The sequence below is a fragment of the Mesoplodon mirus genome (genome assembly GCF_964341445.2).
Source record: "Mesoplodon mirus genome assembly, chromosome: 4".
Classification (NCBI taxonomy): domain Eukaryota; kingdom Metazoa; phylum Chordata; class Mammalia; order Artiodactyla; family Ziphiidae; genus Mesoplodon; species Mesoplodon mirus.
The window spans coordinates 187,179,334-187,243,119 of record NC_138979.1 but is presented as its reverse complement, the minus strand read 5'-3'; the positions used below and the strand labels follow the sequence as shown (position 1 = coordinate 187,243,119).

At 49.9% G+C, this 63,786-nt stretch overlaps 2 protein-coding genes across 3 annotated transcripts; one reads left to right on the top strand and one right to left on the bottom strand.

Annotated features, from left to right (window-relative positions):
- Window positions 1–16,396: 16,396 nt before the first annotated feature.
- Window positions 16,397–53,334, bottom strand: COA8 (cytochrome c oxidase assembly factor 8). The gene is made up of 5 exons (XM_082619780.1): window positions 53,176–53,334; window positions 28,166–28,363; window positions 27,402–27,465; window positions 19,342–19,432; window positions 16,397–16,799 (listed from the first exon to the last, which is right to left on the bottom strand). Exons 1-5 carry the CDS (start codon window positions 53,293–53,295, stop codon window positions 16,694–16,696), a joined length of 579 nt encoding a protein of 192 aa, XP_082475906.1. The 5' UTR covers window positions 53,296–53,334; the 3' UTR covers window positions 16,397–16,693.
- A 57-nt stretch (window positions 53,335–53,391) lies between these two features.
- BAG5 (BAG cochaperone 5) lies at window positions 53,392–58,893 on the top strand. Of its 2 annotated transcripts, none has more exons than XM_082619775.1 (2): window positions 53,392–53,666; window positions 55,143–58,893. In XM_082619775.1, the coding sequence occupies exon 2, from the start codon at window positions 55,171–55,173 to the stop codon at window positions 56,512–56,514; it is 1,344 nt and encodes a 447-aa protein (XP_082475901.1). In that variant the 5' UTR covers window positions 53,392–53,666; window positions 55,143–55,170; the 3' UTR covers window positions 56,515–58,893. The 2 variants fall into 2 exon arrangements, with proteins under 2 accessions (XP_082475901.1, XP_082475902.1); XM_082619776.1 differs by lacking the exon at window positions 53,392–53,666 and adding an exon at window positions 54,523–54,800.
- The last annotated feature ends 4,893 nt before the right edge of the window (window positions 58,894–63,786 follow it).

The following is a 63,786-nucleotide window of genomic DNA, read 5'->3' as shown; positions in this document are numbered from 1 at the left end:
CTGGGCGTCACACTCAGCCTGGGCCCCGCCCCACAGTCTGGGCACAGAGGAGCCTGGGCATCATCGGGTCTTCTCCAGGCTCGGGAACAAGTGGCCAGCGCAACCGCTGGGAGGGGCAGCCTGGCATCCAGACCTGGGCCGGGACTGGTCTCAGCGGCCTGCCTTGCTCTCCGCGGCAGGTCACACCCTCTCTGGTCTCTGGCTTCGATTCTGAAAATGTCATTTATCAGATTTCCAGGTGCTTTTCCTTTAAAGAGCTCGAGCTGTTAGCATTAATTAAGCTCCAGGAAGTGCTCCCTCAGACAAAGGGGAAACAGCAGCACCTTGGGTGGGGAGGAGGTGGGCGAGGGAGGGGTAGCTGGAGGGAGAAGCCCTGCCCCCTCCTTCAGCCTCCCTCATACACATTTCTTTTTTCTGATGCAGAGGAATTGAAGCCTGGGTCCTGCTGGGGAATTTTGACCCCGCAGGAGTGCCCAGGGCCCCCAGCATTCCTGAATGCTGAATGGAGTTCATTATTTGCTTGTTTTTTAGGGAAAACTTACACAACGTAAAATGCACGCATCTTAAGGAGACCATCTGATGGGTTCTGATAAATGCTCATACCTGCGTAACTGAAAGCCCCATCAGTAAATGGAAAGCTCCCATCGCCCCACAAAATTCCCTCATGTGCCTTGTCAGGCAATCCCCCAACCATTGTTGTATGTTGTTGTTTCCTTTGGTTTTACTGTAGATTAGTTTTGCATGTTCTAGCATTTTACATAAATGGAACCATATAGGAGCTACCTTTTTTTTTTTTTTTTGCGGTACGTGGGCCTCTCACTGCTGTGGCCTCTCCCGTTGCGGAGCACAGGCTCCGGACGCACAGGCTCAGTGGCCATGGCTCACGGGCCCAGCCGCTCCGCGGCATGTGGAATCCTCCCGGACCGGGGCACAAATCTGTGTCCCCTGCATTGGCAGGCAGACTCTCAACCACTGCGCCACCAGGGAAGCCCAGGAGCTACCTTTTTTTTTTTTTTTGCGGTACGTGGGCCTCTCACTGCTGTGGCCTCTCCCGTTGCGGAGCACAGGCTCCGGACGCACAGGCTCAGTGGCCATGGCTCACTGGCCCAGCCACTCCGCGGCATGTGGGATCCTCCCAAACCGGGGCACGAACCCGCGTCCCCTGCATCGGCAGGCAGACTCTCAACCACTGCGCCACCAGGGAAGCCCAGGAGCTACCTTTTTGTGTGGCACCTTTCACACAACTAGTAGATTTGCACTCCTCCGTGTTGTTGCATGTTTGTTTGCCCCTGTTGATGGGAACTTAGGCTGCTTCCATTTAGGTTAGCATGAATAAAGCCGATCTAAACTTTCTCATACAAATCTTTGGGGAACCTATATTTTCATTTCTCCAGTGAATACCTAGGAATGGAACCGCTAGGCTATAGGGCAGGGGTATGTTTAGTTTCATAAGAAACTTCCAGACCTGTTTCCTACGTGACTGACTATTTTACACCCCACTAGTGTTGTATGAGCATTCCACACAGGGCGATTTGCCACACCAGAATCCTTGAAGAGACGGTCTGGAACAAAGGACAGCCAGTACCTCCCAGCAGGTACCACCGGGGGTGCCACACTTGGATTACGGGGGAGGGTGGTGCTGGCTGAGCAGAGGCGGCTGCTGGACAGCATCAAGCCTCCTGCAGGGAAGGGACAGCGTTCCTCAGTGACAGCCCCGCCGCCAGGTGCAAAGTCCCGTCACAAGACACCTGTAGGCCAATGATTCTGCCGTTCAAAAGGTAATGATTAAAAACACTGGAGGGGCTTCCCTGGTGGCGCAGTGGTTGGGAGTCCGCCTGCCAATGCAGGGGACGCGGGTTCGTGCCCCGGTCCGGGAGGATCCCACATGCCGCGGAGCGGCTGGGCCCGTGAGCCATGGCCGCTGAGCCTGCACGTCCGGAGCCTGTGCTCCGCAACGGGAGAGGCCACAACAGTGAGAGGCCCGCGTACCGCAAAAAAAAATCACTGGAATATGCGCTCCAAATGTGCAGGAATTGGAGGTGTGGTGAACAGTGAGGAGGGGACACCAGCTGTCATCTCTGGGGAGAAGGCAGGTAAGGGGTAGGGCAGGTGGCCTTAGGACCGCCCCCCCACACACAGAGCCAGCTTACAGTTTCCAAAGATGGCAGCATTGGTATGTCCCTCCCATTCTTCTTACAAAGTGACTTTGACACTCCTCCCAAGAAAAGGGGGAGTCTCTGCCCCCTCCCTTTGAATCTGGGCAGGCTTGTGGTACAGTGGAAGTGACACCGTGTGACACTACGAGCAGCTAGGTCTTAAGAGATGATTCTGCCTCTACCCGGCTCTCCTGGGAAGCTCCCTCTTGGCACCCGGCCGCCATGCTGCTGGGAGGCCCAAGCAGCCTTGTGGGGAGACCACGCAGAGAAGCCTGTGTAGACAGTCAGCTGACAGCCAGCATCACCGTCAGACATGTGCCAGCCCCCAGCCCTGGTGTCACCCCAGCCTCTGAGACATGGAGGAGCACAGAAGAGCCACCCTGGATGTGCCCAGGCCAGACCCTTGACCCGCCCTTGACCCCATGAGCACAGGACACTCTGTTGTGCCACTGAGCTTTGAGGTGGTTTGTTCCCTGACGTTACGTCGGTTCCCCCAACGTGGCCCCATTCCTCTAGTGCTCATGGCCCTTCGGGAGGTCCTGACACCTGGGGACGGAGGGGCACAAATTACGAGTGCAGCCCCCGCAGGACCCTCCCTCCCCAGAGCTGAGGTGAGGTCATCCTCACTGCACACCCATCCTGATACGCATGCAGCAAGAGGCTGGCATGGAAAGCGTTAAAGGAGGAGGGAAGGAGGGAAAGAGGAGAAACTGAGTTCAGTCCTGAACTGTGGCCTGTGAGGGGCCACACTCTCCTGCAATCAGGAGAGCAGGACCCAGCCCCGCTCCACTCCTGCGCCGGCTCAGTCTATCCACCTGTAACGTGGGCGTAATCATGCTGTCCATCTGGCCCCAGAACCTTGTGAGGAGCTGGTGGGTGAGAAAGGGGCTCAGGAGTGCCAGTCCCATGTTTCACCCCAATCCCTGGGGGGCAGCTGACCGACGGCAGAGCCTGGGGGCATCTCCACCCCCAGGGGAAGGGGCTCAGCCAGAGTCTCCCACGGCGACCACACCCCGGGGCGAGATCCCTCTGCTCCTCTCTCCTTCTGGGGGGCGTCTACAGCAGTGCCCAGAGCCTGAAGGGCTGCAGGAGGTTCCAAGGCCTGGGCTGCTGTCCCGGCTGGCCTGTGCCCCCAGCCCCCAAGGTCACAGGTGGATTCACGGCCTCCACTGACCGTGTCGTGTTCTCTCGCCTCCCTGCCCCTGTCCGCTTGTCTCCACATTCTATGGCCCAGTGCAATTGGCCTCCTCCAGGCAGTCCTCCAGTCCTTCTCTCTCCCAGGGACTCTGCTGCTTCAGCTCTGCACTCCCCACGCAGGAGTGCCCTGGAGGCAGGTCGCCAGGCCCTTCCAGGGGGAGATTCTCTTGACCCTCCCCCTAAGGCCCTGCTTGTGCAGAATGCTGACAGCCCAGAAGCCCACAACTTGGCCGCCCCCTCTTTTCACCTGAGACAGCTGCAATCCCGGGGGTGGCGGTGGACTTGCTCAAGGACACAAATCTGGGGCTCCTCAGACGGCCAGATGGGTAGCTTATTCATTTTTAGACAAAAATAGCCACGCAGGTGCCAAGTCTGTCCTGGAATCAGCACAGGCTGCAGCCCCCCTCCACGAACAGAAGTCTGTTTGGGGACTTTGACCTCTGGATGCCTGATGGCGCTGGCCTCGTGCGTGTGCCCAGACGCGCCCCCCAGGACTCAGCCTCCTCCCATCCTCTCCACGGTGTCAGCCTCGTCCAGTAAGACCAGGCTGTCTCCAAGCTGTTATGGGTGCTCTGGGAGCACGAACCCCACCTCGATCTCTTTCCGGCCCCTCCTCCTTCCCACACACCCCAGGCCTCACTCAGGTTCTTGGACACAGTGATTCTCAGTCAGTGGGACTGAATGAATGAACAAGTGAATGAACGAATGAACAAACGAGGAAACAATCAACACCCCAGGTGCTGATTTCACACATCCCAGGTGGGAATCCTAGTCGGCTTTGCCCTTCCCCTGCTCCACCTGCGGGTGCCCTTGGACTTCGGGATCCCACCATCAGGCAGGGGGCTCTGTGTCCTGTGGCTTTCTTCCCTCTGCCTCTGTTCGGGGTGTGATCAGGCCTCAGCTTGGCTCTCTTTGTAGGAGCAGAAATGGCTGCACCAGTTCCAGACATCACATCTTTGAACCTCACAGTTCAGAAGGAAAGAGACCCTCACCTTCCACCCATCAGCAATGCCCTGGGCTTCACTGGGATTCCACCTCCCAGGTCCCAAGCCCCCCAGGACCCACCCCTAGCCAGGAGAACACCTCATACTGCTTGGCTTTGCCTATGGGGGCTGCCCTGGGAGCATGCTGCCGCAGGATGGGGGGCGGGGACTGGTGCCTGGGGGCAGCTGGTCCCCTCTCCGGGAGCTCTCTGAGCTCACCCAGGCCCGTCTCCCCGGGGTGGGGTGGCGTGCAGAGGGGAGCCTCCGAGCAGACTTTCTGCGCGCTCGCCGGTTCGGCTCAGCCTGTCAGGCTTGTTGAACCTCCCAGGCCCCATGAACCACCCTCCAGACTGACTTCCCCCTTTCCTCCCCCAAACCCCTGGCTGCCAGACAAGCCTGTCTATATACGAGGTGCAATCATGAGCACTGTTCACGCTGGTTTTCCCTCTCTTAGTAGACTTCTTGGTCCCCATGTGATCTGGTGGATTCAGTCACCCTTGGGAGAAGAGGGTCAATTATTTCCTCCCACCAGAATCACCTGCATGTTGGCCCAGCTGGGATCACGTGACTTGAGAAAGGGAGCTGGGGGCGGAGGCTGGCCAAAGCTGGGCTTAGAGGGTCTCCCCCAGGAGCAGAAGCAACACACTCCCACCCTGCCAGGACGTCTGTTGCGCTGGTCACCTGTGCAGAGGGAAAGGCCAGGCCTGAGGAAACCTGCGAGCACGGCAGACCCAGGCCGCCCACACCCAGGGAGGGCTCTCAGCCCTGCCTGCGTTCGGTGCCCTGGGATGGGCCTCTGACGGCGTCAGGCCCCACTCAGCTCTGCGGGACAGAGCGGAGAGGGGACAGGCGCTGAACAAGGAAATGTGCAAGTGGATACATCACGGCAATGGGCTAAAAAGGAAAACACCCGGCCTTCAGAAGATCCGGGGTGAGCCCGCCTGGGCTGGGCTGACCTGGTCCATCTATGCTGCACCCTTGGTCTCTACCTTCGTTCAGCACCCGTGACCCCCATCTGTAGGGAAGCTTAGCAACCAGAGGCCACCCTTATCCCATGTTCTGGCACACCCTTTCCCCAAGAGCCAGCCAGGGCAGGGAGCACCATCCCACCCTGCAGATGGAGACACTGAGGCTCGAGTGTGGAAATTGGCTGTGAGGCCTCAACTCAGGTCTAGTCCTTGGACCCAAGTCGAGTGCCCACTTGGGTGCTTCAGTAAGACTGAAGCCTTTACCCACATTCTCGCCTCTGGAGAATAGATTCAGGAAGAGGCTTTTAGCAGGGCCTCTGGAAATTTTCACCTATCTGTTCATTGTAGAATCTGCTGATCCGTTAGACATAACCTCGTTCCCCTTTTCCAGGGCTGCACAGCGACCCAACCTCATCCTACGTGCCACACGTGCCTCCTGCCATTCTCCTCTCTAACCCTAAGTCTGGAGCCCATCAGCGTGTGACTCCCATGGCTGCCGGAACAAGAGACCACAAACCTAGGCCTTAAAACAACAGAAGTGTATTCTCTGGAGGCCGGAACTGGAAGCCAAGGTGTGGGCAGGGCTGGTTCCCTCTGGAGGCTGTCACAGGCCTCTCTCTAGCCTCTGACGTCTCCTGAGGTCCTTGGCTTGAAGACACGTCACTTCAACGTTTGTGTCTGTCTGTGCGTGGCCCTCCCCTTTGGGTGTCTCTGTCTCAAGTATCCCTCTCCTTTCTAAGGACACTTGTCAAGGGATTGAGGGCCCAGCCTAAATCCAGGATGATCTCATCCTGACATCCTTATCTTAATTACTTCTGCAAAGCCTCTGCTTCCAAATCAGGTCACAATTCTAGGTACTTAGCATGTGGACACATCTTTGGGGGGCCACCAGGGCGGTCAGGCTCTTCACAGAACCAGGAAGCTAACACGAGTCACAGTGTTATTTAAAGTTGTCCAGTAGCCACAGTAAAAAAGATGAAAAGAAGCAGGGGAGGGCTTCCCTGGTGGCGCAGTGGTTGGGAGTCCGCCTGCCGATGCAGGGGACACGGGTTTGTGCCCCGGTCCGGGAAGATCCCACATGCCACAGAGCGGCTGGGCCCGTGAGCCATGGCCGCTGAGCCTGCGTGTCTGGAGCCTGTGCCCCGCAAGGGGAGAGGCCACAACAGTGAGAGGCCCGCGTACTGCAAAAAAAAAAAAGAAGCAGGGGAAATTTACTTTAATAAGATATATACAGGGACTGCCCTGGTGGCACAGTGGATAGTAATCCACTTGCCAATGCAGGGGACATGGGTTCGAGCCCTGGTCCGGGAGGATCCCACATGCCGCGGAGCAACTAAGCCCACGTGCCACAACTACTGAGCCTGCGCTCTAGAGCCCACGAGCCACAACTACTGAAGCCCGCGCACCTAGAGCCTGTGCTCCTCAACAAGAGAAGCCACTGCAATGAGAAGCCCGCGCACCGCAACGAAGACCCAGCACGGCCAAAAATAAAGTTAAATCTTAAAAAAAAGAGATACATACATATATTGTTGTTGTTTCTTCAGCAAATTTTATCAGAAATTTTAAAAAAATATTTTAAATTGTGGCAAAATATACATAAAATTTACTGTTAGCTACTCTAAGTGTACAGTTCAGGAACATGAAGTACATTCACATTATTGTACAACCATCACCACAGAACTTTTTCTTCTTCCCAAACTGAAATTCTATACCCATTAAACAATAACCTCTCCTCCTCCCGGCCCTGGCAGCCACTGTTCGACCTCCTGTCTCTATGAGTTTGACTACGCCAGGTACCTCATGTAAGTGGAATCATACAGGATGTGTCCTTTTGTGTCTGGCTTATTTTACTGTATACACTGTCCTCGAGGTTCATCCATGTTACAGCATGGGCCAGAATTTCCTTTCTTTTCTTTTCTTCTTTTATAAATTTATTTATTTTTATTCATTTTTGGCTGCTTTGGTTCTTCATTGCTGCGCACGGGCTTTTCTCTAGTTGCAGCGAGCGGGGGCTACTCTTCGGTGCGGTGTGCAGGATTCTCACTGCGGTGGCTTCTCTTGTTGCGGAGCACAGGCTCTAGGAGCGCAGGCTTCAGTAGTTGTGGCACGTGGGTTCAGTAGTTGAGGCTCGTGGGCTCTAGAGCCCAGGCTCAGTAGTTGTGGCACATGGGCTTAGTTGCTCCACGTCATGTGGGATCTTCCCAGACCAGGGCTGAAACCCGTGTCCCCTGCATTGGCAGGTGGATTCTTAACCACTGCACCACCAGGGAAGTCCTCTTTTTTAAAAAAATTAATTTATTTTATTTATTTTTGGTTGCACTGGGTCTTTGTTGCTGCGCTAGGGCTTTCTTTAGTTGAGGCGAGTGAGGGCTACTCTTCGTTGCAGTGCGTGGGCTTCTCGTTGCAGTGGCTTCTCTTGTTGCAGAGCACGGGCTCTAGGCGTGCGGGCTTCAGTAGTTGTGGCATGTGGGCTCACTAGTTGTGGCTCATGGGCTCTAGAGCACAGGCTCAGTAGTTGTGGTGCACGGGCTTAGTTGCTCCAAGTCATGTGGGATCTTCCCGGGCCAGGGATCGAACCCGTGTCCCCTACATTGGCAGGCGGATTCTTAACCACTGTGCCACCAGGGAAGCCCCTCTTTTCTTTTTAAGGCTGTTTAATATATCTTACCGAACCCAATTTATCTAAATTTTATTTCAGCATGTACCTATATAAGAAATTATGAGGTAGTTTGCATTCCTTTTCTCACACTAAGTCTTTGGAATATGGGGTGCAGTTTATGCTTACAGATAGCTCAGCTCAGACAGGCCACATCTCCAGTGCTTGCTACCATGTGGCCATGGTTGCAGTGCTTCTTGCCAGACATCCTGGGAAAAGCCGGAGGGGCCGTGCCTGGCTTGGAGCATCTTCTGGATCCCCTCCCCGCTCAGTCAGGTACTGACTCACTTGGATGGCCCACCTGTCCTCCTGGGGACACAGCCTTTTGCATCCCCCTCCTCAGTTCTCAGCTCTGTCCTGCCCCACCTGCTGCCCAGCCCACACTCACACATTCCAAGCTCCCCTCTGGGACCAAAGAAGGAAGAACATGCCTTACGGCACCTCCTAGGCCAGCACTAACAGAACTTGCTGCGACCATGGAAATGCTGCACATCTGTGATGCCCAATACAGTAGCCACGAGCCACACGTGGCTGCTGGGCATTTGACAGGGGCTAGTGCAACCGAGGGACTGAGTTTTTAACTGCACTTTATATTTACTGAAATGTAAATAGCCACACGTGGCTCGTGGCTCCTGTACTGGACGGGCTACTTCTCACCGCCTTCCTGGCTGCGCCCCTAGTCAGAGCCACCCGAGTCCCGGCAGTAGCCTACGTGGGGCTCCCCCGCTGCCCTGGCCCCCTGGCAGAGTGAGGAGGCCACGGCCTCCCTTGCACAGAGTCCTCGGTGGCTCCCCGGAGCACTCAGGGGAAAAGCCAGGGTCTGCGTGGTGGCCCGCCAGGCCCTGGCCTGTCTCCTCCCACCCTCCTCCTCCATGGTTCCCGCTGTGCCACCACGCTGGCCGTCCTGCTGCTCTTGGCTCTGCCGGGCTCGCTGCAGCCCGGGGCCTTAGTCACTCTTGCCCGGCTCCGGGTCAGGCGCCCCTGCCATCTGCTCCTTCCCAAACTCCCTAGTCTGCCCGCTAGTTTCCCACAGCACTGAGCACCTGGTACGATTTACTCTTTACTGCATGCACGTCGTCTGCCAGTTTTGTTCACGGACGACCCCCCGGCGCTGCAGCAGTGACTGCAAGCCTCCGCGCATTGTTGACCTAACAGGACACCTGGGAACTCGGGCTCCGCAGCATCCATCCTCCCTGCCAGCATCTGATAGGCCGGGGGGCGGGCCCAGGACCTGGCCGGGCCAATCAGAGCAGACCTGATTCTAATTGCCCCTGGATGCAGGGGCCTGTGCTGGCCTGACCCGCCTCGCCCTGTGCTCTGAGGGGCCCCAGAACCCCCCAAGGGCCGTTCTGAGGATGCCAGGAGGCCACCTACATAAAGCTGCAGGAGCCGTGCCTGGCAGACAATAACGCTTGCTCACTATGACTGTTACTGTTCTTCGGCAAAGGGGTCCGGGGCGTTACAAGTGCCATCAGGCGCACACTTGTGTCCACGGCTGCCCCAGGCAGCATGGCGAGCACTGGGCGGGGCGGGGTTGCGACGGCGGGGCTGAAGGTCACCTCCCCGGCCCGGGCAGTCACGTCCCTTGGTGACCTCTGGGCCCCATGTCTGCAGGACCAGATGCTCAGATTCTGGAGTCTGTAGCCAGATGCAGCAGGAGCCCGGCTGATGGGAGGTCTTGCTTTCTACGTAGAAGGCCCCCAGCCATGGCAGGGCAGCTGGGTCTGTGCTGGGGGCCCTGCCAGGTGTCCTGCTACATCCCTACCAGAGTGGGTGCTCCCCAGGCCACGGCCATGCTTGACATATGACCACTGTGGCCAGGCCTGGGGAGGCACCAGGGACACATTAGGATGTTGTGCTTTCCTTTTTTTTAACTAAATGTATTTATTTATTTTTGGCTGCGTTGGGTCTTCATTGCTATGTGCGGGCTTTCTCTAGTTGCGGCGAGCGGGGGCTACACTTCATCGCGGTGCACGGGCTTCTCATCACAGTGGCTTCTCTTGTTGTGGAGCACGGGCTCCAGGCACGTGGGCTTCAGTAGTTGTGGCACGTGGGCTCAGTTGTTGTGGCTTGCAAGTTCTAGAGCGCAGGCTCAATAGTTGTGGCGCACGGGCTTAAGTTTCTCCATGGCATGTGGGATCTTCCTGAACCAGGGCTTGAACCCATGTCCCCTGAATTGGCAGGCGGATTCTTAACGACTGCTCCACCAGGGAAGTCCCTGCTTTCTTTTTATTTTTTTATTTTTTATTTTTCCCTGCTTTCTTTTTAAAATAAAATCTCTTTTGCCTACTGGTTTTCCTGGCAGGTGGGCCAATTCTTCACAAGCCAGTGCCCACAGCTGTTTGCTCCTCTGTCTGGCTGTGGCTGGTGGAACCCAGGTGTGTGTGCCTGCGTGTGCACAGAGACAAGCAAGCAAGCAAGCAGCGCCTCTCAAGGGCCTCTCCACCACAGCTCTGGCTTCCTTTGTGTTAATCTTCCCACCCTGCACCACACTGTGGATCTGTTTGGACGATAAACTCAAGTCTTCAGGTGTGTGTGCTGGGGTGAGGGGAAGGGGGGATGGGCCTGGGGGAGCTTAGAGCCCCCAGTTACCTGGATAGAAACCACCTCAAGACACCTACCGACCTCGTCCATCCATCTCATCCCCTCCTCTGGCAGCTCTTCCTGTACTTTTTCCACCCAAAGACCAACTCAGGACTCAGTGAAGACAATCATCACCGCAAATCAATAGCCAAGCAGCTCCAAATGCAGCCTGAACATTTTTGGAAGATTGATCAATTCATTTTCAATGGCATGAAAAGAAAGAAATGACTTTCCTGGAAGACCAGTGAGGTGAGCTGAGTGTCTGAGCAGGGGCACTGCCCAGCAACGAGGGTGGCTGTCCTCACCATGTGGGCACAGGGCACTGGGGCCACAAGGTGGGCAGGGCAGCCCATGAGGGCTGCTCCATTCCCAGGGCTGAGAGCAGGGCCTGGCGCGCAGCAGGTGCTTCTGAGCATTTGTTGAATGAATGAATGAATGAATGAATAAGCAAGGACTCCACTGTCTTCACAGGACCCCAAATGGAACACCGTCACGTGCCCTTTGCTGGAGGGCTCACCATTCTCGGTCTACAGTGCATTTGAGGTTCAGAGGGCTTAGGTGCCAGAGCTGAGACGGCAAACAAAACCGTCTTCACTTGCTACAACATGGATGAGCCTTAAGTATGTCACACTAAGGGAAATAAGCCAATCGCAAAAGGTCAAATACGGATGAGACCCCCCAGGGCAGTCAGACTCACAGACTGTTGGGGGCCAGGGGCTGGGGGTGGAGGTGGAGAGTTAGTGTTTCATGGAGACAGAGTTTCAGATGAAAAAGTCCTGGAGACGGATGGTGGTGATGTGAATGTACTTTATGCCACTGAACTGTTCACTTAAAAAATGGTTAACTTAACGTTATGTGTATTTTACCACACATACTCACACAAAATTACTCTTCATTCCGTTCGGCCTCTGGGACTTGTGGTATCTCTGAGGTGAGGCTCGTCCACTCCGAGAGGAGGGCACCCTGCACAGGGGTCAGGCTTCCTAAGAGGGATGCCATAGAGATGCGCCTCCCAGCAAGGGGTAGCGGGCACGTCCAGAGTCACCAGCACCCCAGCCTGACCCAACTCGCCTCTGCTCAGCTACAAGGGTTGCTTCCACGGAAGGTAAATGAGTGACAGCCCTCTCTGGGCCTGGCCTGTAAACCCTTCGCTGCTCCTCCAGCCTCCCTCCTTTCCTGCAGGCTCGGGGGGCAGTGCCCTGGGCCACTCGCCAGCCATGGACACGGCAAAGCTCCGTTCAGGTGGGCAAGTCTCCTGAGCAGAGCTGAGGGGCAGGCCCCCTGGGAAGTTTTTCTGGGGAGCCAAGTCTTGTAACACAAGCAAGTCTGCCAGCCAATCAGGGGGTGAGGGCATTGTAGGCTGCGCCTGAGGCCCCCGAGGTCAGGACAGGGACCGGGCACGAGAGGTGCCTCCTTCGGCGAGCAGATGGAAGGTGTGGAGGGGGACAGTGCCCTAGCAGGGCTCACGTCGTTGTGTGTACGTCCCCACTGGAAGTCCCGTGGTTTAAAATGTGGCTATCCACTTTGCTGTACACGTGAAACGAACACAGCGCTGTTTATCAACGGTACTCCAACGTAAGACAAGAAGTTAAAAAATAAAAATAAAAGGTAAAATTTGGCTATCAACTTTACGATGCTATTTCTTTGTGATACCAGCGAGAAAATATGTTAATTAACTAGCACTTAGATATAATTGCAGTACATTTTAAGTAGAGATGCTTCTGCAATTGAAGGAATGTAATTAAAATCTATGGTTAACCTGGAATATAAACATGCAAATCAGATCAGGTGATTCCATAAAATATTCTTCATGGGTTCTTCATCACGTGACTAATTTTTTCTCCTACCTTAAATCCTGCTAGTCTGTAAGCGCTGCAGCGGAAGCAACAACAAGTCCTCACCATCACAGCCCCTGTGTCTGGCACGGACAGGCACTCAGTATCTGTGGTATGAATGAACGCTCCCACTCACCCACAGCCTTCACGGGTGGGCAGTGTGCAGCTGGCCAAGAGCAGGCGGCGTACGCCCGGGGCCCATGGGAAGCACTGGGCTTTCCCAGCTGTGGCAGATGAGACACCACGGTGCAAACACCTTGGGAAGAAATGGAGGTGCCAGAGCACGTATTCAGAAGGCCTCGAAGTTGTTAAAAGGCAATTTCTTTGAAATAAGAATAACATGGGTGCAATGGAGTCTGAGAGGGAATCTAACAGGACTGAGGCCTCCCCAGTGGGCTTGGCCGCACCCCAGAGGAAGAGAGAGCACGGCCGGCGCCAAAACCCCAGCTCTCACCGGCCCCCCAGCCAGGCGGCCTTGCTGAGCAAGAACGCACAGCCTCCCCTTTGGGAAACTGATTCCCCGTAAAGGAAGGCTGTTCCTCTGCTGTCTGCTCCTCCCTGCACTGTCCCAACTTTCTAACCAGAGGCATTCTTAAATTTTTAACTTAAAAATTGTCAAGAGAATATGCCTATTTGTTGTTCTGTTTTCAGAAGTAGAAAAAAAGCAATGCTAATGGGGAAAAAAAAGTCAACACACACAAAACTTTATCATACAATTTCCCATGAGTTCTATGATTTCCCCACTAATCAGAAGTGTAAATTAGTCTTTGCAAATGTGCAGAACAGGAGGCCTGTTGTGCAGGCGCCTCCGTGGCTGTGTGCCCTCCTCCAGCGTGGAAGGCCTGCGCCGTGGAAGTGGCCTGAAGGGCTGGCTGGAAAAGGGCCCGCCAAGCCTGTGTCCTCAGGGGAGGGACGGAGGATCGGAACACAGCACAGAGCTTCTTTGCAGCCAATGCTGCGACGTGTCCTCCAGAGCCCGTGTGGGGTTGCCGGCCACAGGAGTGGTGTGCGGGCTCATTCGGGGAGAGGCAATCCCCGAAGACCCCGTGTATCAACATCCACCTACAGGCACCTCCTGCTTAAGCTACCGCCGGTGCAGGTGCTTGACTCCCACTCACGACAGGGGCTGCCTTCCAGTCGCCCTCCCCCCACAGAGGCCCTGAGGTGCCTGGGAACCAGCCCCTTTGAGTGTTATTAGTCACTAATTTCCCCATTTGTGAGGAGACCCGACAGGCACGTGGAATGCGCCCAGGGGTTCTGTCAGGTGAGTGTCATCGTGGCCAAGGAAGCTGAGGCCAGAAGGCGGGGTTGGGTAGACCTGTCTGCTCTGGAAGGCTCCTCTGTGCAGGCCTGTCATAAAGACGCTCCCCTGGACCTCCCAGAGGCCGACTTTCCAATATGCTGTTAGGGTTAAACAGGGAAAGAGGACTTCCCTGGTGGCATGGCGGTTAAGAATCCACCTGCCAGTGCAGGGGACACAGGCTTAAGCCCTGGTCTGGGAAGATCCCACATGCCGCAGAGCAACTACTGAGCCTGCACTCTAGAGCCCACGAGCCACAACTACTGAGCCCGTGTGCCGCAGCTACTGAAGCCTGCGCACCTAGAGCCCGTGCTCTGCAACAAGAGAAGCCATCGCAATGAGAAGCCCGTGCACTGCGACAAAGAGTAGCCTCCGCTAGCTGCAACTAGAGAAAGCCCACTTGCTGCAACCAGAGAAAGCCCGCTTGCCACAACTAGAGAAAGCCCGCGTGCAGCAACGAAGACCCAAAGCAGCCAAAAATAAATAAATAAAATAAATAAATTTATGTACAAAAAAAAAGGGAGGGCTTCCCTGGTGGCGCAGTGGTTAAGAATCCGCCTGCCAGTGCAAGGGACACAGGTTCGATCCCTGGTCCAGGAAGATCCCACATGCCCCGGAGCAACTAAGCCTGTGAGCCACAACTACTGAGCCTGTGCTCTAGAGCCCAGGAGCCACAACTACTGAGCCCACGTGCCACAACTACTGAAGCCTGTGTGCCTAGAGCCCATGCTCTGCCACAAGAGAAGCCACCGCAATGAGAAGCCCGCACACTGCAACAAAGAGTAGCCCCCACTCGCCACAACTAGAGAAAGCCGTGCGCAGCAATGAAGACCCAACGCAGCCAGAAATAATAAATAAATAAAATAAATACATTTTTTTAAAAAAGAGCTAGAAAGACTTCCCCGGTGATCCAGTGGTAAAGAATCCTCCTTACAATGCAGGGAACGTGGGTTCGATCCCTGGTCGGGGAACTAAGATCCCACATGCTGCGGGGCAACTGAGCTCTCGAGCCTCAACTAGAGCCCGCATGTTGCAAACTACAGAGCCCACATGCTCTGGAACCCATGCGCCACAACTAGAGAGAAGCCCGTGCACCACAACAAAGAGCCCATGTGCCGCATCTAAGACCCGATGCAGCCAAAAATAAAATAATTAATTAATTAAAAAAAAAAAGAATGGGCTTCCCTGGTGGCACAGTGGTTGAGAGTCCGCCTGCCAATGCAGGGGACACGGGTTCGTGCCCCGGTCCGGGAAGATCCCACATGCCGCGGAGCGGCTGGGCCTGTGAGCCATGGCCGTTGGGCCTGCACGTCCGGAGCCTGTGCTCTGCAATGGGAGAGGCCACAACAGTGAGAGGCCCGCGTACCACACACACAAAAAAAAAAAAAAAAAAAAAAAGAATTAAAAGCTATAGAACAGTTCATGCCTCCCGGCTCACTCACATGGAACCAGGGCCCAACCCGGTCCCCTAACTGTGCTGGCGTTCCTTTGCAGACGCACACAGTGTCACACGTGCTGGTGACAGGTTGTTTAGCAGAGGCAGTGGCGTGATGCGTGAGATGGGGTTATTTCTGTGAAGCCTCGTGTCCCACGCTGCTTGGTGCACGCACTCCACTCCCTGGGGACCTCCATGGACACCTGGGTTAACAGCCCACGGAGCTGATGGACCGCACAGCGTTCGCCAGGAACCACGGCGCTCAGTGGCGCCCAGCGCTCGGCTTTCCTCTTCAGCATCACCCTCGTCCGTCTGCGTGGCCCTTAAAAGCCTGGGGTGGGGTGGGATGACGTGCTTCCTCCGGTCTCTGGACTTTCTCCTGGAAATCACCGTCGGTGGTAGCAGTCTATAAGCCACAGAAAACCTCCAGCCTTTCGACTCCACTGTCACATCCCGTTTGGGAATAAACACTGCTCGCCAGGGGCTTCCCTGGTGGCGCAGTGGTTGAGAATCTGCCTGCTAACGCAGGGGACACGGGTTCGAGCGCTGGTCTGGGAGGATCCCACATGCCGCGGAGCAACTAGGCCCGTGAGTCACAACTACTCAGCCTGCGCGTCTGGAGCCTGTGCTCCGCAACAAGAGAGGCTGTGATAGTGAGAGGCCCGTGCACTGCGATGAAGAGTGGCCCCCGCATGCCACAACTAGGGGAAAGCCCTCGCACAGAAACGAAGACGCAACACAGCAAAAATAAATAAATTAATAAACTCCTACCCCCAACATCTTCTTAAAAAAAAAAAAAAAAAAAACTGCTTGCCAAGTGGCTTTTGGTAAAATCCAGATGTCTCATCTGTCCTCAGAGGTCACCTTGTGCCCTGGCTCTGAAGGCCACTTCCCCGCTACTGAGGCAGGTCCCCCCACCCCTTCCCCGCCACGGCTCCAGGACCCAGTACAAAGACAGCCTCATCATTTTATAACCACATAATCCTACTTCAAACAATGCTGATTTTATAAGAACTGAAGCAGAGGGACATGAGCCACAGTGAGCTGTTCCGGAAAACCTTGGAAACAGCCTCTGCCTCCCTGGAATAAATGGAGAGAAGTCCCCTGGGGTCTGTTGGAGGAGCCGCACCTGCTTCCGGGCCTGTGTCCGGACGCCTCCCAGGACAGCTGCGCTTCATCAGGGCCTGGACCCGGGGCCCTCCAATAACCAGGGCTCACTGGTCAGGTGAGGCCGTGGTAACACTGCAGCCAGCTTCCAAAACATTCCTATCAGTAGAGTCAAATTTTTCAAGTGAAACTTTATTAATCTCTTTATATTGTTCTCTTTCAAATTGGTATAATTCAAAAACACAGAAAACAGGCACACAGTGCTTGGGTTTTATTTAACATCACTTCCATTGCCAAGAGCCAGCTTGGAATCCACAGTCAGGACGGAGCCACGTGGGCCACAGCGCACCAGGACCCGCGTCCTCCCAGCCTGCCCTGCACACACAGGTCTTAGAGCCCTCATACAACGAGCTCCTATAAGCAGCTGCTTCTCGTGGAAACTTAGACGCTGGCGGGTGGGTCAGGGTGGGCTCCTAATTGCTGGTCTTCTTTCGTTTCGGTCTAAGCTTGTTCCAAATCCTCTCCAGGGCCACTTTTCCCATGAAGAAGGTGATGGCAAAATTACGCTTGTACCAGTCCCTAAAGAAGAACAGCACAAGCACACATGACCCACGCTCAGGCATCCGAACTGTCTCCTCTTCCACCCTTCCCCACCGTCTCTGCCATTTCCCGCCCTCTTTAAAGCTAGACTGCCCATAAAAGCCTGCCTTCCACCTGGATTTTCATCAGGCTGACGTGCCCAGTGCACACCGACCCCGCTTTTCCCACTCCTGGAGGCTGCTGCAGTCTTCCTCAGTTTTTGCTAGAAGACACAGAAAGAGCTCTCAGAAGCCTTGGGGCCCCCAGAGCCCAGTGGCATTCTCTCGGAGACACAACTGTAGAGCGATGGGGGCATAACCTCTCAGAAAAGGACTGGAGGCTCTGCAGGAACTCAGTGGGGACCCTCCAGGCTTTGGCACCTTAATTGCATAAGAAGCACATGACAAAAGTACTCCATCTTGAGAAGCTAACTTATCGCAAGTGCCAACATCATCAAGTTTCATATCTTCTTTTTCTAGATGATCTGAACTTTTGGGTAACTTGTGTCTCGAAAGGGATCATTCCAGAACTTCTCATACAAATACTGGGATGGAGTTACACGCTGTCATAGGCTCACTTGCCTGTGAATTACTCTAAAGAACATGTCAGAACTTGCAAATTCACCGCACTGTCAGCAGCTGAATGGGCAAAACTTGGCAAGTGTCCACAATGGAAAGCACACATTCCAGACTCTCAGTGCTGAGCCCTTGGAAGCTGAAATGCCAACAAGTGCCAATGCTTTTCGTCCAAATGAGCTAATGAGGGAACATGGAACTGCTATTCCAGACTAGACTCAAATGGTTGACTGGATCTCAGCATAGAAGAATGGAGAATAATCAAGGGCTTAAGTGAAGCACTAGCAAGAGGTAAAAACGCCCGTTTCCTGGAGCCTTTGCACGGCTAGATAGAAAACCCCTCTCCATGCGAGAACGATCCTTACATTTCTATCCACTTCAATGACGCTATAAATGGGAAGCAATGCCCTAAATAAATAAAAAAGGCTTCCAGAAAAAAGAAAACTGGTATCCCACCGAGATTAAAGTTCTTAGGTTATTAGGGAAAAGCCAGATTCCACTCCACCGATACAGACAACCTGAACTGATAAAGTGTAGTGGAAAAGACAAACTAAGCTTTTCCTGTTTCCGTAAGGAAAGCAGGGGCAGGAGGTGGTGCGGGCACAGAGGGGGAGCGCTCAGGCTCCACTGCTGTCCGACCTTCTCTCCACTCCGAGTGCCACACGGAAAACATCAAGCTTACCGGAGAGGAAGCAAGATGTGAACATGCTGTGTCCACACCAGAAATCAAAGGTCCAGGGAAACCTAACTAATACTGGCTTGACTGAATAACTCAGCTAGTTCAGTGACACATGACAGCATCAGCAACGGACTCTGTGGACGCGCAGGACTGGGCTTCATGCCTGAGTGTCACGCGAGAGCTCCTCCAGACTTGACGATCACCCCACTGTCTAGACCCTGCCCCACCTGCCCATCCGGCGTGGCCACTGCCCTATGAAGGTCACAGCAAATCTCAAACGCCACGTCCTATCGTCACACCTGGGAATACACATCACTATGTATCGTCAAAACCTTTCTTAGAAACACCTAACCACAATACCATCATTGTATCTGATAAAATGAACAATAACTTATCTATACAACCTAATATACAGTCACTGTTCAGTTTCCTTTGACTGACTGTCAAAAATACCTTTTCATAGGTGGTTTGTCTGTATTAGGATCCAAACAATGTCCCCACACGGCATGAAGTCTCTTTTATTCTATAATATTAGTTCCCCCTGTGTGGAACCCACTGTCTACGCACAGGGGCGCGAGCTGCTTTAGGGCTGCCATGCAAGTAACTTTAAGCTGTCCTTTTTTTTTTTTTTTTTTTTTAATCCTAGTTACTGGTTGAAACTGGATCATCTGTCTTGCAGAATTTCCAACATCTGGGACTGTATCTTCAGGCTACGATTTAAGCACGGTCTGTGAACTGCTCTCTCCACCCCCCAACACACCCTTTTATCTTGTTCCTGTAACCTGGTATGAGACCCGGAGGCCTGCCAGACTGCAGTCCCCTTCTTTGGTGAGGACACCTCACAGAGGTGCACGCAGGCCGCTGCCCCGCTCCGCACGGCGTGAATAGGCGCCAGGGGTTCAGGTGCGATCAGCCCGACCCGTCCATTACGAAGTCCCCATCGGCCCTGCTGCCCAGCGGTTAGCAGCTGCAGGGTGATCAGGCCCAGATCTAGCTCCAGCACTCCCGCGTTAGCTGTCATTCTTCTACCAAGAGAAATGCTCCTTCGTCTGGCTACCCTGGAATCCAGTCGGTGCAGGAAACCCACTGCCTACGCACTAGGGGCGCGAGCTGCTTTAGGGCTGCCATGCGAATAACTTTAAGCTGTCAATTTTATTTAAAAGTGCAAAAACTAAGTTGATAGCAACTTCTACCTTTAATATAAACACAAATGTTAAATTCAGATAGCAAAATAATCCTAGAATATGGTTGTGATATTCAAATTTTCAGGAAAAACGTAGACACCCACCTGTTGTAATACATGTGCTTCTGAAAATTTTTACTTAAAAATTCCTTGTAAAAGTCAGCCATTTCTTCTGCATTCAATGTTGCTTTTTGACCTGAAAATTAATTTCAACTTAAACATTAAGAATTAAGGGGAAGGGTTCTACAAATAATCATTAGACTTAACAAATGAGTTCAGCAGGGTTGCAGGATACAAGATCAATATACAAATATCAACTGTATTTCTGTACACTTGCAATAAACAATCTGAAAACAAAATTAAGAAAACAATTCTTACAACAGCATCAAAGAGAATGAAAGACAGGATAAATTTAAGATAGGAAGTATAAGACTTACACACTAAAAACTACAAAACATAGAAGTGAAGGACCTAAATAAATGGAAAGACATCCCATGTTCATGGTTTCAAAGACCTAATACCGTTAAGGTGGCAACACTCCCCCATAATGACATACAGATTCAACACAAACCCTACCAAAACCCCAGCTGGCCTTTTTTTTTTTTTTCGCCCCAGAAATTGACAGGGAATTCCCTGGTGGTCCAGTGGTTAGGACTCTGCACTCTCATTGCCGAGGGCCCGGGTTCAATCCCTGGTTGGGGAACTAAGATCCCATAAGCTGCATGGTGCGGCCAAAAAAAAAAAAAAAAAAAACAAACAAAAAAGAAATTGGTAAGTGGATCCTAAAATTTATATAAAAATGCAAGGAAACCCAGTAGCCAAAGCAACCTTGGAAAAGGAAATCATAGTTGGAGGATTCACACTTCTCATATTCAAAACTTACTACAAAGCTACAGTAATCAAGACAGTGTGATACCAGCAGAAGAACAGGCTTATAGATCAATAGAACAGAGCTAAACCCAAACATTTATGGGCAAGTGATTTTTGACAAGGGTGCCAAGACAATTCAATGGGGACAAATAGTCTTTTCAACAAACGATGCTTAGGACAACTGGATATCTACATGGAAAAAAAAAACAAGCCGAATCCCATCTCACACCATAAACAAAAATAATCAAAGACCTAAATGTAAGAGATAAAACTATACAATTCTTGGAAGAAAACACGTGCAAATCTTCATCACCTTGAATTAAGCAATGCATTTTAGATATGACACCTAAAGTACAGGCAAACAAAGAAAAAAATTGATTTCATCCAAAAAAAAATTTTTTTAATTTTATTTATTTATTTTTGGTTGCGTTGGGTCTTCACTGCTGCGCACAGGCTTTCTCTAGTTGTGGTGAGCGGGGGCTACTCTTTGTTGTGGTGCATGGGCTTCTCATTGCAGTGGCTTCTCCTGTTGCAGAGCATGGGCTCTAGGCACACAGGCTTCAGTAGTTGTGGCACATGGGCTCAGCAGTTGTGGTCCACAGGCTTAGTTGCTCCGTGGCATGTGGGATCTTCCTGGACCAGGGATTGAACCCATGTCCTCTGTGTTGGCAGGCAGATTCTTAACCACTGCACCACGAGGGAAGTCCCGATTTCATCAAAATTTTAAATTTTTGTGCTTCAAAGGGCACTACTGAAAAAGTGAAAAGACAACCTAGAGAATGGGAGAAAATATTTGCAAATCATCCTTCTAATACGGGTCTAATATCCAGAGTATGTAAAGAACTCTTACAACTCAACAATAAAAAGAGAAATAACCCAATTAAATCCTTTAAAATTACCCAATTTTAAAGGATTTGAATAAACATTTCTCCAAAGAAGATATAAAAATGGCAAATAATGGGCTTCCCTGGTGGCGCAGTGGTTGAGAGTCCGCCTGCCGATGCAGGGGACACGGGTTCGTGCCCTGGTCTGGGAAGATCCCACATGCCGCGGAGCGGCTGGGCCCGTGAGCCATGGCCACTGAGCCTGCGCGTCCGGAGCCTGTGCTCCGCAACGGGAGAGGCCACAACAGTGAGAGGCCCGCGTACCGCAAAAAAAAAAAAAAAAAAAAGTGTGAATTTTACGGTACGTGAATTATAATCTCAGTAAAGAAAAAGAGACTTAAGGGGAAAAATACCTTCCTCTACCATTGGACCCTAATGGTTACAGTGTAACTAGTTTTCTTCACAATTGATATATGCATAGGTGTGCGATGTGTTTCAGCACACACAGGCCAATGCTTTCTGAAGTTTCTGAGTGGAGACTGTGGGCTACCAGTCTATCAGCATAAGGGAAACGACATGCTTCCTAAGTAGAACGCAGCCCGGGGCAGACAGCAGCCTAACCGTGCCACTCCGAGTCAGTGCGCACACACTGAACCCGGTAACACACTAGGTGCTGGTGGGGACTGGTGACACACACAAGGACTGACCTGGTAGCCTCTGTGGTAGGAGATGCCAACCGTGACGCCCACCCTCAGGGCTGCCCCTGCCCTCCACACTCTCACGAGACTTGAAAGGCCACACAGGACAGGAACCACAGCCTGCCAAGCGGGCAGTAGGGCCCCTGTGACTCGGGACGGTACAGCAGGCCAGGGGCCAGTCTCAGGACACCCCGCAGCGGCTCAGGGGCGAAGGAATGAGACCATGGGGAGAGAGCCATCTGGCTTAGAAGCCCCGAGTTCCAAAGAGGCATCGCACCCGGGGTCCCTGCACGTGCAGAGCGCCCCCAAACAGAGAGGCCCCCGCTCTGGCTCCCCCAGGGGTCAGTCCACTCGCCAGGACTCCAGACAGAGGCCGTGTTTCCTGGCTGCAAAGCTGATGCTGACACTTCAGCTGCACCAGGATTTTGGGGGACAGAGACAGAGCTGGGAAGGTAGCCCCAGGGCACGTTTTTACAGAAACAGGAGGGAACGTGGCCAACCCTGAACTCACACAGCACAAAGGCACACGCAGACCGCACCGTACAAGCGTGGCCGTCCCCCACAAAGACAGAAGGGCCACCTCCCAGCCGGCCTGAGCAGGGCCCCACGTGTCACCTGGACCCCCGCGCCTGAGTGAAGAGTCGAGTCCACGTGTCCTCACTCCGCTGACCCAGCCTCCTGCTGGCCCTCGAAACCTCCATCTGGAAGACCCGCTCCCAACCTCCCCCGACGCCCCCCAGAGAGGGCTTCCCCAGGGCCCCTGCTAAAACGCCGCCCCTCCCCCCCCCCCCCCCCCCCGGCTTCTTTCTCCCCCGCGGTCAACACCCCGGGAGCGCGGAGTGCGTTCACCGAGCTGTTTGTCTGCTGGTCACCCTCCCGGGCCACGCCAGGAAGTCTGCTCCCCAACGGCGAGGCCGCGGCTCTGTCTTGTCCCCAGCTGGTCCCCAGGACTAGCCTGGGATGTGGCAGGTGTTCAATAAATACCTGGAATCAATCAAGGGGTGGATGCTGATCGGGCAAAGAGAGGGACAACCAGCTGCCTGAGGAGGGGAGGGAAGCCGAAGGCTCCCAGGGAAGCCGACAGCCAGCCAGGACTCCACAGGGCAGAGAAGGCGAGCAGCGTGGGCAGAGCAGACGAAGGGTGTGGAGAGGCAGACACGCGGCTGAACAGAGTGCGGGAGGGGAGGGGCAGGCAGGGCTGGAGCGCGACGAGGGCGCCCGGGACGGAGCTCTCGCCCTTCAGGGGGCGGGGCCCGCACGCAAGCAGGTTCCGCCGGTCCTCCAGGGCCGAGGCGTGTGCGCACCCTCCAGCCGGCCTCCCCTGCCTCTCACACTGACGAGAGGAGCTGAGCAGGTGGGTCGTGTCCTCCCGGCCCCGCAGGCAGCGGTTCCACGGGCCGGGCTTCCGTCCCTCGCCGGCCCTGTGGCCGGACTGTGGCTTCCCCGGGCTCCAGGACGCGGGTCACAACAGCACACCTCAGAAGGCTGCCCTCAGACAAACGGAGTCGCGGTTGGGGCGGCAGGTGGGACGGGCCTGGCACAGAGGGGCGCACGCGTCCCCGCTGCTGGCACAACAGCAGGCGCCCCAGGGTTCTAAGGACAGGTCGCGGTGCCACCTTCAGCCACTGGTCTAGTTTGGTGTCCTGCCCAAACATTCCCAGGAGACGCTCAGCATAAAGCAGAAGCACCATAAATGTTTGCTAAGTACTTCAGATTCCACACCTGTCAACGCTGCAATGTGATACTGAACTTTAGAAATACTAAGAATGACAGGCAGACAATCTAGTTTATTACACATTTACCGAAAACCGAGTGGGTGTTTCTTAAATACCAGCTGACTTAAAGTAAATCCATCCTGATGGCACCCCACTCCAGCTGCATAAACACTTCAGCAGTACAAGAAACTAGAGGCAAGAACCCTCCCACGGCACTGCCTGCCTTACACGAGATTTCATCTGGGGGCAGGCAGCGCTGACATCACAGTATCTACTCTTCGCGCTTGAAATTAAGTCAATGATGTTCCTAGACTTGCTGCAGGATATTCCAGTGAACATCCAGTGCGCAGTGGGCCACCACAGCCTTATCTAATCTGAAATGACCGGATATTTAGATACTCTCCATTGTCTGGCAATGAAAGTCAATGCTGCAAGGAACAGAGTGAAGTCTTCCTGTGTTTTCCTATAGGATGAATTCTTAGATATGCAGTGGTCATAATTTCCCCGCTTCTTGGCATATGCGTACTTCATGCAACTAAATCCTTCTGGAAAAGGAGCTGGGAAAACATCTCCTTGAGTTCAGTAAGCATAAAAGAAGGCCTAGGTGCTGTTTTAATACACACTGTGAAATTTAGTTTGAGGAGTCTTTTTCTTGTAGTCACATTATTCATCTGCAGGTGTTTTGTTATTTCTACAAAGTCGTTAAGGCTTTTCATAAAGTCCACACGCCTCTTCATCTCTGCCACACACGCCTCCCGCCACCTGCCGTTCACGTTCAATGCGTTTCCTGGACGTGGACCCCCTGCCTGGCCCTCGGGTTTGCTGGGCGCTGTCTGTGGAGCAGCCTCACTCCTTCAGCAGAACCCCGCCTGGGCAGAGCCTCAGTCTGGCTACTTCCCTGGACCTGGGAGGTATAAACTGAGAGGTGGAGAAGGCCTGTTTACGGCAAGAGAAGGCTGCAGCAGCAGGGCAGAGAGGAGGTGAAACGAGAGGAGGGAGGATGCCCTGGGCTCCCTCTGGTGCCAGCATCTGAGTGCAGGCCATGCCTGGGCCCGGCTCTCCCCTGGTCCTGGGTGTGAGCCACTTCGTGTTCCCTCAGCAGACTCTCCTTTCCAGGAGGACAGATGAAAGGAATCCTGACTAATCCAGACACTGTCAGTTTTCACGTTCTTGAATCTTTCTACCTTGACTGGCAAGCTCAGGGAATCATCACTCCTCCAGATAATGGAGGGTCACTTTTATTGTTAGACTTTCTACAACTAGGAGCGATGTACTTCACTTTTTACTCCATAAACAACTGATTTTTAATAATTAACTTTTTCATCCGTTTGGAATACATTTGTATTACAGGGAGCATGAATCTAAATTTATCCTTTTGGGCCTAAAATGATTAGTTTCTCCAACATCATTTATTAAACGAAACTCCTCTTTCCTGGGTTCTGCGAGACCCCTGCACTCAGGTATCACCCGTGTGCTCTGGCCCATGGGGGTGACCCACCTGTCCCCCTGCCCCCATCTCCATCACTGCAGCCTGGTAACTGTGTAAACAGCTGACAGAGCGGGCACCTCCCTTCACGAGTCCTTTCCTCAACATACTCTTTCCTGTTTTCTTACCAAACTAATCTGAAATCTAATTAAGGCCCGTCTTTCAACGTTCAGTAACGCCATCAGTAGGAACCCATGATACTCACAGAAGACAGTGGCCCGTGGGCCTCCCTGGGACCCACTCTCCAGGTCAGGACCTAGGCCCCTCCACTTACTCACTCTGTGATTTTGGTCAAACAACTCGTCCTCGGGATCCTCATCTACAAAATGGTAAAAGTAACAGTACCTACTTCATTGGTTCACCGTGGGAAATAAAACAGAACATATGTGCAAAGGGCACAGTCCTGAAGTCGGGCTCTCATTCTGTGCTTCGGGATGACAGCCTGTCCTCGCCTCGATGTCCCAGCCCCCAGCCTAAGGACGGTGCTCCCTAAGAAAGTTCTCCCCTCACCCCACACTTGCCTGCTCAGCGGTCAGCCAATTGGAGGAGGATTCAATGGGAGTGTGTAAATGGGAGATAAAATGTCTTGGTTGTACCTGTTTGTGGTTTAGCTTTGTATTAAAAAAAAAAAAAGGAAATAAACTTGAAAATTGTCTGTCACCATAAAAATAAAAAATTAAAATATTTATTGCCCCCCCCCAAAAACAACCAAAAAACAAACAAAAACTGATAGGACACAGCACCCTTTCCTGCTCACTCCTGCCCTCCCAGACCCTCAGCGGGGCCCGTGCAGCAGACAGCATAGGACTGGGCCCAGCACGGGGCTAACTCCATCCTCCCCAGACCTCTATTCTAATGAGCCCAGGCAAGGCTACCACGAGCAGGGAGAGTCACGGTGCTTTAGCCCAACAAAGACCTGGCTTTGGGGGTCAACAATTTCAGATTTTCCAACAGAATGTTTTGACAGTAGACATCTGTTTAACCAACAGAACAAAATCTTATTCAGGCCGAACGTCAACAGCAAGACAAAATGATTGAAGGTTATTTTGAGCACTAGATTCTCTGTCCAAAAGAAAGGACAGCATGGTAGGCAGAGGGACAGGTAAAACAGGTAAAACGGGCAGGGGCCGGGCAGGCCTCCAATCCAGAAGGAGGAGCACGGCTGTCACTCTGTCGGCTGTCACCCTGTCGTCCCAGGAAATCTAAGAACCTAAGCTGAGTGGCAACTGTCAGAACTGCACTTTGGGTAGAACAGACTGGCTACACCGCAAAGAATGGATTTAAGGCATGAGTTGCTAAACTACAGCCTGTAGGCCAAATCTGGCCTACCAGCTGATTTTGTAAATACAGTTTTATTGGGACAAGTTCACACCCATTAATTTATTTTTTTCTATGGCTGCTTTCACAGAACAACAGCAGAGCTGACCAGTTGAAGGAGAGACCCATATGGCCCAGAGAGACTAAACTATTTACTATCTAGCCCTTTACAGAAAGTCTGATGACCCCTGATTTAAAGACTGGGGGCCAGGGAACCAATTAGGAAGATACTGCAATAGGCAGAGAATTAACAAGAGCCTGAATTAAAGCCATGTTTAAAGGACAGGGAGTAGGGACTGCCCTGGTGGCACAGTGGTTAAAAATCTGCCTGCCAATGCAGAGAACATGGGTTCAAGCCCTGGTCTGGGAAGATCCCACATGCCACCGAGCAACTAAGTCTGTGCGCCACAACTACTGAGCCTGCGCTCTAAATCCCGCGAGCCACAACTAGAGGAAGCCTGTGCACAGCAACAAAGACCCAATGCAGCCAAATAAAAATAAATTTATTATATTAAAAAAAAAAAGGACAGGGAGTAGCAAAGGTGCTGAGAAACACCTAAGAGGTAAATCTGGTGGAGAGATGAAGGATGAAGGGGTGGGGAGGGGCTTCCAGGATGACTCTGCAGTTTCCGGCTCACGGCCAGTGGGACCATGAACTGCCATCAGGAAGTAGGGAAGAGAAGCCAGGGCAGAAGAGACAGAGGCTGCTGAACCATGGGACCTCGGATATAAGCCCAAAGGTCAGAAAGAGGTCATCGGTCAGAATGACCCAATATGACGAGAGGGCTGACCTCACCCAAAGACAGGAGAGGGAGCAGGAGGACAGACGTGCGTCCCACTGAGGACACGGCCTCAGAGCGCCTGCCCCTGGAGCCACGTCCCACCAAGGACATGGCCTCACAGCGCCTGCCACTGGAGCCACGTCCCACCGAGGACACGGCCTCAGAGCGCCTGCCCCTGGAGCCACGTCCCACTGAGGACGCGGCCTCACAGCGCCTGCCCCTGGAGCCACGGCCTGCCCCCTGAGCTTCTCTACTTCATTCAACATTCTTTCTTTTTCGTTTCTTTTTTTTTGGCTGTGCCGAGAGGAACATGGGATCTAGTTCTCTGACCAGGGGTGGAACCTGCACCCCATGCAGTGGGAGTGCGGGTCTTAACCGCTGGACAGCCAGGGAGGCCCTCATACTCTTTCTTCACACCTTCTCATATAGTTACTCAAACAAAACCAGTGTTGGCAGAAAAAGAACTCACTCACCTGATTCAGCTCTCAGTTCCAGGCCTTTGGCTTTTAGTCTTGAGTCAACAAATTTTTCTTTTTCCTAAAAGAAGACAGCTATCAGAATCCCCTTTCTTCGTCTTTCCGCTTTTCCTCGGCTAGGACACAGCTCTCAGCGCTCTGGAGGTCTGGATGTGGATTTCCTGAGAAGTAGCCCATCTCAAAGCCTGTTTTAAACCATCTGAACTTAGTTAAAAGTTTCATGCTTGAAATAGGATTTGAAAATGAGATGTTTAATAACCTCTGGGAGGCACTGTTTGTTTATAAATCCACAGAATAAGATAAATGCGACTCCATGTGACTTAGCCTGCCCAAATGGATAAACGTGTATCGCCTAAGTCTTTCTTCTGCATTAGAATATTTATACTCCTTTCTCGTAGTTTATTGATGAGTATGCTGTTAAGAATCCTGAATCCTCAGGAAGAATGACAACACGTCCCAGACACCATAGTTTCATAAACGGACACACACAGGCATATATACACGTGGAACCTGCGGTTCTGGTTCTGGCTCTGCTGCTCCCTTTACTTCCTTGAACGTCTCAAGATCAGTGATTCTGTGAATGATCAATATTTCTTCTTTACAGTTACATACCGATTTAAAAATTCTACGCATACATATGTGTGGCGGGGAAGCAATGAGATGCTGCCAAATAACTGAAAGGCAAAGCAGAGGCTAAAGATTTAGCGCCCCCAAGTGGCCAACTGTATTATTTCTCATTCTGACCCGAAACCTAAACTTACCTTAAGAAAAGTCAAATTCTGGTTTGCCCAGAACTGTTGGTTCCATTCCTGTGTTTCTTGTCTTAATTCTCTTAACTTTTGTTCCAATGGCGATTCATTTTCAGGGATGTAGAAGTGAACAGGTCGAAGGTTTGAATATTTATCTGGGGGTCCTATCCAATCATGGCAAGATTTTCTTGGAGGGCAGAATCTTGAGACCTTTAACAAAACGCATGGGGTTACCGTACAACTTAACGAATCTCTAGTATTATAAAGTGAACAGCCCAGATTTATTAAAGACCCTTGTTAGCTTCCTCTTTTTAAGACTATGTGCCAGGGAATATCCAAATTAAAAGAACTATAATAAATAGCATTCCCACTAATACTACACCAAACATGTTCGACAATGGTGCTGGACTAATTCAACATCCTAAGGCGAAAAAAGAATGTCAACCTGTGCTTTGCATCATATACAAAAATTAACGCAAAATGGATCAAAGACGGAAAATGTAAAATCTAAAACTATGAAACTTCTAAAACACAGTAAAAGTTCTACACGCTTGGATTAGGCAAAGATTTCTTACGTACGACACCAAAAGCACAATCCACAAAATAAGAAATAGATGAACTGGACTTCACCAAAGTTAAAATCTTCTGTTCTCCTAAAGACACTATTAAGAAAATGAAAAGACAAGCCACAGACTGGGAGAAAATACATGCAAATCCGTAAAAGGACTTGTTTCTAGAATATATAGAGACTTTTCAAAACTCCATAATAAGAAAACACACAACCCAATTTAAAAATGGGCAAAATATTTAAATAAAAGTTTCCGAAGAAGATATATAGATGACAAGTAAAAGCACATAAAAAATGCTCAACATCATTAGTCATTAGAGAAATGCAAATCAAAACCACAATGAGATATCACTACACACCTATTAATATGGCTAAAAAAAAAATCTGCCAAAACAAGTGCTGTCAAGGACGTAAAACAATCAAATTCTTAAATATTGCTCATGGCAATGCAAAATGGTACAACCACTTGGGAAAAAAGTCAGCAGTCCATTATAAAGTTAAACACACACCTAACATACAACCCAGCAACCCCTTCCCAGGTTATTTATCCAAGATGCATGAGTACACATGTTCGCACGAAAACCTGGATATGACTGTTTAAAGTGGCTTTATGTATAACTGCCAAAATCTGGAATTAGCTGAAATACCCTTCCACTGATGAACAGAAAAACACAGCATGGCACATACATGTGATGGACACTACTCGACAACAGAGGAGACTACAGGTAACACAGATGAATCTCAAAGGCACTATGCTGATTGAAGAGGCCACACCAAAGAGGGTGCACACTGGATGATTCTACTCCCAAGACATCCTGGAAAAGACAGGTGCTGGGGTGGAGGAAGGGGGTGGCTACAAAGGAATTTTCTGGGGTGGTGAAACTGATCGATATCTTGAATTGTGGCGTACATGTCTGCCAGGAGTGAATTTTACTATATGTGAACTGGACTTCAATAAACCTGATATTAAAATAAAGAGATCAGCTGAGTAATCAAAAGACTAACTATCCATTTGTCTGTTAAAAGATCAATGTAACCACAATCCATGGGGGGAAATAACATTCAGTTTGGAAATCCCTTATACCCTATTTTTAAAAAAGAAAGCTCTACCTATAATGGAAAATGTATAACTAAATCACTTTGCTGTACACCCGAAGGTAACACAACACTGTAAATTAACTGTCCTCCGATTTTAAAAAAGCAGACGCTCTACTGAGCACGACTTCTACCTCCGGAACATCGGAGTGCCTCCCGCCAGTCCTCCCTCCAGAAACAACCAGAAGACTACTCAGCAGCAGAGAGGAGTGAGCCACGGACAGGTGGAACACGGACAGATCTCAAAACATACAGAGCGAAAGAGTCAGGCACCAAAGAGGACGTCCTATGTGATTCCACTTATGTGACATTCTAGAAAAAGTAATCAGATCAGTGGTAGCCCAGAGTGAGGGGTGGAGGGGATTGGAGTGATGTTCTAGATTTTACTGGGGTGGAGATTGCACAGATTTACACATTTGTCACAACTCATCAAACTCAAAATGGGTGCACTCATTTTACTGTATATAAATTACACCTCGGGCTTCCCTGGTGGTGCAGTGGTTGGGAGTCCGCCTGCCGATGCAGGGGACACGGTTTCGTGCCGCAGTCCGGGAAGATCCCACATGCCGCGGAGCGGCTGGGCCCATGGGCCATGGTTGCCGAGCCTGCGCGTCCGGAGCCTATGCTCCACAACGGGAGAGGCCACAACAGTGAGAGGCCCACATACCGTAAAAATAAACAAACAAACAAACCAATTAATTAATTAATTACACCTCAATAAAGTCAATTAAAAGAGTGGTAAGGGCTTCCCTGGTGGCGCAGTGGTTGAGAGTCTGCCTGCCAACGCAGGGGACACGGGTTCGTGCCCCAGTCCAGGAAGATCCCACATGCCGCGGAGCGGCTGGGCCCGTGAGCCATGGCTGCTGAGCCTGCGTGTCCAGAGCCTGCGCGTCCGGAGGCTGTGCTCCGCAACGGGAGAGGCCACAACAGTGAGAGGCCCGCATACCGCAAAAAAAAAAAAAAAAAAAAAAAAAAAGAGTGGTAAAGCTTACAAAGATAAAAAATTACTATATTGAACATAATTAACAGTTCTTTTGCATTTAGAAGGCCCTTCATTTAGGATATTTCAGTACTTCACTATCACCATTATAAGCTGCAACTTCCAAGGAACTAAAAATAGAGATGCAGGGTTTGCAAGGTTTAAGAGAAAGCAGCTCTTTTTCTATCAGTAAGCAGCTTACTGACAATTTCATTTGAAAAACGTAGCTTTAATAGCTAATAATTTCACAAATTAGTGCAGAAAACCAGGTGCAGCTGTGCAATGGCTCACGTGGCAAGAGCACCAGGGGAGCAAAGGAGACGCGAGGCGGAAGCTCAGCCTGGTGGACAGTCCTCAGCGCTCCTCTCCCTGGTGCGGGTCTGACCATCTTCCGGTCCCTGGACTCAAGCCTGGACAATTAGAGTAAAGAACCAAGCATAGACGGAGAAAGGAAACCAAGTCACTCTTCAGGAAACACAGTCAGTTAGTTTTCACTTTGACGGCTGCCACTAAGCACCACCAACCTACACCAAGCGTCCCAAGAACGTGCCATTAACTGAAGGAGACTGTGCTAAATGCAGCACTACCCGGAGGCCCTCTCCTTGTCTGGGATGCTATGACCTTCCTAAATCTCCTAAATTCCCAGGCAGTCTAAAAATAGGAAGAATTTAAAACATGACAAGGATAGCGGCGGGTTTGGTCGGGAAGTGGGTTACAAAGCTTGGTGTGGCCACCTAGTGTGGATAGTTCAGACCACAGAGAACACCTGAGCAGGTCACATCAGCTCTGCCATCACCGCCCAGAGTTCAGCAGGTCAAGTTATATTACAAAATATGCAGGGACATCCACTCATGCAAAAAGCTTCTCCTTACATCTGAGAACACAGTTTCTGAGTTATAACACATTATAGCTCTGCCTTTAGGACAACACTGGCATGTATAATATTTTATTAAAAATCTGTGGCATGTTCAGCTCAGCATTAGAATGCTTACTATTTTGGGACTTCCCTGGTGGTCCAGTGGTTAAGACTCCACGCTCCCAATGCAAGGGGCTCGGGTTTGATCCCAGGTTCAATCCCTGGAACTAAGATCCCACATACCTCAACTAAGCGCCACAACCAGAGGAGCCCGAGGGCCACAACGAGCCCGAGCGCAGCCAAAATAAATAATTAAATAAATACATTTTTTTAAAAAAGGAATGCTTACTATTTAGAAAATTATTTTGAGTCTAGAATAAGTGAATGAGCCAGAAATGTTGAAAAGTACGTATGATTCCCTCAGACTCTCAAAACGTTTCTAGAAAAGTATCTTCTAAACAAAATTTCAAAATTTTAAGGACCCTTGACAGATTAGGTAAAAGAATACAGCATTTGACTGGGGAAAAAAAAGATTGATAGAGGACTTCCCTGGTGGCGCAGTGGTTAAGAATCCATCTGCTAATGCAGGGGACACAGGTTCGCCCCTGGTCTGGGAAGATCCCACATGCCGCGGAGCAACTAAGCCTGCCTGCCATAACTACTGAGCCTGTGCTCTAGAGCCCGTGAGCCACAACTACTGAGCCAGCATGCCGCAAGAGTAGCCCCCGCTCACCGCAACTAGAGAAAAGCCTACGTGCAGCAACAAAGACCCAACGCGGCCAAAAAAAAAAAAGATTGATAGAAAATGTCCAATCACTAAAAAGAACCTATGTAGTAATGAGTTAAAGATTTGGTGACAAGGAGAATATGCCCTAAAATTCACCCAAATTTACACATCAGTAATGGAGCTTAAGCAGCTGGAGGAGGTCCCAGGGGAATGCAAGGAAGGGTCCTTCAGGCCTGTTCTGGGGGGACATGACCACTCTGAGGGCGTGGAGAGGAAGAGCCATTCTCTGAGGCTGTGGCGGTATGGGGGCTGCAGGGACAGAGGAACGGGAGAAGGCCTGGGGACAGCGTGGAGGAACCAGTGGATGGAGCCGCCCCCTGGGCAGTGGTGTGCCCATAAATGTTTAACATGGCTGGGGGACGTACGTGGTTATAACTTCACTGATGTAAGGATGTGCAGCACACACTTTACAAATAATAATAAAACATATGATACCTTTCTTCATACATTTTACATAGCCGACTGATTCTCACAAACTGCTTTCATTAATTTTTAACAACTTTAGTGATATAAAACTCACATACCACAGGGACTTCCCTGGTGGCGCAGTGGCTAAGACTCCGCGCTCCCAATGCAGGGGACTTGGGTTCGATCCCTGGTCAGGGAACTAGATCCCACATGCCGCAACTAAGACCCTACGCAGCCAAATAAATAAATACTTTTTAAAAAAACAGTATTACTATAAAATTAACCCTTTGAATGTATACAATTCAGTGTTTTTAGCATGTTCACAGAGCTGGGCAACTATTATTACTAATTCCGGAACATTTTCATCACCCCCGAAAGAAACCCCGTGCCCAAGAGCAGCCACTCCCCACTCTTCCCCTCCCCCAGTCCCTGGCAACCACTACTCAATTGATTTGCCTGTTCTATATATTTCATATAAATGGAATCATACAACGTGCTCTTTTGTGACTGGCTTCTTTCACCGAACATGTTTTCCAGGTTCATCCAAGTTGTAGTATGTGTTGCCAATACTTCACTTCTTTTTATGGCTGAGTGATAGTCCATAGTGTGGATATAAACACATTTTGCTTATCCATTTATCAGCTGAGAACATTCGGGTTGTTTCCACTTTTTGGCTATTATAAATAATGCTGCTATGAACATCTGTGTACAGATTTTTGTGCGGATGTATGTTTTCAATTCTCTTGGATGTATATATAGGAGTAGAATTGCTGGGTCATACGGTGACTCTGTTCAACACTTTGAGGAACTGCCACACTGTTTTCCAAAGTGGCTGCATCATTTTACATTCCTCACCAACACCTGCTAGTGTCCTTTTTACTTTTTTTTTTTTTTTTGCGGTACGCGGGCCTCTCTCTGTTGTGGCCTCTCCCGTTGCGGAGCACAGGCTCTGGACACGCAGGCTCAGCAGCCATGGCTCACGGGCCCAGCCGCTTCGCGGCATGTCGGATCTTCCCGGATCAGGGCACAAACCCATGTCCCCTGCATTGGCAGGCGGACTCTCTACCACTGCGCCACGAGGGAAGCCCTATTGTCCATTTTTTAAAATGACAGCCATCCTAGCGGGTACGAAGTGGCATCTCATTGCAGTTCCTTCACTGATTTTTGCTAAATTTGGTATTAATAGCCAAACCCTGGTTGCAGGTGACTAATTAGTAAGCATATAATCCTTAAGACACAAAGGTGATTTGATATTAAGAAGTAGGGTGGGGGCTTACCTGGTGGCGAAGGGGTTGAGAATCCCTCTGCCAGTGCAGGGGACATGGATTCGAGCCCTGGTCAGGGAAGATCCCACATGCCGCGGAGCAACTAAGCCTGTCTGCCACAACTACTGAGCCGGCATGCCGCAACTACTGAAGCCCGCGCGCCTAGAGCCCGTGATCCTCAACAAGAGAAGCCACCGCAATGAGAAGCCCGCGCACCACAACAAAGAGTAGCCCCCGCTTGCCGCAACTAGAGAAAGCCCGCGTGCAGCAATGAAGACCCAACGCAGCCAAAAATAAATTAATTAATTAAAAGAAAAACAAGAAGTAGGGTGAACAAGACCTACTGACCTCACCTATTTGTCAAGGACACAAATGATTTTTTTGTAATTTATTTATTTATTTATTTATTTATTTTTGGCTGCGTTGGGTCTCTGTTGCTGCACACTGGCTTTCTCTAGTTGCGGCGAGCGGGGGCTACTCTTTGTTGCGGTGCGCGGGCTTCTCATTGCGGTGGCTTCTCTTGTTGCAGAGCACGGGCTCTAGGCAGGCGGGCTCTAGAGCGCAGGCTCGCTAGTTGTGGCACACAGGGTTAGTTGCTCCGCGGCATGTGGGATCTTGCCGGACCAGGGCTCAAACCCGTGTCCCCTGCATTGTCAGGTGGACTCTTAACCACTGCGCCACCAGGGAAGTCCACAAATGATTTCTTTGATGAAATGGATAACAGCTTTCAAGTACTGGAAGAATATTTTCTCAATTTGGTTTATTCACAATATGATGTCAACCGACAAGATACATTACATTTTTTTTTTTTTTTTTAGTATTTATTTATTTATTTGGCTGTGCCGGGTCTTAGTTGTGGCACACGGGATCTAGTTCCCTGACCAGGGATCGAACCCAGGCCCCTGCATTGGGAGCATGGAGTCTTAACCACTTGACCACCAGAAAGTCCCAAGATATACTTCTTAATTTAATCCACATTACAGTTGACCCTCAAACAACTTAGGGGTCAGGGGTGCCAACCCTCCATACAGTCAAAAATCTGCACACAACTGTACAGTTGGCCCTCCATACCAGAGGTGTATAGTACTACAGAAAAAAATCTGAGCATAAGTGGATCCGCGAAGTTCAAACGCGCATTGTTCAAGGGTCAAGTGTACTAACATTTTATCCTTCACTTTCCTAAGTCTGGACAATCAACAAAACAGTAAGTCAAGCCCTGATTTGGAGAATTTGCCCATTTCCATAGTGCAATGACTTCCACCACGGACAACTTCAAGCTAGCAACGTGATGTTACTGAACAAGGAGCTGGGAAGAGATGTGCAGAAATACCATATATGTTATTTCTGCCATCCAGGTATGGTAGAGATAGACGCAAATAACCTCAGGAGCAGAGACAGTTATAATCCAACTTTTAGGAAGGGAGGCAAACTCTCCCTCTCCTCTCTGAGAGTCTCTAAACGGGCCTGAGAGTCAAACTAACATAAAACAGATTAACAAAAGAAAACCATATAGATTTTTTTATGTACACATGGGAGCACCCATAGGAAAATGAAGACCCCAAAAAGCAGACAGGCCCAACTGCCTATATACCAGGCTGAACAAAAAGTAGCCACTGTGAGGGCTTCCCTGGTGGCGCAGTGGTTGAGAGTCTGCCTGACGACGCAGGGAACACGGTTTCGTGTCCCGGTCCGGGAAGATCCCACATGCCGCGGAGCGGCTGGGCCCGTGAGCCACGGCCGCTGAGCCTGCGCATCCGGAGCCTGTGCTCCGCAACGGGAGAGGCCACAACAGTGAGAGGCCCGCGTACCGCAAAAAAAAAAAAAAAAAAAAAAAAAGTAGCCACTGTGGAAGAGGGACTAAAATCCTTGGGGGGACTAAAGGAAGGTAGGAGCTATTTTACAAGATCCGTCTGCACAGACCTCTCTCACTCTGGTGATAAGAACACGTTTCGCTCCTGCTTTAGGAAGGGCGGCTTTCACGCAGGAGGCTTGCCTCCTGCCTAAAGGAAGAAAAGGGGGGGGTCACAGTGCCCCTCTTGCACCTGCTGTCTTTCAAATGCTTTTAGCTCAAAATAATCTTTATGCCAAAGTGGGCTATTTCGGGGTGGCTTATTCTGTTACCCTTTAGTACTATTTATTTATTTTTATTTTAAAAAATATTTATTTGGCTGTGCTGGCTCTTAGTTGCAGCATGAGAGATCTAGTTCCCTGACCAGGGATTGAACCCGGGCCCCCTGCATTGGGAGTGCGTTGCCTTAGCCACTGGACCACCAGGGAAGTCCCTTCAGTACTCTTGAGAGAGCTAAAATTTATACCATTAGTTTAAATGCCTAAAAATGTTTTTAATTCTCTTAAAGATATTTATGAGGATATAGAAGAAACTTAATAGAACGTCCAAAATTATCAACATAATAAAAAAAAGTTTGTTTCCTGTAGTTAATGTCATCTATAAACAAGCAAATATAAGTGTGTGTGTATTAAGAAACTAGTAAGGAAAATAAATTTTTATTTATTTATTTATTTATTTATTTTCAGTACGCGGGCCCCTCACTGTTGTGGCCTCTCCCGTTGCAGAGCACAGGCTCCGGACGCGCAGGCTCAGCGGCCATGGCTCATGGGCCCAGCTGCTCCGCGGCATGTGGGATCTTCCCGGACCGGGGCACGAACCCACGTCCCCTGCATCGGCAAGCGGACTCTCAACCACTGCACCACCAGGGAGGCCCGGAAAATAAATTTTTAAAATATTTTCTAAAATTCTGTGTGCAGTTTTTGCCATGAGAATTCTGTCTAATTAGCCTCATTTCTGAGCAATGAATATTAGCAGGCTCTGCTGCTTCCAATATTTTATTTTACTTTTTCTTTTATTATCTTCAGACTTCTGGAGAATGAAGCTGTTAGAACTAAAACCTTCTCGTGCTTCATGCTAGCTTATTTCATAACTGAGGCAAACATTTTTATTAAGATGAATTTTTCTCACAGCTGCAGAAGATGCAAGAGCCCACAGCTGATGGAAGTTAAAGGGAGTCAAGTACTATCTTCGGAGAAGCCTTCTTCTCTGTGGCCCAGGGAATAAGCTTACAGATTTCCAGGCCCAAGCAGCACTTAACTCTGGCACCCTCCCACCAGGCCCTTGAAGGGTTCAAACAGCTGCAGCTGCAGCTGCAGCGGCTCCGACCACCTCCTGTGCCAGCTGCCCAGGGCCTCGGGCCTCGGCGGCAGGCTGGAGGCTCCACTTCAGTTCTGCAGTCAGCTAGTGCGTGCAGCCCCAACTGCCTCCAGAGGCCCGCCCCACGCCCACCGATTCTCCAGACTACAGCCAGAGCGATCGCTCCAAATCATTCAACCTAACCGTGCTACTTCTTCCCTTAAAAACCATCAGTGACTACGCATTACCCTCAGGATAAAGTCTAAAATCCTCACTGTGGTCTAGCAGGCCAGGCCTGCCCCATCTCGGCTTCCCCGTCCACCCACCGGAACTTCCTTTAATAACAGGACAGCTGATTTCTGACCGTCCTCGGGAACTCTGCTTATGTTCTCCCTGAATCCCTCTCTCATCTCGTCCCCTTCACTGGCTTCAGGCCCCATGGCGCATCTCCAGGGCATCCTGAGCCCCCGGCGACGTGAGGAAACACGTTTCCCCCACTAGACTGCAAGCCCATGGGGGCAGAAACTGCATCTCTCTGGTTGTAACAAGCACTAGTTGGAGGAATGTTCTTCCCAGTTGTTAAAAATCTTTCCTAGGCTTCCCTGGTGGCACAGTGGTTGGGAGTCCGCCTGCCGGTGCAGGGGACACGGGTTCGTGCCCTGGTCCGGGAAGATCCCACATGCCGTGGAGCGGCTGGGCCCGTGAGCCATGGCCGTTGAGCCTGCGTGTCCGGAGCCTGTGCTCCACAACGGGAGAGGGCACAACAGTGAGAGGCCCTCGTACCACACACACAAAAAATCTTTCCTGTTCACTTTCTCTATGCTTATGCAGAGAAATCCCTTCATCTTCAAAAAAGCTTGATTTACATGAACGATTTGGTGGAGAAACATCTAGCAAAGTTTTTTTTTTTTAATATTTATTTATTTATTTTATTTATTTTGGGCTGTGTCGGGTCTTAGCTGCAGTATGTATCTTACGTTGCGGCGCACGGGCTCCAGAGCGCATGGGCTCAGTAACTGTGGCAGGAGGGCTTAGTTGCCCCGTGGCATGCGGGATCTTAGTTCCCCAACCACAGACAGAACCCGCGCCCCCTGAATTGGCAGGTGGATTCTCAACCAGTGGACCACCAGGGAAGTCCCTAGCACTGATAACTAGCACCAGAATGCTGAGAAGTTCTGATGGAGCCAGAAGCCATCACCGCCAAGCGTGTTCCTTATGTAACTGCTAGTTCTTGACGAGTTTCTAGGTTTTCCAGTGAACTCTCAAAGGCTGTATAATCAGAGAAGCAGAAGCACACTGAGTGGCTGCGTGTTCTGGAGTACGACTTACACGTGGTGGAAGAACAGGGAGGCACTGTTGCAGGTGGACACGTCAGAGCTGCAGGGGAAGTGGAAAGCCAGGCTGACCGGCTGCTGGAGAGGGACAGCAGGAGACGGGGAGAAGCCTAGGCGTAGCTGTCACCTCTGCGTGGCCAGTTCACACTCCACACCGGACTACTACACCCTACTGACTAGTTCAGCATGGCTATTTCATTTCTTCTTGCAGATTCAAACATCTTTATCTTTGACCATTTTTACATTTGTCTAGTTCTTCTAAAGAGTGTCTCTCTTGGGCTTCCCTGGTGGCGCAGTGGTTCAGAGTCCGCCTGCCGGTGCAGGGGACACGGGTTCGTGCCCTGGTCCGGGAAGATCCCACATGCCACGGAGCGGCTGGGCCCGTGAGCCATGGCCGCTGAGCCTGCGCGTCCGAAGCCTGTGCTCCGCAACGGGAGAGGCCACAACAGTGAGAGGCCCTCGTACCGCAAAAAAAAAAAGAGTGTTTCTCTTGCTGTCACTGGAAAGCAAAGTTGAGCCGTAAGAGGCACAGCCAGAGTGGAAAGTTCTAAATGAAGGGCCAGCAAGTCCCCAAGAAGGGACTGAACTCATCCTTCGTGTGTGAAAGTGATAGGGCCTCACTAGCAGAAAGGCATCCTGATCCGCTACCTAAGACCTGAAACTATGCTCCTCATCAGCAGGGGTGAAATATACTAACTTGATACTAGACTGACTTAAAAATCCTTTTTAGAAAGTAAAGGCAGGGGCTTCCCTGGTGGCGCAGTGGTGGAGGGTCCGCCTGCCAATGCAAGGGACACGGGTTCGTGCCCCGGTCCGGGAGGGTCCCACATGCCGCGGAGCGGCTGGGCCCGTGAGCCATGGCCGCTGAGCCTGCGCGTCCGGAGCCTGTGCTCCACAACGGGAGAGGCCACAACAGTGAGAGGCCCGCATACTGCCAAAAAAAAAAAAAAAAAGAAAGAAAGGCAGAACCGTAACACATAGGTCTTTAATGTTTTATCCATCATTCTAAGAATAATATATGATTACCACATTTTCCTTTTCTTTTAAAAAAGCTTTTAAGAAAAAAACCCTACTTTTCTGCAAATATTTCTGGACTTTTCCCACACAGCCTTTGCATCTGTGGTATTCAGATATTCTTAGAAACTGAAGGTGATTCACACAAAGGGATCCAGTGAGTGGAGACAGAAACGGAGCCAGCCTGGGTCCCCTGCTGTGAACTTCTGTTGCAAGATGGGGTTCCTTCCCCTCCTCCAAGCTGGGGAGGCTGCACAACACCCCTTGGAGACGTCAGCTCTGCCAGCAGCAAGGAGGCAAAGCGGCAGGTTCCACCCTAACTGCACCTGTTTACCTGCTTTACTATCTCCCAGAACTGTACCCCATCTATTCTTACAGGTTCCCTACCAAGAAATGCTAAAGAAGCCACCCCAGCTGCCCATGCGTAACAAGGCAAGCTCAAAGAGGAGCTGGGGTATTCAGTTACTTTCCCATACGCATCTTTTAGTTCTTGCTTATAAACTACTTTACAGTTTATATGTGAACTCTGTGAACCAACTCCTTCAGTCATCCTCAGTTTTCCACTGTAATTTGAGAGACTGTATCTTCAATTATGGCAGAAGTAGTCCTTCTACTCTCCCCATAAACATATATTCTGCCTTTGTTCACCCAAGACCTGCTATTTAAAAGGGAGAGGAAGGGGCTTGGGGGAGGAAAAGAAAGACTCCCTTTGAGGTTTGAATAATTACCATAATTTATGGCTCTTACAGCAAAAGCATACAGCGCACAGCTTCCTGAGGCCTGGAGTGGCAGGGACATGCGTGCACGGGAAGGCGTGCCGGACCTAACAGCTGCGCGGAGGACCACACATGCTCTTACTGGTCACACTGAGCTTTCATTACTGGGGGGTGGGGTGGGGATGAACTTTCCAGTTTTTTCTCTGTAACTGTAAACTGCCAGGCTGGGCAGCCCCACACCAGGCCTCTCCTTGTTCAGCTCTGCAGGCCCAGCCTGGCTCTCCATCCCTTCTGCCTTGCAGCAGGCTCCAGAGCTCTGCCAGCACACTCCCACCCTGGGGTCTGTCCTTCTAGAAGCCGGGATTTGGAGTGGGAGACCTTTTTCTCCAGTGCCTTCCTTCCCAGAAGTGCCTATACACAACACAAAGCTCCTCTCTGAGTTAAAGTTTCACTGCCAGCCACTGGGGAAACCAACGGGCAACAATGAAAGGAACAGATGTTGGCCAGATTCAGTGTTCTCGGCGTGTTTCCTGGTCTAGAGTCCTAACCCTCCTGGGATGGGAACTGAAAGCCTTTCCCTTCTGGAGGCTTGGAGCCCCCAGCCTGTCATTCTAGACGGATGCTAGACAAATCAGCACACTAAATTCAGCAGTACACAAAAGGGCCATTACATCAGGACCAAGCTGGGTTTATACGGGGAGTGCAAGGTTGGTTTAACATCAGAAAATCAATAGCCAATGAAGTAGTCTTCTCAAAAATAAAAAAGTCAAATCCACATGAAGTCAAGGCTCTAGAGTGCAGCTGTCTGTTTACAGGAAACACACAGGTCAGAGGACCATGTTAAATTACACCATGGGAATGCAATCAGCAAAATCCAGACTATGAGTAACTCCAAAGGACACACTCCCCTCAGCAGCCCCAGATAAACTGCTTTAAAAAAAGGAAGGGGACCGGAATCACAACTAACTGCTGAACAATCATCGACAGGAAGACACTGGAACTCACCAAAAAAGATACCCCACATCCAAAGACAAAGGAGAAGCTGCAATGAGACGGTAGGAGGGGCGCAATCACAATAAAATCAAATCCCATAACCGCTGGGTGGGTGACTCACAAACTGGAGAACACTTATACCACAGAAGTATACCCATTGGAGTGAAGGTTCTGAGCCCCACGTCAGGCTTCCCAACCTGGGGGTCCGGCAACAGGAGGAGGAATTCCTAGAGAATCAGACTTTGAAGGCTAGTGGGATTTGACTGCAGGACTTAGACAGGACTGGGGGAAACGGAGACTCCACTCTTGGAGGGCACACACAAAGTAGTGTGCGCATGGGGACCCAGGGGAAGGAGCAGTGACCCCAGGGGAGACTGAACCAGACCTACCTGCTGGTGTTGGAGGGTCTCCTGCAGAGGCGGGGGGTGGTGGCTGTGGCTCACTGTGGGGACAAGGACACTGGCAGCAGAAGTTCTGGGAAGTATTCCTTGGCGTGAGCCCTCCCAGAGTCCACCATTAGCTCCACGAAAGAGCCCAGGTAGGCTCCAGTGCTGGGTCGCCTCAGGCCAAACAACCAACAGGGAGGGAACCCAGCCCCACCCATCAGCAAACAAGCGGTTTAAAGTTTTACTGAGCTCGGCCCACCAGAGCAACACCCAGCTCTACCCACCACCAGTCCCTCCCACGAGGAAACTTGCACAAGCCTCTTAGATAGCCTCAACCACCAGAGGGCAGACAGCAGAAGCAAGAAAAACTACAATCCTGCAGCCTGTGGAAGGAAAACCACATTCACAGAAAGACAGACAAAATGAAAAGGCAGAGGACTTTGTACCAGATGAGGGAACAAGATAAAACCCCAGAAAAAACAACTAAAAGAAGTGGAGATAGGCAACCTTCCAAACACAATTCAGAATAATGATAGTGAATATGATCCAGGACCTCAGAAAAAGAATGGAGGCAAAGATCAAGAAGATGCAAGAAATGTTGAACAAAGATATAGAAGAATTAAAAAACAAAGAGATGAACAATACAATAACTGAAATGAAAACTACACTAGAAGGGATCAATAGCAGAATAACTGAGGCAGAAGAACACGTAAGAGACCTGGAAGGTAGAATGGTGGAATTCACTGCTGCGGAACAGAAGAAAGAAAAAAGAATGAAAAGACAGGAAGACAGCTTAGGAGACCTCTGGGACCACATTAAACGCAACAACATTCGCATTATAGGGGTCCCAGAAGGAGAAGAGAGAAAGGACCAGAGAAAATATCTGAAGAGATTATAGTCGAAAACTTCCCTAACATGGGAAAGGAAATAGCCAGCCAAGTCCAGGAAGCGCAGAGAGTCCCAGGCAGGATAAACCCAAGGAGAGACACGCTGAGACACACAGCAATCAAACTGGCAAAAATTAAAGACAAAGAAAAATTATTGAAAGCAACAAGGGAAAAAGGACAAATAACATACAAGGGAACTCCTATAAGGTTAACAGCTGATTTCTCAGGAGAAACTCTACAAGCCAGAAGAGAGTGGCATGATATATTTAAAGTGATGAAAGGGAAGAACCTACAACCAAGATTACTCTACCCGGCAAGGATCTCATTCAGATTTGATGGAGAAATCAAAAGCTTTACAGACAAGCAAAAGCTAAGAGAATTCAGCACCACCAACCCAGCTCTACAACAAATGCTAAAGGAACTTCTCTAAGTGGGAAACACAAGAGAAGAAAAGGACCTACAAAAACAAACCCATAACAATTAAGAAAATGATAATAGGAACATACATATCGATAATTACCTTAAACGTGAATGGATTAAATGCTCCAACCAAAAGACACAGGCTTGCTGAATGGATACAAAAACAAGACCCATATATATGCTGTCTACAAGAGACCCACTTCACACCTAGGGACACGTACAGACTGAAAGTGAGGGGATGGAAAAAGATATTCCATGCAAATGGAAATCAAAAGAAAGCTGGAGTAGCTATACTCATATCAGATAAAATAGACTTTAAACTAAAGAATGTTACAAGAGACAAGGAAGGACACTACATAATGATCATGGGATCAATCCAAGAAGAAGATATAACAATTATAAATATATATGCAGCCAACATAGGAGCACCTCAATGCATAAGGCAACTGCTAACAGCTACAAAAGAGGAAATTGACAGTAACACAATAATAGTGGGGGACTTTAACACCTCACGTACACCAATGGACAGATCATCCAGACAGAAAATTAATAAGAAACACAAGCTTTAAATGACACAATAGACCAGAAAGATTTAACTGATATTTATAGGACATTCCATCCAAAAACAGCAGATTACACTTTCTTCTCAAGTGCACACGGAACATTCTCCAGGATAGATCACATCTTGGGTCACAAATCAAGCCTCAGTAAATTTAAGAAAATTGAAATCATATCAAGCACCTTTTCCGACCACAACACTATGAGATTAGAAATCAATTACAGGGAAAAAAACGTCAAAAACACAAACACATGGAGGCTAAACAATACGTTATTAAATAACCAAGAGATCATTGAAGAGATCAAAGAGAAAATAAAAAATTACCTACAGACAAATTACAACGAAAACACGACAAAACCTATGCGAGGGCTTCCCTGGTGGCGCAGTGGTTGAGAATCTGCCTGCCAATGCTAGGGGACACGGGTTCGAGCCCTGGTCTGGGAAGATCCCGCATGCCGCGGGGCACCTGGGCCCATGAGCCACAATTACTGAGCCTGCGCGTCTGGAGCCTGTGCTCCACAGCAACAGAGGCCACGATAGTGAGAGGCCTGCGCACCGCGATGAAGAGTGATCCCCGCTTGCCACAACTAGAGAAAGCCCATGCACAGAAACGAAGACCCAACACAGCCATAAATAAATAAATAAATACATTTGGGAAAAAAAGTTAACCTATGGGAAGGGCTTGCCTGGTGGCGCAGTGGTTGAGAGTCCGCCTGCTGACGCAGGGGACACGGGTTCGTGCCCTGGTCCAGGAAGATCCCACATGCCGCGAAGCAGCTCAGCCCATGAGCCATGGCTGCTGAGCCTGCGCCTCCAGAGCCTGTGCTCCGCAACGGGAGAGGCCACAACAATGAGAGGCCCGCATACCACAAAAAAAAAAAAAAAAAAAAAAAAAAAGCTTTCTAAAACCTATGGGATGCAGCAAAAGCAGTTTTTTTTTTTTTTTTTTGCAAAAGCAGTTTTAACAGGGAAGTTTATTACAATACAAGCCTATGTCAAAAAACAAGAAAAATCTCAAATAAACAATCTAATCTTACACCTAAAGGAACTAGAGAAAGTAGAACAAACAAAACCCAAAGTTAGTAAAAGGAAAGAAATCACAAAGATCAGAGCAGAAATAAATGAAATAGAAACAAAGAACACAATAGCAAAGATCAATAAAACTAAAAGCTGGTTCTTTGAGAAGATAAAAAAAATTGATAAATCTTTAGCCAGACTCATCAAGAAAAAGAGGGAGAGGACTCAAGTCAATAAAATTAGAAATGAAAAAGGAGAAGTTAGGGCTTCCCTGGTGGCACAGTGGTTAAGAATCTGCCTGCCAATGCAGGGGACATGGGTTCGAGCCCTGGTCCAGGAAGATCCCACATGCTGCGGAGCAACTAAGCTCATGCACCACAACTACTGAGCCTGCGCTCTACAGCCCATGAGCCACAACTACTGAGCCTGTGAGTCACAACTGCTGAGCCCACACGCCACAACTACTGAAGCCTGCACACCTAGAGCCCGTGCTCCGCAACAAGAGGAGCCACCACAATGAGAAGCCCGCACACCACAATGAAGAGCAGCCCCCGCTCACCACAACTAGAGAAAGTCCACGCGCAGCAACAAAGACCCAACACAGCCAAAAAAAAAAAAGGAGAAGTTACAACGGACACCGCAGAAATACAAAGCATCCTAAGAGACTACTACAAGCCACTCTATGCCAATAAAATGGACAACCTGGAAGAAATGGACAAATTCTTAGAAAGATATAATCTTCCAAGACTAAACCAGGAAGAATTAGAAAATATAAACAGACCAATCACAAGTAATGAAATTGAAACTGTGATTAAAAATCTTCCAACAAACAAAAGTCCAGGACCAGATGGCTTTACAGGTGAATTCTATCAAACATTTAGAGAAGAGATAACACCCATCCTTCTCAAACTCTTCCAAAAAATTGCAGAGGAAGGAACACTCCCAAATTCATTCTGTGAGGCCACCATCACCCTGATACCAAAACCAGACAAAGATACTACAAAAAAAGAAAATTACAGACCAATATCACTGATGAATATAGATGCAAAAATCCTCAACAAAATACTAGCGAACAGAATCCAACAACACATTAAAAGGATCATACACCATGATCAAGTGGGATTTATCCCAGGGATGCAAGGATTCTTCAATATATGCAAATCAATAAATGTGATACACCATATTAACAAATTGAAGAATAAAAACCATATGATCGTCTCAATAGATGCAGAGAAAGCTTTTGACAAAATTCAACACCCATTTATGATAAAAACTCTCCAGAAAGTGGGCATAGAGGGAACCTACCTCAACATAATAAAGGCCATATACGACAAACCCACAGCAAACATCATTCTCAATGGTGAAAAACTGAAAGCATTTCCTCTAAGATCAGGAACAAGACAAGGATGTCCACTCTTGCCACTCTTATTCAACATAGTTTTGGAAGTCCTAGCCACAGCAATCAGAGAAGAAAAAGAAATAAAAGGAATACAAATTGGAAAAGAAGAAGTACAACTGTCACTGTCTGCAGATGACCTGGTACTATACATAGAGAATCCTAAAGATGACACCAGAAAACTACTAGAGCTAATCAATGAATTTGGTAAAGTTGCAGGATACAAAATTAATGCACAGAAATCTCTTGCATTCCTATACACTAACAATGAAAGATCAGAAAGAGAAATTAAGGAAATAATCCCATTCACCACTGAAACAAAAAGAATAAAATACCTAGGAATAAACCCATCTAAGGAGGTAAAAGACCTGTACTCAGAAAACTATACGACAATGATGAAAGAAATCAAAGATGACACAAAGAGATGGAGAGATATACGATGTTCTTGGATTGGAAGAATCAATATTGTGAAAATGACTATACTACCCAAAGCAATCTACAAATCCAATGCAATCCCTATCAAATTACCAGTGGCATTTTTTACAGAACTAGAACAAAAAAATCTTAAAATTTGTAGGGAGACACAAAAGACCCCAAATAGCCAAAGCAGTCTTGAGGGAAAAAAACGGAGCTGGAGGAATCAGACTCCCTGACTTCAGACTATACTACAAAGCTACAGTAATCAAGACAATATGGTACTGGCACAAAAACAGAAATATAGATCAATGGAACAGGATAGAAAGCCCAGCGATAAACCCATGCACCTATAGTCAACTAATCTATGAAAAAGGAGGCAAGGATATACAATGAGGAAAAGACAGTCTCTTCAATAAGTGGTGCTGGGAAAACTGGACAGCTACATGTAAAAGAATGAAATTAGAACACTCCCTAACACCATACACAAAAGTAAACTTAAAATGGATTAGAGACCTAAATGTAAGACCAGACACTATAAAACTCAGAGGAAAACATAGGAAGGCCACTCTTTGACACAAATCACAGCAAGATCTTATTTGATCCACCTCCTAGAGTAATGGAAATAAAAACAAAAATAAACAAATGGGACCTAATGAAACTTAAAAGCTTTTGCAAAGCAAAGAAAACTACAAACAAGTCGAAAAGACAACCCTCAGAATGGGAGAAAATATTTGCAAATGAATCAATGGACAAAGGATTAATCTCCAAAATATATAAACAGCTCATACAGCTCAATTTTTTTTTTTTTTTTTTTTTTTTTGTCGTATGCAGGCCTCTCACTGTTGTGGCCTCTCCCGTTGCAGAGCACAGGCTCCGGACGCGCAGGCTTAGCAGCCATGGCTCACGGGCCCAGCCGCTCCGCGGCATGTGGGATCTTCCCGGACCGGGCATGAACCCGTGTCCCCTGCATCGGCAGGCGGACTCTCAACCACTGCGCCACCAGGGAAGCCCCGCAGCTCAATATTAAAGAAACAAACAACCCACTCCAAAAATGGGCAGAAGACCTAAATAGACATCTCTCCAAAGAAGACATACAGATGGCCAAGAAGCACATGAAAAGCTGCTCATCGTCACTAATTATTAGAGAAGTGCAAATCAAAACTACAATGAGGTATCACCTCACACCAGTTAGAATGGGCATCATCAGAAAATCTACAAAGAACAAATGCTGGAGAGGGTGTGGAGAAAAGGGAAACCTCTTGCACTGTTGGTAGGAATGTAAACTGATACAGCCATTATGGAGAACAGTATGGAGGTTCCTTTAAAAACTAAAAATAGAACTACCATATGACCCAGCAATCCCACTACTGGGCATATACCCAGAGAAAACCATAATTCAAAAAGACGCATGGACCCCAATGTTCACTGCAGCTCTATTTACAACAGCCAGGACATGGAAGCAACCTAAATGCCAATCGACAGATGAACGGATAAAGAAGATGTGGTACATATATTCAATGGAGTATTACTCAGCCATAAAAAGGAACAAAATTGGGTCATTTGTAGAGACGTGGATGGATCTAGAGACTGTCATACAGAGTGAAGTAAGTCAGAAAGTGAAAAAAAATATCGTATATTAACACATATATGGGGAACCTAGAAAAATGGTAAAGAATAACCAGTTTGCAGGGCAGAAATAGAGACACAGATGTAGAGAACAAACGTATGGACACCAAGGGGGGAAAGTGGAGGGGTGGTGGTGGTGGGATGAATTGGGAGATTGGGATTGACATATATACACTAATATGTATAAAATAGATAATAAGAACCTGCTGTATAAAAAAATAAATAAAATTCAAAAATTCCAAAAAAGAAGGGGATAGAGGCAAACCCTATAGATTGAAAGAAAACTATAAGAATATTAATCAATCTCAATGTGTAGACCTTATTTGCATGCTGATACAAGCAAATTGTAAAAGAAAACATTTATGACATTTCTAAGACAACTGAAGAAATTTGAACGTTGGAAATTTGCTGGGATTAAGGAATTATAAAATTTTAGGTGTGACAATGGTATTATGTTTTGTATATATATATATATATATATATATATACACACACACACATATATGTATATATATTTAAGTCTGTATCTTTTAAAGATATATACTGAAATACTTACAAATGAAATATGTCTGCTATTTGGCATAAAATTATCTGGGAAGGGGGACTGGATGGGGGTAAGGATGAAATAAACAGCCATGAGTGGATAACTGTAGAAGCAGGGTACTGGATACACAGCAATTCTTTATCTTCTTCTATCTTTGTACATGTTTTAAATTTCCCATAAGTAACAAAAAAAGAAAATCAATACATCAAAGTAATTCTCCACATTAACAGAACAAGGGGAAATCATGTAATTGTTTCAGTAGGTGAAGAAAAAACATTTGGTAGCGTCACGACACTGGACTGAGAGTGGGAAAACACTGATTTCAATCCTGACTCTGCTCTGTGATAGCAGGCCAGTCACTTTACATCTCTGGGTCCCAATCTCCTCACCTTTATGATAATAGAGTTAAACTGCATGGTTTTTAAGTCCTCCCACCCCAGCTTTGTTTTCCAACTATTTATTGAAAGCCTTTGAAATACTAGAAATATCCATGTTAACCTTAAAATTCAATGACTAGCTCTCTCACCAGTTTCTCGTTTATCCTGAGTTTCAACTTCTTCCTATGAGGTTTATTCCAAATCTAAACTTGGGGATTTTGGAGATCCTTCTCCTTAATGAACATGTAAGCGAAATGTAACACCAGTACTTCCATTATCTGTTATTTGCAAATACTACCTCTCCATGCTGAGGGCCTGTTCCTCGGTTTTGTTCATCTAAAAATTACTAGAAGAAAAATTTTAATTCATTATCCTTTGGATAAAGGAACTATAACACGTATATTCCTTAAGTGCAAGCATTATGATCTTGAGACTGTTTAATCTTACTGTAAAAGTAAGTAATTATTGAAAAGTAATTATTCAATCTCATCTATAAAATGGGGATGATAAAAGCACCTACTGGACAGAATTTTGAAGCTTAAATAAGGTAAAATATGTAAAGTTTTCAGAAGAGTGCATGCAAGTGCTTGATAAATGTTTACTATCAGTATAAACGTGACGGAATTCAGGACTATAAGCAAACATTCATGCATATAATGTAACCGTGGTTCCCTGACTTGTGAACTTATTGGACTTGCCCTTAAGAATCCTGATGTTTGGGGCTTCCCTGGTGGCACAGTGGTTAAGAACCTGCCTGCCAACGAAGGGGACACGGGTTGGAGCCCTGGTCCAGGAAGATCTCACATGCCACGGAGCAACTAAGTCCGTGCGCCACAACTACTGAGCCTGCGCTCTAGAGCCCACGAGCCCCAACTACTGAAGCCCACGCGCCTAGAGCCCGTGCTCCGTAACAAGAGAAGTCACCATAATGAGAAGTCCGCGCATTGCAAACAAGAGTAGCCCCCGCTCGCCGCAACTAGAGAAAGCCCACGTGCAGCAATGAAGACCCAACGCAGCCAAAAATAAATAAATAAATAAATAAATAAATTTATTTTTTAAAAAAAGAGAGAGAGAGAATCCTTATGTTTTATCTCAACAGAGCTGGGGGGAAAACAACTAGACAAATTAAGAAAATAAGTAAATATCCTGATGCCCAGGCTGCATCCCAGACCAATCACATCAAAATCTCTGGGGGTGGGCCCCGGTATTTCTTAGTCTTCCAGATCATTCCAAATGTGCAGGCAAAGGTGTAAACCAATGACGTAAACAACAAAGGTAAGGAATAAGCAGGTACAAAGCAGCTAGAGAACTCCTGATTTGACAGCTCAGTTTAATCTGGGTTTGGAAGGAAAAGTGGTGCTTAACTCTAAGTTCTATAATGTTTTTCTATTAAAAACCGGTAGCCAGGGACTTCCCTGGTGACACAGTGGTTAAGAATCCACCTGCCGGCTTCCCTGGTGGCGCAGTGGTTGAGGGTCCGCCTGCCGATGCAGGGGGCACGGGTTCGTGCCCCAGTCCGGGAGGATTCCACATGCCGCGGAGTGGCTGGGCCCGTGGGCCATGGCCGCTGAGCCTGCGCGTCCGGAGCCTGTGCTCCGCAGCGGGAGAGGCCGCAGCAGTGGGAGGCCCGCGTACCGCAAAAAAAAAAAAGAATCCACCTGCCAATGCAGGGGACACGGGTTCAAGCCCTGGTCTGGGAAGATCCCACATGCTGCAGAACAACTAAGTCTGTGTGCCACAACTACTGAGCCCGTGTGCCACAATTACTGAAACCTGTGCGCCTAGAGCCCATGCTCCACAATAAGAGAAGCCACCGCAATGAGAAGCCCGCACGCCGCAACTAGAGAAAGCCCACGCACAGCAACGAAGACCCAACACAGCCATAAATAAATAAATAAATTTATTTTTTAAAAAAACCAGTAGCCAGGGAATTCCCTGGCCACTCAGTGGTTAGGACTCTACGCTTTCACTGCTGAGGGCCCAGGTTTAATCCCTGGTCAGGGAACTAATATCCCGCAAGCTGCACAGCATGGCCAAAAAATAAATAAATAAATAATAATAATAATAATAAACTGGTAGCCAGAGATTAGAGAGGGAAATAAATTGTGTAGGTCCTAAAAGCAGGTCTCCTTAACGCAAGCGAAGAACAAAGAATGAGAAAATACATAGGGTGAACTAGAAATACAGGATTAAAATATATCTCTTTAGATAAAGAAAACAAAAGGTTTAGGACCTGTGACTTTTAAGAAGACCTTAAAAAATATTTAAAATCACAGCCTGAAAGACAACAATCTCTCTCTGCTGCAGGAATTTAATTACCTGGAGAACCGGCTGTGTGCTCAGGAAGCACACAAAGATGGGGCCAAATACATAGGAAACACAAATTGCCCTGAGGAAAGAACTGTTCTTTAACGTCCCATCCAAAACCTAGCATAATGGGGAACACATTCTAAAAAACAACAACAAGGGCTTCCCTGCTGGAGCAGTGGTTGAGGGTCTGCCTGCCGATGCAGGGCACGCGGGTTCGTGCCCCGGTCCGGGAAGATCCCACATGCCGCGGAGCGGCTGGGCCCCTGAGCCATGGCCGCTGGGCCTGCGCATCCGGAGCCTGTGCTCCGCAGCAGGAGAGGCCACAACAGTGAGAGGCCCGCATACCGCAAATAAATAAATAAATAAATAACAACAACAACCACAAGTCGTAAGGCTAGACCGGGGAAGGTCTGCTCTGACTCACGGGTCAGCTGCCCCACTTTCAGCCTCATCGGCATCATCGCCTTCAAAGGTGTAGGCAGTCCAACAGCTGCGCAGCCCCGGGTCCTTGTCACTCGGACTGCAAAAGGCAGAGGTCTCATCTCGAGGATCAGACCCACAGTAAGGCTTACTTTAACAGAAGGCCGTATGTCAACAGAGAAAGCCCTGTGTGGGTGCTTTTCTTTTTTCCAGCACTTGTTCACAAAAGAAGTTGCGCTAAGTCCTCACCCTGGGGGCAGTTGTTGGCTGATGTTGTTTGCCCTCCCAGAGCATTTTCAGATACCTGTTGTGTATCTTTCTGCCCAAAGACTGAGATGCTGGTGGGTTTCTATGTTCTAGGCACAGAAGTCAGGGTTGCGGCCACTGTATGAGGGAACTGAGCCAGAGGCTTGGGGTCTAGGTGCCCAGTTGCCCTGGTAACTCCCGGTTTAAACTGTAAACCAGACAGAACTTCAAAGCTGCATTTATAAAAGCATGCCAATAGCAACAGACCAAAATAAATGAAAATTTAAAGGCAGGCACGTTTTGGAATTCTTAATAGGCTCTTTTTATCCTTCTTTAATTATCGTTTAAAGGATGCTTGCCAGCCTCGCTCCTTAGCCTGCTGCCAAATGAAACGTTAGTTTTTGTATGCTTTTTTGGGGCGGGGGGGTGGCTGCACCGCGCGGCATGCGGAACTTCCCCGACCAGGGATAGAACTCGCATCCCCTGCAGTGGAAGCGCGGAGTCTTACGCACTGGACCGCCAGGGAGGTCCAGTATTTTTAGGCTTCGTTTAAATATTCTATCTGCAGCCCATTCCACACCGTTAGTCCAAATTTTCATGTGACAGTTGGAATGAAGGCCTACGGCTCCCTCAAGCAAAACATCCTTCCCCAAAGCAGGGCAATTTATAAAAACTGCTCGCCACCCCTTGCTGCTAAAGATACTCATCTTTGTGCATCTTTGGTCAGTAACATGCATATATGCACACACAGTTTCCAAACCAGAAAAAGCGTTCAACTGGAAGTCCTACAAGATATGACGATAGTTTGTCATCACTTGACGAAAAGCACTAATAATTTGCACGAGGCCAAGCGCGCGCGAACACACACACACACACACACACACACGCTATACTTATCAACAGCTCTTTGAATGTAAAGACTAATTATCCTCGACAAGAAATAAGGTACGTGTAAACTTCCTAGCTGACTCTGCTCTATTTAACAGAAGTTCTGTCAACAGCCCCGGGGTGGGGCGACGCAGGACACTTGGGGGCGCCGGGGCCTCCCCACTCTCCACGCGCCCGTCCCCCCACGCCGCGTACGCTGCTCCGCGCCAGGCCCGTGCCGGCTCGGGGACCCTGCTCCCGGGTAGCTCAGCCGAGGCCGCCAGTGCGGCAACGCAGGTGAGCGCCCACGTGTGTCCCTGAGGGGCGCGGCTCGGGTCTGTCGCCCCTCGCGGTCACACCCGGCCCAACCTCTCCGGGAACCACGCTCACCCGGCTCGGCGCGGCATCCCTGCGCTCACCGCCGCGCTCGGGGACGAGCTGGCAGCCGCCGCCGGAGAAGGGGCGGCAGAGAGGAAGGAGGACCGTCCTCGGGGGTCGCAAGGCCGCCATGGCTGCCGTCCGGCGGCTACCGCGACGCACAGCGGAGTCGCGACGGTGCGAGGGGCTGCCTTACGGCACGGTCGCAAAGTCCGCGGGAGGGGACGACTCGGCCGACCATGAGCTTGCCCTGCATGTGACAGGCTGCGTGGGCGGCCGAACGGGGCGAGCGCTCCCGGTGGCAGCTCCTCGGGCGCGGGCATTCAGGGGATTGCGCTAGGCGGCTAGCGGCGGGCTCAGCAAGGGTCGAGGTGCAGCGCGGACGCCGGAGGACTTTTTCCCAGTGCGGGGGGTATTCGGCCCTGGGGCGGGGCTGCCGGGCCCGGCGACGGCAGGACTGCGGGGAGTTGGCGGCGAAGCGTGCGATGGCGCGGGCGGCGCAGGTGAGCGAGGGCGGAGGCATCCGCGGGGTGGGGGCGCGCGGTCTCCCCTCGGCGCGGGCTGCCAGCGGACGACCCCTGTCCCTGGGCGCCACCCCCGCCCCGGGTTAGACGCGGCCGGGCCTGGTTTCGGAGCCGGGCTCCCCGCAGCCGGCCGGGCCCGAGTTCCCTCCCTTCTCGCCGGCTCCCATGGCCCGGCCGAGCGCGGCCGTCCCCTCCCCCCACGGGCCACTGTGATGTCAGGCCGGCGGGCGCGTCGTGGGGCCCGGGCGAGACGCCCGGAGCGGCCGTTGCGGCCAGTAGCTGCCGTTGCCACCGCCGGCCCCTTCACTGGCTGCCCCGTTCAGACCTAGCCGGGACGGGGAGAGAGATGCAGCTTGGGGCGCAGCTCCGGTGCCGCACCCCGTAAAGGGTCGATCTTCCATCTGGCCACTTCACCCACGGGAAGCCAAGACCAAACCAGCTTAGACCGCTGCTGGGTAAAGTGCTGGGAGGGCCGGGCGAGAGAGGAGGAAACAGTCGAGGCAGCCTGCTCTTCCGGGCTTCCAGAGGCGTGTTCTGGGCTCGGCCACCCACAGTGGATTAGTTTCGGTTGAGCATCCATCCCCCCTCCCGTGAAAGAGCGTTAAAAAAAAAAAATGCGTTAAGCCCTTCTGGACCCTTAAAGCGAGGCTGGTGAATGAAATCGTCATAGTTGTCTCATTCTCGTGGGGTGTGTTTTGGAGGTGGAGAGGCGCATGATAGGGCCCAGGCGGTACTAGGCCTCCGAAGCCCAAGGTGGTGCCTTTAACGTAACCCCAGTCGCCCTCCCTGTGGAATTTTATCCCTGTGCAGGGAGCATTTGTGAGGTATGGAAAGGGTGGGGCGAGAAACAGGGTCTCTTTACACAAGTGCTTAAAGGGTGGAGAAGTAGTAGAGCAGGGACTTTGGGGCGTGTCTGCGAACCCCTGGTGTTTGTCTCCGTGGCCCAGCTCCCTTTGTTTAGTTCCTTTTCCTGAAACTAGGCATAGCACTTTGGCCTGGTGGGGTTGCTTCAGTGTACCCATGACGTCTGGAAGGTTAGAAGAGCTGCTGTTTTACATTCCGCAGAGGTGCCCTGCCCTTGCCAAAACCCAGCTTCCAGTGTTAAGACCTAAGGTACTTGTGCTTTTTCCAAGCTGATGGTTCAACCTCATGGCATACTTATGAAGGCATATGCCGTTTTCTTTGATGACTGAGGAAACTGAATTTGCCAGGTCCGGAGCTCCGGCTCATATTCCCCACTGCAGTAACCCCGGTCTCAATCACTGTCATGTTTAGGTTATTTTCAGGAGAGGGAGTTGATTAGTCACTCTAATTTCTGTACTTGAGTGTGACTGTCCTTGGGATCGCAATAACAAGCCGTATTTCTTAAGCATATCTTTGTAGAATGAATTAATAGATGATCACCATTCTGCAGGCTTTGTGGTGTAATAAGTTATCATGTTTGTCATCTTTTAGTGCTTGTGAAACTGAACACAACAAAAGTATGGAGATGGGAAACCAACATCCTTCTATTAGTAGGCTTCAGGAGATCCAAAAGGAGGTAAAAAGCATAGAACAGCAAGTCATTGGTTTCAGCGGTCTGTCAGACGACAAGAATTACAAGAAACTGGAGAGGATTCTAACAAAACAACTTTTTGAAATAGACTCGGTAGATACTGAAGGAAAAGGAGATATTCAGCAAGCTAGAAAGAGGGCAGCACAAGAGACAGAACGTCTTCTCAAAGAGTTGGAGCAGAATGCAAACCACCCACACAGGATCGAAATAGAGAACATTTTTAAAGAAGCCCAGTCCCTAGTGAAAGAGAAAATTGTGCCATTTTATAATGGAGGCAACTGTGTAACTGATGAGTTTGAAGAAGGCATCCAGGATGTCATTTTGAGGCTGACACACGTTAAGACTGGAGGCAAGATCTCCTTGCGGAAAGCCCGGTATCACACTTTAACCAAAATCTGTGCAGTGCAGGAGATTATCGAGGACTGTGTGAAAAAGCAGCCTTCCCTGCCACTTTCTGAGGACACGCATCCCTCAGTTGCCAAAATTAACTCTGTGATGTGTGAAGTGAACAAGACCAGAGGCACTCTGATTGCCCTTCTTATGGGAGTGAACAGTACTGAGACTTGCAGGCACTTATCTTGTGTGCTCTCGGGGCTGATGGCTGATCTGGATGCTTTAGACGTGTGCGGGCGCACAGAAATCAGAAATTACCGGAAGGAGGTCGTGGAAGATATCAACCAGTTATTGAAGTACTTGGATTTAGAAGAGGAAGCAGATACCACTCGTGCGTTTGACCTGGGGCAGAATCATTCCATTTTAAAAATAGAAAAGGTCCTCGAGAGAATGAGAGAAATAAAAAACGAACTTCTTCAAGCACAGAATCCTTCAGAATTGTACCTGAGCTCCAAAACAGAACTGCAGGGTTTGATTGGACAGTTGGATGAGGTAAGTCTTGAAAAAAACCCCTGCATCCGGGAAGCCAGGAGAAGAGCAGTGATTGAAGTTCAGACCCTCATCACTTACATCGACTTGAAGGAAGCCCTTGAGAAAAGAAAGCTGTTTGTTTGTGCGGAGCACCCCTCACACAGAGCCGTCTGGAATGTCCTGGGAAACCTGTCAGAGATCCAGGGGGAAGTTCTCTCGTTTGACGGCAGCCGAAATGATAAGAACTACGTCCGCCTGGAAGAGCTGCTCACCACGCAGCTGCTCGCCCTGGACGCCGTGGACCCCCAGGGAGAGGAGACGTGCAAGGCCGCCCGGAAGCAGGCGGTGAAGCTTGCACAGAATATTCTCAGCTATCTCGACTTGAAATCCGATGAGTGGGAGTACTAAAACGCCAGAGAGCCCACGGTTGATCATTCTTATTTTGCACTTTATATATATTTGTCTGTGTATGTATAGAGAGCTTTCAGTTTGCTGAGCCTGAATGTGATTTATACATGCATATGTCAATCTCAGTATTTATGATTTAAGCAAATTCAGTATCTCTGCTGCTTTTGATGTTGAAAAACAAATATTATGACATAGTAACTTTTCCATTTGGATCACTATGCTGTGGTGTGGTTTTTTGTTGTTTTTTTTTAAATCAGTAAATGGAACAGGGGCAGCTTTTAAAACAGTTTTAACAGGTTGTTCAAGCGTTAAAATGCGGATATTTCAGAATCTAGAATAGACATAACCTTACATAATAAATACCAGGACAATTATGAGGAAGGGGGAAATTTTTGGTTAAATAGAAGTAAGGTCCAAGCACAAACGCAGTACAATGATATGTTTTATTATGCTAAATAAAGCAGAAGGATTTTTTTCATTTATAAAACCCAATTGGTCTCCACCCAATTTAATAGGGTGGGAGTCTTTTTGTTTTTTTTGGATGGTGGGTTTTTTCATAAACATTTTTTGTTTGAAATACACTGTATTTTCTCCTGTACTCTGCATTTAGAGGGGGAGTCTTACTTTTGTGTATGACATAATAAAATTATGAAAATGAATAGCGAAAACACCTCTGAGACTGCATTGAAGAAGGGATAAAACACCAGCTGAGACCTTCCAGTTGTTTTTGTTTGTAAAATTTCAACTTACAATTTCCCTTAGAAATTACTAAGGATGGGAACATTTAAATGAAGTTAATGGACTTTTAAAAAAAAAGGAAACACCCACACCCATAGTAAGATAATGAAAAGTGGAAATTACCAATTATCAGGTTATGCTAAAAGAAGCAAAAATGTCTGCATGTAGCATGTAATGGGCTTCCTCTGTCGTTCAAGGCGGCATAAGGGACAAACTTGTTAAACATTCCCAATGCTGGTTTAGTGTATGAGAGCAGAAACTGTCGGCAGCCCTGCAAGACCCGCTCTTTGAAGCTTGTTCAGGGGAAGCGAGCATCAGCTCCCTGCACCTGCAGACGCTGCACGCCGGGCACCTGCTGCATTCCTTAGCTCACGTTACTGGCACATGGACGCTCCTCTAGTGCCTGAAGGGCCAGTAAAGTCTATCAGTGCAGGAAAGTTTTTTCTTCCGCTAAAGGGTATACATATTTCTGCACATAGTTTTTGAGGGTCCAAGTTTACCAGTTGCCTGTTAATGTGAACAAAAGAATTTCCCAGAGTTCTGAAGTGCCTTGATAACTTGCTGCCCCAGTATTATAACTAACAGACTACTCTGTAGTCAGCTCTCAAAATAATCGTATTAGAATACATCTTTTGAGCTCTATAGTAATTTGTTATTTTCTTTCAGAGATATTAAGTTGATAACTTTGGAAACGGCTAAAAATAAAATGGATAAAGGAATAGCCCTGAATACCTAAAAGATGATAAACGTGTAGCCCTAAAAAATTTTCACTTTGTCTCAGTACTGCCCAATAATTAAAAGCCCTTGATACGTCTTTCCTACTAGAAATGTTCTAGATTCATCGGACAGTGGGGTCAAAGGGCAATCAGAGGTCTTTGGGCCGTGAGCCTTCCACCTGCATGTCCAGTGGGCTTTCAGTGCAGCTTATTGGTAGCTCATGCTGACCGAAGTCGTTTCAGGATTGCTATTCTGTATCATAATTTTAGGGTGCTGTTGAAATCTTGAGGAGTTTTTAAGTTCGAGCACTGTTGGCATACTTACATCACTGGGGAATCAAGGCTGTACTCTAACTCACTTCAGACGTACACACATCCTGCACCAGGCCCCACTGCTTCATGTTAATTTCAGATTTGAAAGTTAAATGTTAGCCTGTCCTTTCAGAGTATCCATTGTTGTTTGAAAGCAGGTCTTCCTCTAGCATTCATTTCCAGCAGTGTTTTCCATAACTCGCAGAGATGCCAAAAACTGCGAAGCTTTGCGCATCGGGGGTGAGTATAGGGTAGTGAGCCGGTCCACGGTCATGTTGGATTTCTCACGGGGATTGTTTTGGTCATTGAAATAATCAAATCAGCCTTGAGTGCTGAGCAGTGACGCTCCCTGTCTTCAGTCTGTTCTAGTTCCTTTTACCGGATGATTCGGGTCCCGTAAGGAGCCCCAGCGATACTGGCTTTAGCCGCTACTGCCTTTCGTGAGGAGGCGTGTGTGTTGATGTCGGCTGCTGCATGTATTTTGGGTTCATCACTTTGTATTGTATTTTTATGATCTGACATGAAGAGACTCTGTACTGGAAGTAAAACCTACCCCCTAAAAATGTTTGGCCTTGGGTCTGCATTAAACTGTATAATCCATGTTCATGAAAAATTGGCTGGGAATGTTTGCTTTCTTTACCTTCCATTCAGTCAGCATTGCCTTCAGGTCATTCTTTATCCAAACAGATTAATCAGCCTACCGTGAAGTAGTTAAGAAAATAAATAGAATGACTATGTCTACTAAGTACAACTTAATGCTTTATTTTGCTAAACTGCCTGGGTATATTTGACATAATTTAGTATATTTGAAAAGTTTAACCAGTTTTTCTCATTTGTTTTACTTGGCCAGTTTTTAATCTGGTTTTGGAGGGTCTAAGCTTATTCTGTTCACACAGGTTTTTTTAAGCAAAGCTTTTTAGCTTTTAACTCATGCAGTGTTTTTCTCAAGAATAATTGGAGAACAATTTGCCACACTGATTTTGACGTCTAATTCAGGTGTGTCATTCCAGCGTGTTGGTTCTCGTCCCCGCCCCATGAACTGTGTGACTACTGTAATACCATGTCTTAAATACTTCAGTATCATTTTGAGATAGACAGACTAGTACACCCTTAATTATTGATGAAATAAATAAAAAATCTCTTAGCTTCCCTTTGCAGTAGAGAAAGGACATGAGTCTGAGGTGTGAGTCCTGTCGTCATGTTTTCACCTTTGGGTACTGTCTGACTTAGGTGCCCCTGAGCAGGCCAGGCCTGGGGGAGGGCTCCTTGGCTCCAGTCGGGGGCAGCGATGTGAGGGTGCTGCAGCGCAGAGCACAGACGGGGATCCAGTGGCAGGTGAAGGGGTAACTGTGCCCCCGTAAACAACCCAGGAAGTGGGGAGGCCAGGGAACCTGGAGCAGATGTGGCCTCACGTGCTGCTTCCCTGGGGAGGGTGCCCGCGGGCCAAGCGCACAGGAGCTGCCCTTACTCGCAGGAGGGGAAACTCGAGGCGTTCTGGAAAGGTCCTCTCCCTGGAGGAAAGGTTTGAGGTACGGTGTTGTGCTGTGGAAGCTCATCGTAACGGAGCTGTTTTTCTGGCCCCTTGAGGGTCTCGTGCTCTGCCGCCTGAGCTGGCCGGCGGCCGTGTCTCTCTGACCACCTAGTCCTTCCGGCATTCCCAACATGCTCCGCCCTGCCTCGGGCTCCCTCACCCACCTCGCAGCGCACCCTCGCTTTGGCAGTTGTCTGTCGTAAACCCATTACAACCTATTACCTGGTGGCAGCAACTGGTTTTGCCTTTTCCCCGCCTCCTCCTACAGGCCCGTTTCTGTCTTCTCTGCCTGCGTGTCCGGTGATCCAAGTGGAGAAGCAGCGCGGCCAGCCCCGCCGTGCAGGTGTGTGATGTGTAAGAGGCCAGCCGCCAGGAGAAACAAATGGCACAGGTTAAAAAGAAAGACAGGCAATTTGACATGTTTAATTCTCTGCCGCCCCCCAAGACGCGCTCTGCCCCGTTAGGCTTGGGTTACTTATGCACGTTAGAAACTGTTCTCAAGGACTTCCCTGGTGGCGCAGTGGTTAACAATACGCCTGCCAATGCAGGCGACACGGGTTTGAACCCTGGTCCGGGAAGATCCCACATGCCGCGGAGCAACTAAGCCTGTGTGCCACAACTACTAAGCCTGCACTCTAGAGCCCTTACGCCATAACTACTGAAGCCCATGCGCCTAGAGCCCGTGCTCTGCAACAAGAGAAGCCACCTCAATGAGAAGCCCGTGCACCGCAGGAAGAGTAGCCCCCGCTCACTGCAACTAGAGAAAAGCCCGCGTGCAGCAACAAAGACCCAACGCGGCCAAAAATAAATTAATTAATTAAAAAAAAAAAACTGTTCTCAAGCTCTTGCTGTGTGCTCGGTGCTCAGGTTGGGAAATGTCCATCCTATTGTGTCTCAACCGGCGTGGAGGTGGTAAAGGACACGCTTGTCCCGCATCCATCTCGGGCATAAACTCCAGGATGTCAGGAGAGCAGGGCAGGTCCTCTGTGAGCGCTGGAGAGAGACCGTGAGTGCCATGGGCCAGGGAGGCTGAGGGACAGGGCTCAGGGACCCCCCGAGGCTGGTCAGGAACAAGACAGGAGAAACCCCAGTGCGGGGCAGCGATGTCGCACAGGGGCTGAGCAGCACAGCACTGGCAAACTTGGTTCTTACTTCCAGGGCGCAGAAGCGCTAACTGGATGGCGAGTGAGGCCCGCATCGGGGCCCGGAGGCAGGTCAGCGGGTGCCCGGCTGTCAGAGTGTCTGATGCGGGTCGGGGGGGTGTCCTACATTGCTTCCGCTATCATTTAAACATTTTTCAAGCCATCGTTGAGTGAACCTTCCTGCGTGCCAGGCCCTGGGCAAAACGTCTCAGGTGCATGTTAAGCTCTGGGAACCATTCCACGGCAGGTTTTGGTAAGTGTATTTCACAGATTTGGACTCTACAGCAATCACTTGCCCAAGGCACTGCCCGAGGCCGCATGGCGAACCGGGAGGACAGGACAGCCCAGTAGGGTACGTGCAAGCACAGGGTTTACCTGGAGGGTCCCACCCCAGGGGCTCTGATTTCATCAGCGTGGGTGCAGGCTGGATGGCGGGAAGGCGTCCGGAGGGTCTGAGAACTCGGCCAATTCAAGTGTAGTTGGCATTTCCCCCGCTTAGGATTCACAGACCTTCGGAGCTCCAGGCACCCGTGACTCCCAGTTGGAGAAACACCAAACCCGTCACAGCAGCTGGCTGATGTTGTTTGTACACTAACGCTTTAAACTCCTGCGCCATTTCCCTGTAGCCTCCCGTCTCCTGGTCCTCACACCCACGTGATTGTCCCACCTCATCCTCCAGCAGACTCAGGATGTGGAGCTGGGTGGAGGGGCGAGCCACCATTGGTGGGTTCTGTCACCTCAGCCCCATCCCTGAGACAGCGGCGTGGCCTGGTACTGGCCCCCGCTCCCCTGCCGCATCCCTCGGGGCCCATGGGCTTGTCACCCCCCTGCCGGCCGCGGCGCCTTCCTAGGCAGAAGCTTCTCTCCATCCTTGCAGCCTCGGGCCCAGGCAGCAGTGGGCGCTCGGACACCCTTTGGCTGAACTCTTTAGAAAGAGTGTCCTTGACTCCTGGCACATAAGACATGTTCCCCAAAACGCTTGCTGCATAAGTAATGGAAAATCTCAGACCTTCAGATGGCTTCACAAAGTGTTTAGAATCAGGGGGATTCCCTGGCGGTCTAGTGGTTAGGACTCCACACGCTCACTGCCGAGTGCCTGAGTTCAATTCCTGGTCGGGGAACTAAGATCCCACAAGCTGCACAGTGCAGCCAAAAAAAAAAGGAAAGAAGTATGCAGAGAATTTAACAGGCAGGCACAGAAGCCAGCCACGTCCCATGGGCCTGGCTCTTGAGCCTGAGGTCTCGTCGGCACCGTCCACAGCCTCATCATGCTGCCCTCCCCCACAGGCCAGCTTAGGCAGGCCCAGGCCACCCTCAGGGTCCCATATGCCTTATTTTCTCTGGGAGGCCCAGGTTCCGTCTTTTCAGAAAAAGGCATCTTTTGGCACTCATCCCCGACTCAGCCACTCAAAAGAAAGGCAGGTGTCCCAGGGCGAACTTGGACCAACAGGGTTATCAGGGTGGCCCCGGAGGTAGGGGCCACGCGAGGGCCGGGGGAAGAGTGTGAGGGCAGACCAACAGCTGTGCAAAGGCCCTGGGGTGCAGCAGCCCCTGTGGTTGTAGTCAGGTGAGAGTCTGCAGGGCTGGATCCCACAGGGCCTTGCTGGCTATGGGGGGAGCCATGTGTGCCTGGCAAGGCAGGATTGCACCTAGACCAGAGGCTCCCCAAAAACAAGAGAGCCAGGTTCAGGTGGCCTCTGAGACTGGGTGCTTCTGGGGAGACCCTGCCAGGCCCAGCCCACAGCAGCTCCATTAAGCCAGGCCCCATGACTTTTGCCATGGATGGCCATCCAGGTGCTAGGCCTGTGCTTGGGCCAGCTTGAGAGAGCGCCCCTTGGGGGGATCCCTCCAGATGAGATCCCTAGAGGCCTGTGTGAGCCCCACTGTGCGCGGGGCCTGCCCGGCTGGGTGGAAAAGGATGACCTAGATAGACCCACCACACGGCCCGGCCCTCCGCACGGCCCGGCCCGCACCGCGGCGCACCTGCTCCCACGTTGGGCCCCTGACCTTGGAGGGTGGTCTTCTTCCCCTCCGCGGCCCGCCCTCCAGTTTTGTTTTGCTGTGCGGCCGCCAGGCGGCGCCCGCGGCCCAGTTTCACGGAGCCCAGGACCCGCCCGGGTGGAGAGAGCAGCAGGCAGCAGGCAGGGGCGCCGGCCGCGCAGCTGCCCTCGGGATGCTGGACAGGTGGCCGCGGCGCCGCTTGGCTACGGCTTCTGCCCCCGAGCTGTGCGTGGTGCTCGTGCTGGGTTCCATGACCCGTCACGCCGCGACCACGCGCTCTGATGGGTCCTTGTGGAGGCCTGTGGATCTCGCAGCTTCTGACTCACCCCTCGGAGTTGGGGGTCCAGCAGGACCGTCTCAGGCCGGGTCTGCCCACCTGCCCACAACTCATGTGGCATCGCGCCATCAGGGTGGAGCTGGGTGGCCTGGCAGGCAAGGCAGCCCTGCAGTCCGCCCCCATCTCTACGCAGGCTGGTCCCTCCCTCCTGGGCAGTTGAGCTCAACCTTCACGTCCAAGCCAAATGCCACATCCTGCCCCCTGCCCCGTGTGCTGACCCTCCAGGCCCCAAGGCGCTCTGGCCTGGGACAGATACCCCCCGCCCCTCTGCTGACCTGGCTGATCCCAGTCCCATCCTCTGTTCCCGGGCCCCACTGGGGCTCCTGTGTTTTGAGGTCTAGGGCAGGAGGGCCGAGGAAGTCAGTGGAAACCGAAGAGAAGGGAGGAACTGGAAATCAGTAGCAGGTAGGCGAGCCCGGGCCGGGGGTCTGGGCCCTCGGGGTCAGGAAACGCTGCTGTGGGCAGTGGGAAGGGAGGGCTGGTCCTCGCCCTGCC

What these genes read in the sequence shown, in the direction of transcription:
- COA8 (XM_082619780.1), bottom strand. Translation starts at nt 53,295, where the DNA reads ATGGCGGCCTTGCGACCCCCGAGGACGGTCCTCCTTCCTCTCTGCCGC. An exon ending in AGAATTTGACTTTTCTTAAG is followed by an intron (nt 27,466 to 28,165) that starts GTAAGTTTAGGT and finishes GTCTTCTTTTAG; the next exon opens with GAAAAAGAAAAATTTGTTGA. An exon ending in AAGCACATGTATTACAACAG is followed by an intron (nt 16,800 to 19,341) that starts GTGGGTGTCTAC and finishes GTTCTTCTTTAG; the next exon opens with GGACTGGTACAAGCGTAATT.
- BAG5 (XM_082619775.1), top strand. Translation starts at nt 55,171, where the DNA reads ATGGAGATGGGAAACCAACATCCTTCTATTAGTAGGCTTCAGGAGATC.